Genomic DNA, 72,089 nt, shown 5'->3' on the forward strand with positions numbered 1-72,089 from the left:
ATCTATTGGATTTCTTTTGTATTTTGTCTTAGGAAATAAATGGAAGAAGAGTCTTTTCTTTTTCCCTCTTCCTCCATTTGCAATCTTTGTGAGGTCTCTGTGCTTTTTGTCCTGGATTAGTCTTGTTCAAGGATGGAGGTTCCCAGGCATGGAGGCCATAGCTTTTTGGCTTCCATGAAGCAGATTCGCTAACCTATTAAAGGAAAGTTAATTTTTGCCTATAGTCATTCCAGAAAAATAGCATACACTAACTAAATTAATTATTGCACTTAACATTGTAACTTCTTTACATGTGGTAGATGTGTTAACTCGTATCCGATTTTTTGGTTGAAACTGGGTGTTAGTAATGTATTATTTTAGTTAAAATGGCATAATTGAGAAGCCTTTGGTACTGAGTTTTGGGTGAGATGATCTGTTTAAGGTTCTTCCTATTTTGAATTGGAGTAGCTCCCCTCCCTTTTGAGGGATATTATTGCTCCCTTTACCAGTTATTCAGATTGCTTTCCTATTTAAATGAAGGTTCTTCTAGTTAAATGGTGTTACAGTTAAAGAAATCACTCAGGTGTCACCTTTGGTAAAGTGAACTCAGTTTAAGATTAAGAAACTGGTTTCAAACTGACCCTTTGGCCTCTGGAGCAAATTCAAATGTAATTCTCTCCCATCCCCCTTCTCTTCCAGATTAATTAAAAGAAGAATGAACAGCAGTCCTTGAAGATAACTGGGCAATTTTTCTTTCAATCATCTTTAATTGTAGAAGTTCAAGTGGAGTCAGAGGCTCTTCTTACTGGTGGGAGGATTTATACAAGTCTTCAGTTTGTCAACACAGACGAACATCATCATTTTTAGAGAAGATATTTTTCTTTTTTCCTTTTTTGGTGTCTTGGTGCCAAAAATTAAATTAAATTTGGGTGCATCATTTTGACTTGTGTTTGTGTCTAGGTTTTATGACACAAGTAATTTCATAAACTTTTGACTTGTTTTGCTTAAAACCAAACCAAACCATTGCATTGAACCTGGAAATCTTGAATTGAGAGAATTGGTCATTTTATTTTAATACATATGTCTGAATGAAGAATTAGAAAACAAAGGCTTCCTCAGAGGTGTGCCTCTTGAAATTCTTTATTGTTGGAGATAATTTTATAGCACTTGCAGTGAAATTATACTGGAGTATAAGCAGAACCAAAACAGTTGAAAATCTAATAAATTAGGGAGATCACTCTTTGGAAATTTAAATTTTCTGAGTTACCATAGAAATTTTATATAACTTACCATATGTAAGTTACCATACATACTGGTATATATTACTTGCCTCTCTTCAAATAAGCAGCTAAATAACAATGCAAGTGTCAGACTTAATTATTTAACACAATAGTTTTTAGCAATGGAAAATCTACAGACAAATTTTTCCTTGGTTCAGGGCTCAAATAAAAAAATGAATGGAATGGGAGATGATGGCAGCCCTCCAGTGAAAAAAATGATGACAGACATTCATGCAAATGGAAAAATGATGAACAAGATGCCAACAGTGAAAAAGGAACACTTGGATGACTATGAAGCGCCAATGGAAACTGATGGAGAGCATGTTAAGCGAACCTGTACCTCGGTGCCTGAACCTTTACATTTAAATCCCAGTTTGAAACACACTTTGGCACAATTTCATTTAAGTAGTCAGAGCTCTCTGGGTGGACCAGCAGCATTTTCCGCTCGGTATTCCCAAGAAAGCATGTCACCTACTGTATTTCTGCCTCTTCCATCTCCTCAGGTTCTTCCTGGTCCACTGCTCATCCCTTCTGATAGCTCCACGGAACTCACCCAGACTGTGTTGGAAGGGGAATCTATATCTTGTTTTCAGGTTGGAGGAGAAAAGAGACTCTGTTTGCCCCAAGTCTTAAATTCTGTTCTCCGAGAATTTTCACTCCAGCAAATAAATACAGTGTGTGACGAATTGTACATCTATTGTTCGAGGTGTACTTCAGATCAACTTCATATCTTAAAGGTCTTGGGAATACTTCCATTCAATGCCCCATCCTGTGGGCTGATTACCTTAACTGATGCACAGAGACTATGTAACGCTTTATTGCGGCCACGCACTTTTCCTCAAAATGGTAGCATACTTCCTGCTAAAAACTCATTGGCTCAGTTAAAGGAAACTGGCAGTGCCTTTGAAGTGGAACATGAATGCTTGGGCAAATGTCAGGGTCTGTTTGCACCCCAATTTTATGTTCAGCCTGATGCTCCGTGTATTCAGTGTCTGGAGTGCTGCGGAATGTTTGCGCCCCAGACATTTGTGATGCATTCTCACAGATCACCGGACAAAAGGACTTGCCACTGGGGCTTTGAATCAGCCAAATGGCATTGTTATCTTCATGTGAATCAAAAATACTTAGGGACACCTGAAGAAAAGAAACTGAAGATAGTTTTAGAAGAAATGAAGGAGAAGTTTAGCATGAGAAATGGAAAGAGAACACAATCTAAGGCAAGATTTTTTTTTAAAATAGTTTTAAATAGCACTAATGGTTTACTTTGACATCAAAAGTTTGTATTTAGAATATAACGTGTCAAGGAACTTACTGCTCATGCAATAACAAAATAATGTATGTAATATGTTTTTATTACACATTTTAGGCTGTAAAGTACTTTCCTCATTTGAGCTTCCAAACAACTTAGTAAGAAGAGTGAGATTATTCCCATTTTACAGAAAAATAAATCGAGGCTCAGAGATGAGTGGCTTTCCCAAGACTATATATAGCCACGGATTGGAGGATTTGGGGCTTCTTGCTCCAGTCATGTCTTCTCTCTTGCACACATCCTGCTTTTTGATTACCAAATCTGTTGTTTTTGTAGGATTCAAGATGATTTACACTTTGATGTTATCTCCATTCTAAATGGTATAATAGCCAGTTAAAACAGTTCTGTTGATGGACTGCAAACTGTTTTTTTAAAGGTACATCTAGGATTTCTGACATTGCTAATAGACTTGGATATTTAGGCTTGATTATACTTGGAAACAAATAGAAGTGAAAGATTTGTCTGAAGAATTTGTGATTCTGGTAACCAAGATTTTTTTTTTTTTGAAGGAAGGAATATTAAAAATTATGACAGCTAGAATAAATAAAAGACTTTTACTGTAAATGTTAATCATAAAAACCTATCAGCAAAGAGATCTTTAACTTATTTTTCCTATTGCATTATCTGGTAGGCTAAACTAATATATTTATTCTAAGAGTTTGAATGCCTGGGTAATAGACAGGATTTTGTTATTAAATATTCAGGTTGCTGGTCTGGTTTTAAATATATTTTTCTGTTTATTAAAATCAGTGTAATAGCTAATACTAAGTGTTTAAGATGTGGCATGCATTGTTCTTGAACAGTTTTACATGTGTAATTTTACTTGATTTGTACAACAAAAAGTTGGCCATGTTTCATTTTAAGAATCTAATTTTTCCACTATTAGTTTTTATTCCTTGAAACAATCTGTCCTTTCTTCTTCACAGAAGAAATGAATGAAGCATATTAAATGCCAAGGTTATTCACAGCAACATGAGAACTTGGGCTAGAATCTAAGATTTGGTGTCTTGTGCTTTATTATGGTGCCATTAAGGCTTTGAGGGAAATTTAGTTGAAGTGTAGTTTTAAGACATTGATTTGCTTCTGAAGCCCATGAAGATAATTTTAAACTCTTTGTTCAGGATAGTTTGCTACCTGCTGCTTTCGAAGGGTTAGCACCAAAATTCCTTGCCTCTGGCTACTAGATAAGTTCATTTTAAAAAATTTATTTATTTGTTTTGAAGAGAGAGGTTGAGACATTGACCTGTTCAACTTATGTATACATTCTCTGGTTGGTTCTTGTTTTGTTTTTATTGATTTTTTTTTTTTTTTTTTTTAGAGAGGAAGGGAGAGAGGTAGAAACATCGAGTGGCTGCCTCCTGCACGTCCCCCACTGGGGATCCAGCTCACAATGTGGGCATGTGCCCTGACCGGGAATCGAACTGGACCTACCTCTCAGTCCATGGGAGGATGCTCAATCCATTGAGCCACACTGACCAGGCTCATTGGTTGGTTCTTGTATGTGCCCTGACTGGATTGAACCCAGATCCTTGAAGTATGGGAATGATGTTCTAACAAACTGGGACTATATAAGTTCATATTCTTCAGGTGTAGTTATCACATATTTTGAAGTAGGATTGAATTCAAGTCAGTTCTCAAATTGCTGAACTTGATTACAGTTGGACTGGTCCCATGCTGAAGCTTCTGCTTAGCAATGACCTATATTCTCAAAATGTGGAATGCCTCTTTTGATATTTATGAGGTCTTACCCAAAGCTGTTTATGGGCTCTACCTTTACAGTCCATTGGTGGCCACATTATTTGCCAGATATTCTTGTTCCAATTTTTGTTGCTCTGACATAAGCATTTTGGGATAAACTACTTCCTTACTATTACTGCTTTGTGTTTGTGAGAAAAATATCTGAGAACCATGATGAAGGTTAAAAAAAAGATCATGAATTTACTTAACTGAAACTGAATGTGCTAGTGTTTGGTTAAAATTGAAACCATCCTTCATTTGGATGTAGCCCTTTATTGTCTCAGAACTTAACAATTTGAATGCATTTTTTATTTGGGGAAGATGTGAGACTTTTTTCCAACATTTCTGCTGTTATTATTTGCAATATTTCCTACTGGTGTATTTCGGTATTATTTCCAACTTTATATGAATTTTAAGCAATTTAAGGGAACTTAAAAGTTCCAGCAAGCAAACCTTTTTGAGAAAGAAAGTTTTTTGGGGGCAGGGGAGGGGGGTTTGTGTGTAATACATACTTGAGTGGTTGTTTTGTTATACTTGCTACTTTGTATTTTAAATATTTATTTCTTAAAGTTTTGTGAGGTGATTCTTTTTTGAAGGTCTGTTGAACAAGTTTTCTCAGATGAGCCAGTCTCAGGTGGGTCACATGCTCCTGGTTATATAACTGGTAGGTGGTAGAATCAGGAGTTGAATGCAGGGTCTTCTGACTTGAAGTCCAGTAATTTTAACTCTTTTTACCTACAGCTAATTTAGTAGCAGAAACTGAATTTTAAGAAATAATAACTTAAAAAAATTTTTTTTTCTTTATTGATTTTAGAGAAAGAGGAAGGGAGAGGGAGAGAGAGATAGAAATATCGATGAGAGAAAACATCGACTGGCCGCCTCCTGCATGGCCCCCACTGGGGATTGGGCCCACAACTTGGTCATGTGCCCTGACCGGGAATCAAACTGGCAACCTCTAGGTGCATTGGTCGACGCTCAACCACCGAGCCACCCCGGCCCGGGCAGAAATATTAACTTTTTAAAAAATCACTTAACATTGTATAATGGTTCTTAAACTCTGTATTAACATGTGTATAGACTCAGGTATTCAGTTGGGAAGGGGGCAAAGAGATAATACTTGACTGGGGAACATTTTTAAATTTTTCATTGTCTTCTATGAGTTAGTGAGCTGGTTGCCAAACAAACTAAATTGGAAGAACCTCATTTAAAAAATTTGACTGGTTGCCCGGCTGGTGTGGTTCAGTGGTTGAGCGTCAACCCATGCACCAAGAGGTCACCAGTCCAATTCCCAGTCAGGGCACATGCCCAGGTTGTGGGCCCGATCCCCAGTGGGGGTGCATGCAGGAGGGGGCCAATTGATGTTCTCGCTCATTCATGTTTCTCTCTCTCTCTCCCTCTCCCTTCCTCTTTCCCTCTCTCAAATCAATAAAGAAAAAATAAATAAAAATATAAAAAGTTGACAGGTTTATTTATTTATTTAAATCCTCACCGGAGGGTATTTTTACATTTATTTTCAGACAGAGTGGGAGCGAGAGAAAGAAACATCGATATGAGAGAGACACATTGATTGGTTGCCACCTGCACAACCCCAACTGGGGCCACGATGAACCACAACCCAGGTACGTGCCCTTGGCTGGAATCGAACCCGAGACTCTTTGGTCTAACTGCTGAGCCAAACCAGCCAGGGCACAGGTTTTTTTTTTTTTTTAAATAAAACAATATACCAAATATATTAACCTCATATAAAAGACTATGTTTAGTGTGAATACTAATGTAATTTTAGATGTTTATGTAGTTTATGTAGTCAAAGTACTGTTTTTGGATTTTAAAAAACCCTGAAACTCAATAGGCAATTAATTGTTTGAAATGTAGCAACTGTTAAATTATTTCTAAGGATGGAAGTTATATTAGTAATGATCACCAAGCTATTTGCATAGCTAAAAGCTATGTTTAGATGGGAGAAATAAGTGGTAGAAGGTCAGTGAAGACCTGACTGTATTCTTCGTAGAAACTAATGGTATATTTTGAACTATCTTACTCAAGTCACCACTACAAGAAATATGCTTGATTTTAGGTCTGCCTAGGTTGCTTTGCAAAATAGTGTTATAAAACTCTCTCTTCGCCCTGGCCGGTTTGGCTCAGCGGTTAGAGCGTCGGCCTGCGGTCCGGAGGGACCCGGGTTTGGTTCCCGCTTAGGGCGTGTACCTCGGTTGCAGTTTGTCCCTGGCCCTGGTTGGTCGTGCGGGTGGCAGCCACTCGATGTGTCCCTTTCACATCGATGTTTCTCTCTCTCTCTCTTCCTTTCTCTCCCTCCCACTCTGTCTGTGCAAAAAATGGAAAAATGTCCTCGGGTGAGGATTAAAAAACAAAAACAAAAAAACCTCTGTCTTCATATCATTTGAGCTTTTTGTATTTTTTGTTAGAAAAGTGGTTATTGTATTTAAAATGCACAAATATGTGCAAGAATATCATATTCCTGATTTTTGTACAAATCTTCAGTGGGTATTATTTATTTGATCTAATTCTAATTTTGTTGAATTTTACGTTTCTGTCTATGGGAAAGGTTGTTAAGCAAATTGATCATTTGTAAATTCAATTTGAAGGATGATGTTAAGATTATTTTCAAGTACATTAGAAAAGCCCATTTGTGGTCAATTGATAAGATAATTATATGTGATTCTTTTTATTTTTTATTTTATTTTTATTTTTTATCCTCACCCGAGGACATTTTTCCACCTTTTGTTCAGATAGAGCGGGAGGGAGAGAGAAAGAGAGAAACATCGACGCGAAGGGACACATCGAGCGGCTGCCACTCGCACGACAAACCAGGGCCGGGGACAAACTGCAACCAAGGAACGCGCCCCTAGCGGGAACCGAACCCGGGTCTCTCTGTACCGCAGGCCGACGCTTTAACCACTGAGCCAAACGGGCCAGGGCTCTTTTTATTTTTTAAACCCAGGTGTCTTGAAAGGAAACCAATTAGCAATGAAATAAACTTTGTTTTCCCCTTATTGAGAGAGGTTTAGAGAGAGAGAAACATTGATGAGAGAGAACATTGATTGGCTGCCTCCTACATGTCCTCCATTGGGGGGATCAGGCCCACAACCTGGGCACATGTCCTGACTGGGAATCAAACTGGCAACCTCTTGGTGCGTGGGTCGATGCTCAACCAGTGAGCCACACCAGGCGGGCGGTGGTTCTTCACTGTTACAGCATGTAGCTGACAATCTTCACTAAGTTATAGATGGTGTATGTCTATATATATATACACACACATATATGTATATATATATATACACACATATATATTTAAATTAAAATTGAGATTTCTAACATTTACACTTGACTATTAGATAAGTAAAATAATACAGTTTTTACTCTACTTAGGGAAACCCCTATAGATTATCTGTAATGCAAATAGATGACCTAAAGATATCAAGTCAAAAGTTTTTCTCTTAAATCTTACTAAATATTTCACTATTTTTAGTTTTGAATTTTTTTTCTTTAAGTTCATTTCTGCAGAGGTCATTGGGATAATAACAATGGTACAAAAAATTTCTCCTCACCCTGGCCGGTTTGGCTCAGTTGTTGGAGCATTGGCCTGCAGACCAGAGAGTCCCGGGTTCGGTTCCTACTAGGGGCACATACCAAAAAAAAAATTTCTCCTCTTGTAAGCTATTATACTTTTGTTTAGGAAGTATGGAAATATACTAGCGCGAATGGGCAACTATAAAGGGCAGTGTTGGGACAAAATATGTTCCAGTAAGAAATATGGTAGATTTGATGATAATTTGTTATATCAGTGGCATAGTTTGCATTTTATTAGCATAAATTTTGATCAAGTTGGGGGTAGGTCAGAATCAAATGAAGTAGTTTTGCTCATATGAGGGACCAGTATGAATATTTTTGTCTAACTTTCTAAAATTAATAATTATCTTCGTTATTTTAGAGACGATCTTTTTTGTTTTCCCAGAACATAGTTTAGTGCGTGGCATGTCAAAGGCACTCAGTGAAAAAAAAAATTCTTTTTTAAAACTGAATGTATGAAAAACACCACTACATTTTATTTGAAAACATTTAGAATTTTCTGGAAAAATGATATTGTAACCTTTAATAAACACGTAATTTGGGAATAAACTGTTGAATAAGATAACTGATCAAATGAGAGAATGGATGTGAAGTATTTTTGGATGTTAAGAGTCTAGAAATGTAGGATGGTACTTCAAACTGTTATTGAACTATTTACTGGTATGTATTTGGGGGTTTTTCCTTTCCCCAAACACCTTGACTTATCTAGAATTATGTGAAGATTTTTTCTAAGACATATGATCACTGAGTATTGGGTTCAGATGTATCTCTTAGATGTTTGTATACAGTAATTACACTAGTTGGATATTTGTTTATTTACTAAAATGAAGTGTGCAAGAAGAAAGTTCAAAACTTGTTATGAAAATTATGTTATAGGAAGAATATTTCAATGAAATCTTTAGAATGGGTTTGGGAATAGTGCCCCCTTATGGCTTGGGAAATACAGCATCTAGATTTATATTCATTTACCATGAAAAAATGGTTAAATATTTAAAAATGTTAATTTTTTTTTAAATAAAGGTCTATTGTAAGAAAAACTTAGAAATTTATTATTTTGGTTTGAAAAAATTAAGAAACTTCAAGGAAGGAAAAAAAAAAAAAGGGATAGACCTTAACCAGTGTTTAGTCCACCAATGATATTCTCATAGATATGCATACATTATATTATGCCCCTGGGAGAATAAGGAAGTAATCAAGAATTGGGTTAATTTCAATCCCTTTAGAATTCTGGGAATGGAAAGTGATTGTGGAGCCAGAACTCAATTTGTTCAAGTAAAGAGGTAAAACTAGTTTGGGAATAGCTTTAGTAATGGCTTGAAACCTTTATTTTGTTCACATACAGAATTTTGGTCTATTGAGTGTTCAAATACATAAAATAATTTAAGGTTTTTATTAGACAACAAAAAGCAAAAAGAATATGTAATTAAAGTATAAACCTTTTTTTAAGATATAGTTTGCTTCAATCACTAAATTGCTACAGCCATGGTAGGCAGAAAGGAATGATTAGGAAAGATACAATTAATTTAAAAGTCATTTTGATTTCTAGACTTAGAAGTGGGTCACAGAAATATGTATGTAAAGACTACGTGGAAGTGTGCCTTAAGGCAGGAATTAATCTAGTTTCTGAATCTAGAATGTGGTAAATGCTTAATAAAGGATTGGATAACTGAATGAAAAAATCTTAGTAGCCCTATAAACTTACCAATTTTTTTCAAGGAGGAAAATAGGATTAGTTTTAAAGCAAAGCAGCGTTTTTTATTTTTATTTGTGATAATTTTGATATTTCAAATAGTATTAAAAGTACATATTTTATCTTTTGGGAACAAGGAATAAAAAAAGTTTAAAGAAACTAAAGACCATTTGCTATATAATACTAGGGGTTTTATTTAAGGTTATAGAAGTTTTTTGGTGTGATTATGAATGTAATATTATGCCCATTGTAGCAAATACTAAAAAAAAAAAAATTTCTCATAATTTTACTATGAAGTGACAATTGCTATTGGAATTTATTCCTTTACATATGTAGTACTTTGTAAATCTGTGCAAAAGCATCTATAGAGTGCACAAATATTATTAATATTTGAAATACAGTAATATTTTTGGACCAATTTTAAGGTAGTTTGCTTAGAACAGTACTTTTCAAATTGCAGTCTGTCACCCAAGCAGACTTTCTCATCTGGGGTTCCCTGAGAAGAGAAGCCCTACAGAAAATGTCATTTCTCCCAAGGATGGTATGTAGTACCATTCTAAATGCTTTGGAGAGAAGTTAATTCATTGTATACAGTGGATGCATTGGGGCATTTGGGCTGAATTCTCTTGAGAACCCCAGTTGAGAAAGGGCCAGGAGGGTCATGAAATCAATTTAGTGGGTCACCAGCATTTATTAAAACACACAGACACACAAAAACACAACATGACATAGAGTGAAAAATAAGAGTATATCGCATATAGTAAAATTAGTTCATCTATACTTTGCTATTGTCAATATACATTAGTTGAAGGCCAAAATAATCTGAGATCATAAATGTTTTTAAAGCATATATGCTGAAATGGGATAGCAAAATCTTAGATTTATACAGATTGAAACTTGACATCAAGTATTTTAGTGAAAGATGTATATGACATTGAGATTCTAGTTATTTGCAATGTTAAATGGATTGGGCATCACATAATTCCAGTATAAAAATGTATTTTTAATGCACTGAGAAACAAAATAGAAACAGAAGCATGGGTACATGGAACAGACTGACAGCTGTGGGGGGAGGAGGAAGGTGGGGGAGACTGGATGAAAGAAGGTGAAGGGATTAGCCAAAGAACATATATGCATAACCCATAGACAAAGACAGCAGTGTGGTGATGGTCAGAGGGGAGGGCCAATGGGGGCTGGATGGGGGCAGGCCAAGGCGGGGTTGGGGGTGGGAGAATATCTGTAAAAGTGTCAACAATAAAAATAAATATAAACATTTAAAAAAAAATCTCAGGAGTTAATAGGATTTTTATCAGTTTGTTTTCAAGTTGAAAAGGGAGTGATACTGTACTACTGACTTCACATGGCTTTTTTTCCACAAAGGATTTAAGGTAGCAGTTGCACATTATAAGAATATGATCCTTTGCTTTTTTCTGTGAGCATTTTAAACACTGTAAACCTAAAATTGGCTTTGTGAGGTAGGTGGTATGATTTTCCAGTGTGCAGGAACAGACATTGCCGTAACTCTTAAAGATCTGTCTTTGATAAGTGAGTGGAGATGCTTAGGTCATATTGTTCCCAGTTTTGTGTTAGGTTGATAAATTCTAATAATTACAATAAAGTGAGGCACAAGAAAGACTAAGCCCCAAAATCTCTTAAGTAGCTATTTACTACCTTGTAACACTATTCCTGTTTCAGTTGTTGAAACACTCATTCACAACATGTTGAAAGTATTGAGGAAACTTGATCCTGTACTGAAAGATTCAATTTCTTTCAGTAAGAGTTGTTGGCAGCTGTCTGGTAGAGTGTCTTTTGTATCCTTGTGAAATCATTTATTGAGCACTTGAATGTCTTATACACAGTAAAAGACCCTTAAAAGTATATTCAATTCATACCTAAAGAGTTGTTACTTAACTACATACTCAGTCACATGTTTAGTAAGGTTGCTAATGATTTATGTTGTAATGTGTATTTAATGTGCATTATATTTTATTTCTTGTGTAATCACACCATTAGGGGGATAGACTGTTAAATTTAGAAATCTGTTAGTCCTCCATATGCTTATTCTCTTATAAATACCAAAATATATAGTCTATCTTTTATCTTTTTAAAAATTTAATTTTGATTAAATTTGGGGGGGATTTTGGAAATCCTACCAATATTTTGAAGCATTGTCTTGATTTTTTAAATTCATCAATGTTTGTCATTATACTTAATTAAAGGTCATAAATATTAACCAATATTGTAATTAAAAACTAGAGTGCCACCTAAAAGCAAAGTTTATTATTGAAAATAAGTCTAGGAATTTTAAAATTTTTGTTTTTTTTTTTTTAGTGCAAATTGTTTGTATGTGAATAGTGCTGAGTGGGTGCAATTGCTTTTGTATCTAGAAAGTGGTGACAAAAATGCCTATTGGTTTTTGTCTAAATGAAATCAAGTTCTCTAAATTATTTCATTGTGAGACTAATAAGCATTGTACTACCAAAATACAGTGGTTCTTTATTAGAAAATCTGATTATCAAAGGGTCATGTATACATAACACAGTAAGTTGAAATTTAGAGAAACTTTCCTTAACATTCCCTAGTTTTTACTTATTTAAAATGACCTCTTCCATACATTTTGGGATTGTTTAAATTTTGCTTTCATAGATTTGAAATCATTGGTTGCTTTATGATTTGTAGAAAGAACCTTTAGAGTGAAGTAAAAGTGTCTGAAATTTTTCTTATGTGTTTCAGTTGAGGATGCCATCTGTTCATTTTGTGGTAGATAAATGGTGGGGAGGTTGGGTGATAAAAGCGTTTTAAAATGCTAGGGCTCTAACTTAAGTTACTAAATGATCGACTTCTGTCCTTTGCCAAGTAATGTATTATAAAGTATTCTATTTTAATGTTTAAATACATAAAGGGAATAAATTATTCTCATATCAAAAGGTAAGATAACCGGCAGTAGATGCTCATCTCTTGATAGCTTAATTTTTATTCCTAATCAGTAGTGGCATTACTTCTGTGCCATTTAATTATATTGTTCTTTTTTTGAAAACCTAATTTGTATGTTGAAACAAATGCAGAATAGATGAAAAAATCTGGCATGCCTGTGACTGTGCTGTTGTATAATATGTGCTTTTCTTAAATAATATGCAGTGTAAGATAATTTGTTATAAATGTGTTTATAACTTACCACAGCATATTAGGTACAATTAACTATCAACATTTTATTATGGTTAATGTTGTCCATTTCCCCATCATTTATATTATTTAATTTGTAGATCTGATCTCTAAAAATACATCTTGGAGACCTTTGTGGCCTCTTTGGTACTTTACTTCGTGAGTAGGATATGGAATGGGAAAGAGACTATTTGTGAATTTCTTGGTAGAGTAATCTTATAAAAGGCTAGCCTGGGAGTTAATGAGCTATGTTATTCACAATTCATTCAACAAATAGTTACTGAATCCCTAATACATGCCAGGCATGGTGCTAGGTACTGAAAATATAAAAGTAAGTAATACAGTTTGACCTCCCACTGCTGTTCAGGCAGAGACTGGGTAGCGCCTTGTCAGGGATTTTGAATAGGAATTTGTCATAGGCTAGGGTACTGTACTAGATGATCTTCAAGGAAGATTACTTTAGAACCCCTAGTCTGTGACTGTTACTGGGATTGTGTGAGAATAGGATATCAAATAAAGGACAGAAACTAGAGAGGGATGGTTGTTTAAAAATACAGGGTATGGCAAAAGTAGGTTTACAGTTGAGTATGCGAAAATTTATTATTGTATTATTGATTTTATTATATTTTCCAAACAAACAACTGTAAACCTACCTTTGCTCAATCCTGTGTACAAATGCACTAACAATTACTGAAGTTGGCATCTGCAGTGTAGGGACATAGAAATAAAGATAAACTGAATTTGGGTCATGAATAAAAGTAAAACACAAATCAAGATGTAGAGTTTTGAAATGACCAAACTTGAGTTAGATTTCAAGTCAAGATTTATGACTGAAGAAGTTTAGAATTTGCTTTTCTGAAGATTTGAAATTACAGATGTCCATAAAAGGAAAAACTTCTGAATATATAAATTAATTTTAATTTAAGAAATCTGGTAACAATTGATTTCTTGAGCAGTACATCCAGGATTGTGTCAAATATAATAGTAGAGCTTGCTTATTTTCTAAATAATGAGTTTAACAAGTGGCTTCTAGAAAAGAAATTCTCATTTAATTCAAGTGCAACTTATATTTATTGATTTGTTAGTGTGAGCTTATTCATGCTAATTAACACCTCTTTTATCACAGTGTTGGGGTGACAAATGTTATGCCTAAGTGAATTTTCTAGATAATGAAACTACTTTTTTCAGCATTAACTGTGTTTTTTAAAAGTTTAACTTTTTTCATGAATTCTAAAATATGAAGTAGTTTTCAATCTTTTCATGTGGTGTGTAGTATGTTATATATGTATGTGGTATACTATTTATGTGTAGTATAAAATTCATGTCATGTTGACTCAAGACTTCTTAAACATCAGTTACTGTACTTTGTGGTGACGAGGGTAAGGGACAGTTGAGATACATAAAAGTATTTACCCTGGCCTATGGTAAAGCCCTCACATTTTATTGCTTTCTGAGTAGTTTTAGTATTTTGTTGCCAGCAGTCAGTTCCCTTTCTAACTTATTGGTGGAACGAAGCTATAGGTTGAGAAACTATGTAAACAAATGATTGGTTTACTTTATTAATAAGCAGTTCATTTTGTCTCAGATTCTGAACTTGTTTAGAATATTTGACCAGGAATGTGAGGTTTAAAAAAAAATCTCCTCTTATATAGAGTCTAGAGTCCCTCTTTGAATACATAACTCTTAAATATTATTCTTTTCCCTATGATCTTATGGTCTTGTTAGTCTTACAAGTTCCTTGTCCAATAATTCTTTTTTTTTAAGATTTTTAAATAGATTTTTAGAGAGAGAGGAAGGGAAAATGGAGAGAGAGAGAGGGAAAGAAACAATGATGAGAGAGTAAAACATCAATTGGCTGCTTACTGCATGCCCTCCACCGGGTGGCGGGGGAAACTTGGGCCTGTGCCCTCACTAGGAATCGAACCATCCACCTTTTTGGTGCATGGGATGACGCCCAGCCAACTGGGCCATATCAGCCAAGGCTTGCCCAGTAATTCTTAGTAAAAATGTTGATCTACCCATACAAACTGACATTATTGTTTTTGGCTTTTAATTGACTTTAAACCATCTCCTAATTGGTCATGTTGTGTGAGTATGCTCCAAAAGCTGTTTCCTTTCCATTTTCAGCATGTGTTTTGGGGGCAGTGGTTACTTGTCAGGCCTTTCCTTTCCTGGGTCTCTTCAATTCACATTGGTTTCCTCCACTAGCAGGATCTCTTTAACCAAACCATGGACAATTTATGAATTTGGTTTTCCTTTAATCACAACTGCTTAGCATCTGAAGATGTTTCCATTACATTTTACTTAGTTTCTCGGTTCTGAACTAGAATAGTAGGACATCAGGCAAAACAGTTTTTTTAGTTCTGTGTATTTAGTGGCTGTCCTGAGTGCAGTGCTTATGCATTATTCAATGAAGATGTCATTCTCCACACACCTTCCCTAGTTGCAGAGGGAGTGGAGCCTCTCAGAGGCAGGGTCAGAATACCCAGCTCTCCTTTTTGTGTCATCCTTTCTCTCATTCCTAATTTCCTTCTTCTTCACTTCACTAGTTTGTCTTTTAACCCCTATCTTTGTTGCTCACCTTAACCAGCCCTTCTTTTGGCTCCTTTTTCCCTCCTCCATTAGTGAGTCTTGTCCCCTTTTAAGGTATCTTTTTCCCAAGAGCAGGGTAATTACTATAATGTAATTATGAAATAGGTATGTGTATAGGGAGGGGAGACAAAGTATAAAGCAAACCAAAATAAGAGAGAAATTAATAATACAGAATATTTATTCTTTTCTTTCTCAGTTTCTGAACCTCAGTTTTCTGATCTGTGAAATAGAGATAATGGTGTCTACTTAATTGAGGTATTTGTTAGAATTAAGCAGGATGTGTATATATATTATCAGATGTATGCTCAAAAAGTAGTTACCTTCTTTTTCTTTATTTACAGGTACAGTTTCTGAGGAAATATAGTTTATTGATAAGTATTTAACAAAGTAGTTTCACGTTTAGTTTGGCAAGATATTTATTGCTGTAGAATGTTATCTATACACTAACAAATACTATATGCATGTTTTATATTCTTGCTGATTGTGGCTGAATGAAGAAGAATCATAACTTACCAATTTTGTATATTTTCAGAGTGCTATTATTTAAAATGGACTTAAAGTGGTTTCTTTTAAATCTTTAACAGAAGATGTGTTTGGTTATTTTAGGGAGAGAGAGAGAGAGAGCCAAACAGACATTGATGTGAAAGAGGAACATTGATTGGTTGTCTCCCATATGCTTCTGATAGGGTTCGAACCCAAAAACTAGGTATGTACCCTGACCATAAATGGAACCTGCAACCTTTTGGTATATTGAACAATGCTCCAGCTAACTGAACCACCCAGCTAGGACTAAAATGGATTTTAAAAATAGATTTTATAAGTATGAAATTGGATGAAATCACTTCTGGTAATCTCTATTAACATACATACTAAAACTTTTGTGATGGGATAGTTCATGTATGTAGCAGTCTCATTGAGTTTCAAGTGACCAGACATGGTACTTTAAGAAAGATTGCCTAATTGGAAGATGACAATTAATGTAACTCTTCTTTCTCAGGGTTCTCCAGAGATACCCTACAGCCCTGTCAAGTTGATACATTAAAAATTTTAACCATTACATCTTCTCTCAATAAATTTCTTCCCTTCTACATTTTTCTACAGATAGATACACCATCAGGAATGGAATTACCATCATGGTATCCTGTTATAAAGCAGGAAAGTGACCATGTTTCTCAAACACATTCATTTTTACACCCTAGGTAAGTGAGTATTGTCTCATTCATTTATTCGTTTGTTCATTTATTCATTCTTTTTTTTTTATCATTACCCGAGGATATTTTTTCTATTTATCTTCAGATAGCGTGGGAGGGAGGAGAAGAAAGAGAGAAACATCAATGCAAGAGAGATACATTGACTGGTTGCCTCCCGCATGACCCCGACCAGGGCTGGGGACAGAACTGCAACTGAGGGACGAGCCCTTGACTGGAATCAAACCTGAGATTCTTTAGTCTGTTCACTGGCTGACGCTGTAACCGCCAAGCCAAACCAGCCAGGGCCATTTATTCATTCATTTATTCAACCAGCATTTTATATGTCAGATACTGTTCTAGGCCCTGGAAATCTCATATATAGCTTTAGGCTTTCTTATTAATTAATGAAATGAATTGTAAATTGTGTTGAGCATTTACAATCTTTCTTGAAAAATTTATATATTGATTTTTGAGAGAGAGAGAGAAACACTGATTTGTTGTTCCACTTATTTATGCATTCATTGGTTGCTTCTTGCATGTGCCCTGCCTGGAGATCGACCTGCATCCTTGGCGTATTGGGATGATGCTCTAACCAATTGAACTATCTGGCCAGGGCCAAAATAACCTTTCTTATGTTTCCATGTTTTTTCTAGAAATAGGTCATTTCATTTTTCCCTGAAGTAGAAGTGAAAGTTTTCTTTTAGTTTCCTTACCTCCTTTTAAGAGGTAAAGTACTCTTTAAAAGTTTGGTGTGAACTTTGATTTTTTTAAAAGAAATCTTTTTGAAACAGAAGTTTTCATAGTAACCATACCCCTCAAAGTAAAATTTTCACATTTTCAATAAGAATGTACCTTAGATTATAAACTGTTTATTCAGTCTTAAAGTTTTATGCTGCTGTAAATATATATTCTCCCCAACCATGGTGATGAAGAATCACAGTCTTACATGCCCAGGTTGTTGGCCCAATCCCCAGTGGGGGACATGCAGAAGGCAGCCAGTCTATGTTCTCTCATCGATGTTTCTATCTCTCTCTCTCTCCCTCTCACTTCCTCTCTCTCTAAAATCAATAAAGGAATAAAAATTAAAAAAAAAAAAAAAGAATCTCAGTCTTACTTACATTTGCACAGTTCCATGTTCTTAATGTGTTTGAGGTCTTTGGGCAGTATTAAACCTGTCAATTTTCTTAGTAGAATACTGTTTTCATCCTCAGAATTCATGTAATTGGTAAAAAGGAACAAAATAAATGTGTCCTATACAAAGAAAAGGAGATGTAAGAGGGGAGACTATGTAAGAATTTGGGGAATGAAGTATTATGTCAGTTAAATGTTTGCATCTTTTGGCTAAAGTTTATACAGGTTATAGTTAATAACATAATACTTAAAAATCTAGCTCAAATCACAAAAGTCTCAGATTCCTAGATAGCACACTGAACAATTTTATGTGAACTTTGAGTAAAATTGGTAGATATCCATTTTATTTTAGTTTTGCACAATTTACTATTGCTATTTTACCAAAAACTTAGGAAGTACTAAAGTTAGGAAGATTGATTGCTCTGTAGGATTTGAATCAAGCAGGGCTGCCCAATCAAGCTGGGCAGCATTCAGAATGCCTGGTCTTTCCCTGAGCTATTTAAGAAGGAAGGGTCCTGGGAGCATTGGGCCCATGGTTCAGGCCATAGCCATGCAGTGTGGAGCAGAATCAGCCTCACCATAACAAAAAGCAAGGATTTGTTGCTTTAGAGGGGTGATGGGCAAGAAAACAGTCTTTCAAAGTAGCATATAGTGTTTTCTTTCTGAATAAACCTTACTTATGTAAGGCTGTAAAGGGCTTCATGCTTTTAGTTCTCAGGTGGTTTTGAGGGAAAGAAGAAACTGATTTTCTTTCCTAGTGAGTATCCTTTTAGTGCTTAGAAGTTACTTTTTGCAAAATAATGAAACTCCCTTATGCTTTTGCTTTTACTGCCTAAAATGCTGACTTTTTCAATAATTATTTTCTATGACCCTTATTTTCTTAGTTATGCTGTCTGTTCTGGTTAAAAAAACAACATTGTTTAACCATAGAAATAGATGTAACACATTTTGCTTTTTACCTAAACGTAATATGTGTCTTATTACACCTTTTTGTTTGTTTGTTTTCAGCTACTACTTATACATGTGTGATAAAGTGGTTGCCCCAAATGTGTCACTCACTTCTGCTGTATCCCAGTCTAAAGAGGTCACAAAGACAGAGGCAGGTAGATCCCTACCAAGACACTCAGAGAAGCCTCACAGTAGTGGGAAACATCAAAAAACAGTGTCTTATCCAGATGTCTCACTGGAGGAACAGGAGAAAATGGATTTAAAAACAAGTAGAGAATTATGTAACCATTTGGGTAAGTATTCCTATATTTAAAATTAGTATTAAAAAATATTAGATATTTGATTTTTCAAAGAAGATTTCTATTTAAGATAATTTTTCAGATAATTTTGAAACTTTTACTATAAAAAAGGTTGAATGACTACTTAGAATATCAATTGCTATATTTTTCTGGAGTGGTGGTAGCTATAGAGGCTAATGAGATAGATATATAGGGTACATGGTTTCATACTGCAAGTGATTTTTGTCTATTTTTTTCCCCTTCCTGCCTTTTTTTTGCTGTCATATTTCTTCAGAAGGTCCTTATTTTTCTTTCTAATTTGCTGTGAACTGAGAAGCCATTTAACTTACAATGCTAAGAAGTGTATGTAAGCGTAGGTATAGGACTCAGAAAAACTTAGGGAATAAGGAAGGATTGAAAATTCATAGCTGTAGGAGCCAGACAGATGGCACAAAAGCAGAATGCTCTCTGGACATCTAAAAAAAAAAAAGCTGCCTAGTTACAGTGCCTTTTATAATATGTGGACCAAACAAGATGTGTTTGCTCAAATGCTGCTTATGTTACCCTCCATGTAGCAGGAGAGCTTTGCTTATAGCTTAGGGAAGTGTGACCATTATTTCAGCTTTGTGGGAGCAGTTAAAGAGTCTCCAGTCATTTAACTGTTTTCATAGATAATTGAGATTCTGGTTGTGGGGGTTCTGTACTTTAATTTTTAGAGTTTTAATACTTAGTTTATTTTAGATTTAAATATGTTACATAATTACTAGTGTACCATTTTGCCCTATTTGCATTATATTTTATTTCCAAAATTACTGAATTATAGTGACTGCCAAAACATTATTGGGCTTTAACTAGTTTACCTGAAAATTTACACTTTTAACATGTACAACTCAGTGATTTTTAGTAAATTCACAAAGTTGTGCAATGGTTACACCTATTTAATTTCAAACATTTTCATCACCCTAAAAGAAACTCTATAATGCAATAGCAGTTACTTTCTTATTTCTTATTTATTTATTTAATTTATTGATTTAAGAGAGAGGGGAATAGGGGGAGAGAGAGACAGAGACAGAAACATCGTTGCGAGAGAACATCGATTGGCTGCCTTCTGCACACCTTCCACTGGGGCTCTGGCCCACAACCTGGGTATGTGCCCTGACTGGGAATTGAACCAGCAACCTCTTGGTGCATGGGTTGATGCTCAACCACTGAGCCATACCAGCGGGGCCATTAGCAGTTACTTTTCATCGTCCCCTAGTCAACTAATCAATTTTCTGTCTCTATGGATTTGCCTGTCCTGGATATTTCATGTGAAAAGGATGATACAGTATTAAAGCCTTTTGTTGTCTGGCTTCTTTTATAGTCTTGATTTCTATAGTTCTATAATAAAATTTGAAATTGGGGATTGTAGTCTCAAACTCTGTTACTCTTTTTAAAGATTGTTTTGGCTATTTTTGTTTCCTTGTAATTCCATATGAATTTTAGAATCAGCTTGTCAATTTCTGCCACAAAGCTGGCTGGGATTTTGATAGGTGTTGCATTGAAAAAGTAGATTAATTTGGAGAGTGTTACCAGCTATCTTAGTCTGTTTGGGCTGCTATAACAAAAATACCATAGGCTGGGTGGCTTACACCACAAACATTTGTTTTTGATGGTTCTGGAGGCTGGGAAGTCTGAGGTCAAGAAATCAGATTTAGTATCTGGCAAGGTCCTGCTTCCTGGTTCATAGATAGCCATCTTCTCACAGGGTCCTCACATGGTGGAAAGGATGGAAGAGCTCTCTGGAGGCTCTTATGAGGATATAAATCCCATCATGGTGGCTCCACCCTTAATGACCTAATTACTTCCCAAAAGCTCCACTTCCTAATACCATCACTTCAGGGGTTAGGGTTTCAAAGTGAACGCTGTGTGATTGACATTCAGTTCATGACACTTTCAATTCGCGAACAAGGGATGCCTTTCTGCCTTTCCATTTATTTAGGTCTTTAATTTCAGTGTTTTGTAGTTTTCATTGTTCAAATCTTATACTACTTTTGCTAAATTTATTTGTAAGTAGTCTTTTTTATTTCATTTATAAATGGATTTGTTTTCTTCATTTCATTTATGGATTTTTTTCTAATGACTTTTTAACAGTGTTATTCATACTTTGTTACTTTATTTTTGCCTCTCAAAGATCCATCAATCTCAAGTAATTCTGTAAGTAAAAAGAAACCTGAGTCAACCACTTGCAACTTAATCAGAGACACAAGCATGGTGGGAATTGACCATGATGCTGCAGCTTCATCTCCACTTCTTGTCAAAGATGTCATTTGTGAAGACGATAAGGGAAAAATCATGGAAGAAGTAATGAGAACTTACGTAAAACAACAGGAAAAATTGAACTCAATTTTGCAGAAGAAGCAACAACTTGAGATGGTAAAATTTTATAATAGCCTATTATGAAAATATATTTTTGCATATTCTTAAGAAAAGTCAAGATGAGATGCTATAAATTTATGATTATTCAGAGTTTAAAGTCATAAGCAATTTTAAATTTTTAGAGAAAGTTTTTCAAGATAATTACCTCTACATAGTATTGATATGACAGCTGAATTTTATATGTTTTATGTAGTATTTTTCCTGAATTGAAATTTTTAACATGATAGAAATAAAGTACAAATTATAATGTGATTCTGTATATTGCAGGAAGTTGAAATGTTGAGTAGTTCAAAAGTAATGAAAGAACTCACTGAAGAACAACAGAATTTACAGAAAGAACTTGAATCTTTGCAGAATGAGCATGCTCAAAGAATGGAAGAATTTTATGTTGAACAGAAAGACTTAGAGAAAAAATTAGAGCAGGTAATGAAGCAAAAATGTACCTGTGACTCAAATTTAGAAAAAGACAAAGAGGCTGAATATGCAACACAGGTAAGAATTACTTAGTTTGTATAATGTTGCCCTTTCATTGTGGAAATTGAAGCGACTTCCTTCTTTATTAAATAAATTATTTTTTGTCAGGTTTATTTCATTAGGCCAGATTGCAAAACAGTTCTGTTCAACACAACTTGATGTTATATCATCCAAGATGATTTTTTAAAAAAAATTTTATTGTTGAATGTATTACAGATGCTCCTCATTTTTACCCCATTGATCCCCTCCTTCCATCTCCCGCCGCCCCCCGCCCCCTCGCCTTTTCCCACACCATTGTCTGTGTCCATTGGTTATGCATATAAGTGCTTTGGTTTATTTCTTCCCATTTGAGGTTTGTCAGTCTAGCAATGAATTTGTACTTCTTAATCCCCTCACCTTTTTCACCCATTCCCCCAACCCCCCTCCCATCTGGCAACCAACAAAATGTTCTCTGTATCTATGAGAATGTTTCTGCTCTGCCTCTTCATTTTGTTTGTAGATTCCATTGTCGATAGATATGTATTCATTGCCATTTGGTTTGTTCATTATTTTATCTTTTTCTTAAAAAAGACCCTTCATCATTTCATATAATAACGGTTTGGTGGTGATGAACTCCTTTAACTTTTTCTTGTCCGGGAAACCAAGATTTTTTTTTTTTTTACTGATAGAGTGGGAAGGAGGGAGAGAGAGAGAAACATAGATGTGAGAGAGACACATCGGTTGGTTGCCTCCCACATGACCCTGACCACGGCCAGGGATCACACCTGAAACCTGAGGTATGCGCCCTTGACTGGGAATCAAACCCTCGACTCTTTGGCCCGAGGGCTAGTGCTCTAACCACTGAGCAAACTGGGCCAAGATGATTTTTTTTTACCTTGATTTATTACTTAATAATTTTATTGGGTTTCTGTAGTTTAATTGCCCAAGTTGCTATTTTCTAGCTATCTCAATACCAGTGTTATTTTAATATAGTACATTGGCTTTGAAATCAACAGTTAATTAACAAACATGAACTATTGCTCACTATGTTCAAAAGCACTGGAGCAAAAATAAACAGTAACTCACAATTTAGGGGAAATGAAGAAATAACACTTAACATGAGTTGACTATGATGGTGAGAAGTATGCTAAAGTGTAGGGCATAATGAAAGTACACTAAGTGTTCGGTTCTCTTGACCCTTTTCTTTTTCCCTCTTTCAATGTCAGATCAATAGTATTAGATATTCAAGGAATTACATATGCATGAAATAGTTCATTTTGTAAAGAGTAGTTTGAAGGTAAATCTTTGCCATGATGTGAGGATTAAATAGAAACACAAAACAATGAAAACTGACAGTGTTTTAAATCACACAGTTGGCAGAACTAAGACAGAGATTGGACCATGCAGAGGCTGATCGGCAAGAACTCCAAGATGAACTCAGACAGGAACGGGAGGCAAGACAGAAGTTAGAGATGATGATAAAAGAGCTAAAGCTGCAAATTTTGAAATCAAAGACTGCTAAAGTATAGAAACCTTTAAAGAGATTCATCTGTGTGTTCCTAACAGAGTTTATTTTTGTTTGTTGCTTTGCTAATTGAATTCTGAACAGCTTATCTGCATGAAGATGACCAGGCATTCTATCCATTTGTAGATCAGAGAAAGTGAAGAGATTATATATTGGTACATAAATTTTTACATTTCCAAATGAGCGAAAATGTATGTTTCTTTGTACTTTTTTTTTCAAACAGCTTAGTAATAATACTCTATGGTTTCATCTATTAGATAACCTGCCTATATTTCTAATGCAGATTTAACAGTTGTGTACTTTTTAAAAGCTGCATTGTGATGAAAAATAGTTGTGTTTTGTTATCTGTATTTCAGACTCAATTTTATATACAATGGTTGTATCATATTTCAAATATATAGAGATATTCAAGGGGTTGAATCTCCATTTTTTTCATTAGCAATCTCCTTTCTAAGTTGATATACTATACTCATTATTATATACAAAAATTGCTTTTATTTAGTTCATCTTGTGGAATGCGTTTTCTTTAGTTCTCTTCTTTTTAATGTCTCCTGAGAGACATTTTGTCAAAAGACGAATTTTCATTGATGAGGTTATAGGACACCCCATGGGCTTACTGGGGAAGGATTATATGCTTTGTTATAATCCTGCTGCTAAATACAAGCAGCAGTTGTAAATTTTTTTTTTTTTTTTTAGTTTATTATGGTTATATTTAGATTTTTTTAATACAGCAACTTCAGGAGAGGGAATAAAATGTAAAAATTTCTGAATTTTGTTTATGTTGTTAATAGTAGTGTTGAAATGTTACTGTTCTTGAGAAAAACTGATACCATTGGTGTACATCAGTTTCTGTACAATCCATAATATTCCTGTACAGTTTTTATATGTAGTTATGGGGCTTACTGAAATTTATATAATGGATTTGTTTTCCTTAATGCCTTTGTTTTCCTTTAAGTTGTAAAATATTAAATGCCTTGAAGGTTATTTTGGACTTTTGTTATGTTTAAATGTTAAGTCTTATCAAAATTTGCACAAATGGACCATTTCAATTACTACTTACTATAAAAATCAGGAATTTACAGTCAACTGATATAGTATATGATAGATTAGTATAGGGAAGTTTAGTTATCTGCTACTAAGAGATTTTTAGATAATTTTTAGAAGACAGGAATCTCATAGTTTGGGAGAGAGGGGCAACATCTGCACTTTTGTTTTCTTTTTGCACAGAAAACTGTCATTCTTTAATGGCAAAGTTCATATTAGTTAATTCTTGGCTTAAAAGATATTAGGTAACATTTTTGGTATTTTTTTTTTTTAGTCACAGTTTTTTTTTATTGATTTTTTTTTTTTTTTTTTTTTTAGGGAGGGAGGGAGAGAGAGAGAGAAACATCCATGTGAAAGAGAAACATTGATCGGCTGCCTCCTGCATGCCTCCCATTGGGGATCGAGCCTGCAACTCAGGCATGTGCCCTGACTGGGAATTGAACTGGGACCTGTCAGTCCATGGGTCAATGCTCAATCCACTGAGCCACACCAGCTGGACTAGTATGCATTTTTTAAAGGGAAGTTTCCTGACGCTCCTATTAATTGACATTATTATCCAATGAATTTTATGTTTCTCATGTTCTTGCCTAAGGTACTGAGTGAAATTACTTGAGAGCTAAATCTGTTTTTAAAGTAAATTAGCTAAGGTTATATACTATTCCCAGCACAGACAATAGGTACTCTAATGGTATAGAACTTCAAAAATCAGTAGATTTTCATTTAACCAGTTACTTTCATATTTTGCTTAATGGTACTAATGTATCCTAAAACAATTTTGTACTTCTCAAAGTATAGTTTTTCTCACTAGAGTGTGATCTAAATATGTGTTTTCTATTTATCATTTAAATTTTAGTATATTCTGCAATTTAATTTGTTGACTTTGGGAATATCCTCAAGGAGGAACAAATGTTAAAAAATTACATACAGAAACAATGTTAAAAACAACATGTCCTCCTAATACCTTTTATTTAGATCTGGAGAAAGAAATCAGACATTCTATGATACAGTTTCATTTTAGTTGTGAATTAGTTGTGTCACAGCTAAGCTTTTTGGGAGACAAACAAGCCTCTATAATTTCATTTATTTTTCTAGTTCACTCAAAATCTTTCTACTTATGTTACTTAGAAAATGATAAGCTTGCTTATTTTTTTTTCTAACTTATCTTTATTATTGAATGTATGCTTAAGTTTTAACCCAAAATTTCTAAAGTAAATTGCTTAACCTTTGAAATATGTTACTTTAAAATTCTAAGTAGTGCTTAAACACCTTTAAATGATCATAAACTCAATTTGGAATTGAGCAAAATATTCTTTCTAATCCTTCACATAATGAAAACTTGTTACATAAACTTGTATAGTCTTCATTTTCCCAGAGATACGTTGATGTTGCCATAGGTTTCTGTCTAATATCCTTGAAGATAGTGTTTTAGTCAATTGTAAATATTATACTTATTCTGGTTAAAGTAATTTTAAGTTGAACTGCACCTCATAGCTTAAAAATACAGAGATTTTGTAATACTTTAAAAGTGGCCTCTGCTAAATTATCTTATCCATATAAACTTATTCTATTCTTTGCATGCTCATTTTGTGCGTTGATTGCTATCTTAAAGTTTGTTTTGGTGATGTTTTTGCCTGCTAATTCATTAAGCAAGCAGATTTTCCCCTCAGATTTTCTAATATTCTTTTTAGGAAAAATATAAAAATATTTACTTTAAAGAGCTACATTAAAGTAAAGGCCTATCAAAAGTGCTAAAGCATCTTTAGAAGGAAGAAAAAAAACAGACTATTAGCTTAACTTACTGGGTGATAGGTGATGTTTATTTGGGTGATGATAGTTTCCGTACTCTGGACTTTATGAGGAAAAGGTACCAAATCTATAAAGGTAGTAAATGTAAAACCTGCTGTCATTGAAGGAAGCTTGAAACCACCTTAATTTCATAAATTAACTTGTAACACTATGAAAGGATTTGACTGACAATGTAAGTTTGGCTTGTGCTTTAGTTTTGTAAAGCATATTCTTTTGCTTGAATTTCTGTGTCCATGATAATTAGGGTGTTTCATGCTTCTTGAACTAATTTTATAGCATATTTAATATATTACCAGTTGGAATATAAAATCATTTGTACATATTGAATTAAAAACCAGTTACTAAAGTAGATGAAATAGACTGAGTACAATATTTACAGGTTTCATTTATTAGAAGTCATGACGGAACAACCAACTTAATGTGCACAACTGTGGCCTCTGTTAGAAGAAAAGTAAAATGATAAATGAGTAATATGAAACATGCGCAAGGTAGTTCCCTAAAATCAATTGTAAAGCTGTTGCTGAAGGTTTTTGATCAGCTTCTAAAATTTTCTTCTCAATAAAAAGACTTATGTTTTGATTGCTTAGGGAAGAATTCTTATTTTTACTTGCTTTTATGCATTTAATCTGCACGACAGGACATTAAAATTAATATAACGAAAAGTGCTTATACTGTACATCTATTTCTGTGCTTGGAACTACTTGTTAATAGTTTTTATTGAAGCTGTCAGCAATAAGGGACACATTACTGCTGTATTATATACATTGTGAGACTAAGTAATTTAAACAGCTTAATTTTTTTTTCTAGTATGGAATACTTAACTTTTTCATTGGAAAAAATTATATAGGTATTCTGTATTACATCTTGTTTAAAAGGACAGTTTTTTTTAAAAAATCCATTTAAATGGCTTTAAACTACATAATGCAATTGGGGCCTGTTTTTTTACTAATAGAATTAAATGTCTTATATAATGCTACTGTTTTGGAATTAGAAAGTGATCAAATGTACAAACTGAGATTTAAAAGTTAAGCCCAGAAAACAAAAGTGTATTAGTTGAATGTAAAATAAATTTATAAGATTTTCTTTGATATAGATACCTCACTTGAAAATAAAGCACAGCATTTTTAAAGTAGTTCTTATATAAAAAAAATCCTACTAAATTGCTAAATCTAGGACACCTGTTGGGGAATTATAGTTTGGGAAAAATATACTTGCTTTTAACTATCCTGTTAGAAGTATTTCTTTATCCTGATAATTTTAAGCCAACACTGTAGTCTTAAATTATTTCTGAATTTTAATCTGTGAAGGCAGTAAATTAAATAGCCTGTTATGCAACTGTTGAAACAAATTGTTGACTACATCAACCATAATTCAATATAAAATTTTGCCAATGATGTACAGTTTTATGGTTAAAATTGCTGTGGTTGGTTGTATTACATGACACAAAACTGTCCTCTACCTCACGTGAAATAAATATTTTATATGGTTTTACTATAAAACAAGACTCATCTATCTGGTCACTTAGTTTACAAATTTTGAATTATATTTATTGAAACATGACATACTGTGCTCTTAGCTTATACCTCAATTGTATTTTGTGCTGTTTTCCATTTTCATGCCTTGTAAATAACTTGTATAGAATGTGGATTAAATTCTAAATAAAAACTTTAAATGCCAATAAAATTGTTTCAAGCCATTTTAGTATTCTGCGCAAGCTTATCCTTAAAATTGACATTTTCTCTCTCTTTTTTTTTTTACTTCAAAGTCTATTATTCATTACACACTAAGTGATTGAGCATACTGGCTTTTAGTGATTATTCTTTCATAATGCTTGGACTCGTGCTTTAACACCTCCCATATCCTCTACACCCATTTATGGTATTTGTTATTTATTACTATATAGCAAAATTTAGCAGCTAGAAGCAATAAATATCTCACAGTATCTGAGGAGCAGAAATCCAGGAGCAGGTTAGTGTGATGTCTCAGGAGCTCTTAGAAGAGTGCAGTGATGATGTTAGCCAGGGCTGGAGTCATCTGAGAGCTGGATGGCTGGAAGATGTTTCTCAGCTCACACCAGCAAGGACATGAACAGGCGCTTAGTTCCTCACTGTATGGACCTGTCCATGGCGCACTTCATAACATGGTGGATGGTTTCCCCTAAATGAGTGATACAAAGGAGAGAAAGAATAGACACAATCTTTGATGATCTAGACATTAAGTCACACAGTTACTTTTGCCTTATCCTATTTGTTAGAAGTGAGTCATTAAGTCCATCCTCTACTCAATTGGAGGGGCTTACACAAGAGATTAATACCCAGAGGCAGGGATCATTGGGGGCCATATTAAAGTCTGGTTACCAAACCCCCCTTCTTGCCCTGTTGCAAAATAAAACACAACAGTGCTTATAAGTGGCAGTAAGTACATTCACAATGTTGTGTAACTATTACAATTTCCACAGTTTTTTCATGATCTGAAATAACTCCCTATTCACCTCTACTCATAACCCCCCAGGTTTTGATACCCTTTATTCTATGTTCTGCCCCTGGATTTGCCTATTCTAGATGCCTCATACAAGCAGAATTGTAAAATATTTTTCCTTTTGTGTCTGACTGCTTTCTGGGCTGTCTTTTTTCTTTTTTCTTTTAATCCTCACCCGAGGACATTTTTCCATTTTTTTGTTCAGGTAGAGTGGGAGGGAGAGAGAGGAACAGAGAGAGAGAGAGAAACATCGATGTGAAAGGAACACATCGAGTGGCTGCCACCCGCACAACCAACCAGGGCCGGGGACAAACTGCAACCGAGGTACATGCCCTTAGCGGGAACCGAACCCGGGTCTCTCAGGACCGCAGGCCGACACTAACCGCTGAGCCAAACCGGCCAGGGCTGGGCTGTCTTTATTCCACTGATTTAGATATCTGTTCTTGATGCTAGTACCACACTGTTTTGACTATGGTAGCTTTGTAATAAGTTTTGAAATAGTGAACTATGAGTCTTCCAAATTTGTTATTTTTAAAGATGGTTTTGGTTATTTGGGGGTCCCTTTTCAGGGTCCATATAAATTTTAGTGTAGGTATTTCTACTTTTACAAAAAACACCATTAGGATTCTGATAGGGCTTGCACTGAATCTGGATGATTTTCTTTTGTTTGCCCAGGTTTTCCTTTAGCCTTTAAAAAAAATGTTTTTACTGATTTTTTTTTATTTTTATTTTTTATCCTCACCCGAGGACAGTTTTTGTTCAGATAGAGTGGGAGGGAGAGAGAGGAAGAGAGAGAGAGAGAAACATCGACGTGAAGGGACATATCGAGTGGCTGCCACCCGCACGACCAACCAGGGCCAGGGACAAACTGCAACCGAGGTACGTGCCCTTAGCGGGAACCGAACCCGGGTCTCTCGGGACCACAGGCCGACGCTCTAACCGCTGAGCCAAACCAGCCAGGGCTGTTTTTACTGATTTTTATAGAGCGAGGAAGGGAGAGAGAAACATTGATGTGAGTGAGAAACATTGATGTGAGAGAGATACACCAGTTGGCTGCCTCCTGCATGCCTCCAACTGGGGATCAAGCCACGAAACCGGGGATTCCCTGACCGGGAATTGAACTAGGACCACTCAGTCCATGGGAGGACTCTCAATCCACTGAGCCACACTGGCTTGGCTCCTTTAGGTTTTTGAGTCTAGTTGTTTTGTAGTGTTTACCTAGCAAGTCCAATGTCTGGACTTTTCCAAGGATGATTTCTGTTGATTTGGTTCCTTTGAATGGGTCATATTTTCCCGTTTCTTTGTATGCCTTGTGATTTTGTTGTTGTTGTTCTTGAAAATGGAGCAGTTGACAATTGTAATGTGGCAACTCTGGAAATCAGATTTCCCCCCTTCTTTAGGGTTTGCTGTTTTAATTTTTTGTTGTTAAAGGTTGTGGCAGGCCATTTTTTCCATACTGTGCTGCAGAGTATTCCTTGCTGTGTGTGGTCACTGAAATGTCTGCTCCTTTAGCTCATCATTCAGCTAAAGATTCGACAGATTTCCTTGAATGCCAGGAGCCAAACAAAACAAAACAACAAAACCCACAAAAGAAATAAAAAAAGAGAAGCAGATAAACAACAAAAAATCCAATCACTTCCCCCAGTCTTTGCAGCTTGGCTCTCTGTTAGGGCACTCCTTCAACACTCAGCTAGGCTTGCTTTGATCCTAGGAATCGGCCCAAACGGAATGCTTAAGGCCTTCTCAGTTCTTTTCTGAGCATGCATCTTGCCTGGGCATGAGTGTGGGTTCCTACACAGCTGCTTTTGAGTGTCTAATGCCCCCAAGAGTCTCATCCTAGCTTCTCCCTCAGTCTTTAGACAGTCTATTGATTCCACCCTAAATCTTTTTTTTTTTTTGGTTCTTTATTGATTTTTTTAGAGAGAGAGGAAGGGAGAGGGAGAGACAGAAACATCCATGAGAGAGAACATCAACTGGCCACGTTCTGTATGCCCCCCATTGGGGATTGAGCCCCCAACCTGGGCATGTGCCCTGACCGGGAATGGGAGCAGTGACCTCTTGGTGCATGGGCCGACGCTCAACCAGTGAGCCACACCGGCTGTGCGTACCTTGCATGTTTTATAAGCAGTGCCCACTTGTATTTCCACCTAAGTTACAAGCTAGGTGAATTGAAGACTAAAGTCTTCTTTTTAGTAGTTCAAGTGTCAGAACTGATGTACACAATGATTTACAGATAAGGTCTGCTCTGTTCCCTCTTGTTTAAGGGAGAGAACTGGAAACTGCTGCTACTGCTTCCACATCAAGACTGCTGCTGCACTGGGGGTGGGGAGGACAAACTGAATACCCCAAAACTTTCCTATCATTTTGAATATGGCTTTTTCTTGATTGTGATGTTTGCTCAGTTGCTATAAACCTTTAACTATTTTCCAGAACAATGACAAAGTTGGTCCCAATATTTCCTCTCTCTTCTCCCCCCCCCCCCTTTCTCTCATGTTTCATGTTTCTGTGGAGAATTAGAGCTTGGAGCTTCCTAGTTAGTTATTTTGCTCACCACTCCTATTTAGCCACAGACTGACCCTGGAGCAATATGGGAGGGCACTACACAAGTCTGTGACTACCAGGAGATAGGGGTCACTGGGGGTCATCTAGGAGGTTGCTTACCACAGGATAGGACCAGAATTTCCCCCTAAATGATCTTGGTTGAAGCCCCAGAATTTTACTTATTTATTATTATTTTTTAAAAACTGCACACATTTGCCTGGCCCATGCGGGTCAGTGGATTGAGCGTTGTCCCATGGGCTGAGAGGTCCTGGTTCAATTCCCGGTCAGGGCACATGCCCAGGTTTCAGGCTCAGTCCCCAGTAGGGAGTGTGCAGGAGGCAGCCGATTGATGTTTCTCTCTGACATCACTGTTTCTCTCTCCCTCTCTCTAAAAAAAAGTCAAAACATTTTAAAAAATAATAAAAACTACACGCATTTATTATCTCACAGTTTTAGTTGGTAGGAGTCTGGACCTAGCTTCTGGGTTCTTTGCTTCAGAGTCTCACAAAGTTGTAGTCGAAGGTGCTGGCTGGGTCTGCGGTCTCATGTGAGTCTTCACTAGGACCCATTTCCAAACTCGTGTGGTTGTTGGTAGAATTGAATTTCTTGCAAGGTCTTGAAAGCCTGTTCCCTGCCAGCTCTTGGCCAGAGGCTGCCCTGAGTACCTTGCCACTTGGCCTTCTACATGTGCAACTCATAATGTGGCATTGTAGCCAGCTTTTTTTATCCTCACTCGAGGACATTTTTTCATTTATCTTCAGATAGAGCGGGAGGGAGAGAAGGAGGAAGAGAGAGAGAGAAACATTGATGTGAACGAGACACATCTACTGGTTGCCACCCACACGACCCCAACCGGGGCCGGGGACAAACTGCAACTGAGGTACGTGCCCTTAGCAGGAACCGAACCCGGGACTCTGGTCCGCAGGCTAACGCTCTAACCATTGAGCAAAACTGGCCAGAACTGTAGTTAGCTTCTTTAAGTCCAGCAGGAAAAGAGAATCTTCTAGCAAGACCAGCTTACTTTCTTTTTTCAGCTAAAGTTGCTTAGTCATTAGAAGTAATATCAGATTTTTGAACCCAAGCCATCATGTATCCAAAACCAATGTTCTTTCTACCATGCTACACTGCTTATTCTCATGTCCCCTTGTCTGTGAGCCTGTTGTAAAGATCTCTCTCCATCCTTCTGCTTGTTTTTAAGACCATTGTTCAAGGCATTTCTTCCTTTTTTGGACCCTCATTATATTTAGATTCAAATAACTATATAGGCACAGATGATTTTTCTTTTGTAGGGAGGAATCAAAACTTTAGAATTTTAGACATTAAAGGTAGAACTTTAGTTTGGCAAACTTTAAGAGAAGGTATTTAGCTTCCATAACAATGATTACGGTTTGCCCTGGCCTGACACTGACACTCTGCCCCAAACTGGGTTTACCAGCATGTCAGGCACGGCTTCTGTCTTTGAAAAACTCGCAGACACCTGAACCGATTATTTCAGAGCGGTGTGAGGAGTGTTCCTGTTCCAACGGACACCCGAACAGAACTTCCAGAGGTGCGAGGTGGAGGGGGGATGGGAGAGCTGTGGCTGTGTTGGAAAGCCTGTGTTGGAAAGCGTTACAGGCAGAAGGAACTGCGTGAGGAGAAGTTGGAGGCTAGTAATTAATGCGATGTTATACTGACCTGGGCCCCGAGGCTGAGGCGACTAGATTCCATTCTTTTTTTTTTTTTTTTTTATCCTCACCTGAGGACATTTTTCCATTTTTTTGTTCAGATAGAGTGGGAGGGAGAGAGAGGAAAACAGAGAGAAACATCGACGTGAAAGGGACACATCGAGTGGCTGCCACCCTCACGGCCAACCAGGGCCGGGGACAAACTGCAACCGAGGTAAGTGCCCTTAGCGGGAACCAAACCCGGGTCTCTCCGGACCGCAGGCCGACGCTCCAACCGCTGAACCAAACCGGCCAGGGATAGATTCCATTCTCATTAGGCCTCTTGGCTAAGGCGACTAAATGACTCCATTTTTATCATCAATGGACCTTCCTCGATATTTTTCCAATAATAGGTTAATTATCCCTAGAAGTAAAGGAATTTTGCCTAGCCCTGGCCGGTTTGGCTTAGCGGTTAGAGCGTCGGCCTGCGGTCCGGAGAGACCCGGGTTCGGTTCCCGCTAGGGGCACGTACTTCGGTTGCAGTTTGTCCCCGGCCCTGGTTGGTTGTGCGGGTGGCAGCCACTCGATGTGTCCCTTTCACATCGATGTTTCTCTCTCTCTCTCTCTCTTCCTCTCTTTCCCTCCCACTCTATCTGTACAAAAAATGGAGAAATGTCCTCGGGTGAGGATTAAAAAAAAAAAAAAAAAAAAAAGGAATTTTGCCTAAGATTCTAGTTGTCCCACGTGTTGAGAGGCATTTGCAATTTCCGATTGGTAATTGCAGGCATTTGCAGGTACTCGTGAGCCTGGTGAATAATGCTAATTTTGACTTCTGTAGTTGCTGTCACACCCACTATTGTACCAGTCCTCTGGGGGGTGGAAGCAAAAGGAGGATGGAGCTTCTGTCTTTAAAATCTGATGAGCAAGAAGAATCAGGGCTGCTGATCTGAGGGGAGACTATGCCCCCCGCAGCCTGCCAGCGAGAATAAGACGCTCCTTTACAATTTGGCTGTGTGTCTCTGGTTATCTCGCTGGCACATTATAACAATACTTTCTGAGAAAACTATTCCCACAGTTAAATTAGAAACGAAACAGTACAGTATGGGTAATACATGTTTTGATACAAGCATGCCCAAGGCACTATGGCAACCCTCAGAACTTCATAGGAAGACACAGGGAAGTCCTGTCAGGAGGTTCTTGGGCTAATTTTGGGTAACTGAAAAGTAGCTGGGTGGAAACAGTCGTTTTTCTGAAGGATGAAGGGCAGATGCAAAGCACAGAGAATGAGAAAGTGGCATTTTTCTATGGGGAACTAACAGGAAGTGCATTATGACTGTGGTGGATGTGGCTTGGGGTAGGGGGCTGCAGTGGAGGGCAGGGGTTGCTGGGAGAGTTGTGTCATAAATGGCCTGTGTGATCGCGTATGCCAAAGGGTTTGAACTATGTTGAAGGTGAAGAGGACTGCCGATGAGATGGCAACACAGCATCAGAATGGCCATACAGTGTTTAGGAACATGAGTACTCTTTATAGACGCTTATAAATATTTAAAACTACAAAAAATATTTTAAATTTAAAAAGTTAAAAAATTAAATTATAAAATTAACTCATGTCCAATAAGGAAAGCTAGAAAATGCCAAAAGAACAAAAGAGAGAAAACTCCTCAATCTCATTACCCAAAGGAGCTGCTTAACATTTCTGTGTATGTTTTCCAAATATATTTACATATATTTAAAAACCAGTCTCCAACTGTCAGATACTTTGAAATGAAATTTAGCAATTTGTATTTTATTTTTTAATTAATTTTTTTATCTTTATTGTTGAATGTATTACAGATGTTCCTCATTTTCCCCCCATTGACCCCCTCCTCCCCCCTCTAACCCCCCTCCCACCTTTTCCCACACTATTGCCTGTGTCCATTGGTTATGCATATATGCATATAAGTTCTTTGGTTTATTTCTTCTCACCCCCAACCCCCTTCTCTTTGAGATTTGTCAGTCTAGCAATGAATTTGTACTTCTTAATCCCTTCACCTTTTTCACCCATTCCCTCAACCCCCCTCCCATCTGGCAACCATCAAAATGTTCTCTGTATCTATGAGAATGTTTCTATTCTGCCTGTTCATTTTGTTTGTAGATTCCATTACCGATAGATATGTATTCAGACATTTTGTTTGTTCATATATTTTATCTTTTTCTTCAAAAAGCAATTTGTATTTTAAAATTCATATTCTGTAACATAGCATTTACTTCTTAATGAAATACTTAATTGAAAAGTAAATTGAAAAATTTGAAGACTAATAATTAAATTTTCTTAGACTTTTAGAAGCTGGATCAAAGAATATACATATTTTAAATTATTTTGCTATGTATTGTTGATTACTTTGGAAAACGAGTGTATCAGTTGTGCTATCGGTATTTTGTAAGGTTCATTCTTTGTGTTATTTTTAGTGAATCATTTTTACACAGCATTAATCAGAAGCTGTGAGAGCCCTCCAGTGGCCAAGCTAACTTCTGCAAAAGTATTATCAGTGAAATTAAAGAGGAATTGTATCTAGCTGTTAAATCTTAATGGCAAAAGCAGGGGAAGGGCTAGAAATACCATATCCTTTGCTTTCCTTTTAAATTCTTGTTCATCTTCTACCAGATTATAAAATGTCTTCAATTTCATTGCTGTGTAACAGGAAGGATAAGATTATGTTGGTTTCAAACAGGTTTACAAACAACTCATAATTATTTTTTGGTATAAAAGCTAATATTTATTGAGTTCTTACTATGGGTTAGGTGCTTGTCCAAGCATTTTGCATATAGCAATGCATTTAATACACATGGCTATTATGAAATAATGCTATTTTTAATATCATTTCACTGGCAGGAAATAGAAAATTAGTTGCTAAACAGAGTTACTTAACAAAATGGTTAAATGACTTGCCCAAGGTAACACAACTAGTAAGTGATGGAGGCAGGATTCCAAGCCAGTAGCCTCACCATCCTGTTCCAATGCCTTCCTTGGATCTTGGTGTCCAAGAATGTTCCCATTCAGGATAATTTTGTAAAGCAGAACCTTTATTTATGTAAGAAATCAAACAAATAAAAGAAAAGAATCGGTATGCTTTATACAGGCTTCTGGTCATTTTCTAATGGAGCAGTATAATGCTGATAACATAATTTATGATTTTATATTTTGTATTGAATGAATAACAAGAGGATACATGATAGTTCTGATCACTTTATAATTAATACATTTTCAGTAAGAGACTTAAAGTTGGACAAATTGCTTTGTATTTTGATGCTTTAGGTAGCTGAATGGAAATGGCTGCTCTTAGTTTCTAAGATAATTTAATGGTGTGGCTTTCTAGTTAATTTTCTTATTTTTCCATTTAGTACTTGCATACTTTATTACTATTACACTTTTAGAAAATGTATCTCCAGTTCAAACTAAAAATATGGACTTTTACTATTCTTCAGAAAGTATGACCTCTTAGGTTGAGTTAGACATGATATCATCTGGTGTATTCTGAAACTTCTGGTAGAGAAACTGATAAATAGAATTGGCTGTTGGAAGGCAGAAGAGAGCAAACATTCTGGAAAGGACTCAAAACTGACACTCAAGGTACAAGGTTTTCATTATTTTGCTTTATTTCTAAGCTGAAGGAGGGGAAATTTGGAATAAGATGGTATTATAATTGCACCACAAAGGCCAAGAAATGGGACCCTGTAAAGACATTTTTCCCACTAGTAGCTGGATTGGAAATTCCAGATGGAAGTAATTTGTGAAGGTGCTGCTGCTCTTCTCTTGATGGAGATACTGTGATGGTGGCCAGCATCTCTAGGTGACCAGACTTTTCTGCTTGAGACCTGAGCACCACATATCCCTTCTATTGGAGATGGCACCACTGTACCAAGACAACAGATGGGCACCTGAGACCGCAAAGGACCTTTATTTTGTCTCTTGTCTACCCCATGACAAGGTCTCATCCCAACCTCCTAATTTATTCTGCATCTTGTCTTCAGATTCCCATCTGCTATGAACAGAATATTTGTATCTCCTCCCAAATTCCTATGTTGAAACTTAATCTGCAGTGTGATGGTGTTTGGAGGTGGAGCCTTTGGGAGGTGATTAGGTCATGAGGATGGAGCCCTCAAGAATGGGATTAGTGCCCTTATAAAAGAGAATCCAGAGAACTTTCTTGTCCCTTCCACCATGTAAGGACACAGAAAGAAGGTTGCTGTCTATGAACCAGGAGGAGAACTCTCACGAGACACTGAATCTGCTGGCCGGTACCTCGATCTTGGACTTCCGGCCTCCAAAACTGTGAGAAATAAGTTTCTGTTGTCTATAAACCAACCAATCTGTGGTATTCTGTTATTGTAGCCTAAACCTACCAAGAGAATCCTAGTGAAACTTGGAGGTTTGTAAATTCAATCTCTCTCTTTTTTGAACCCTTCAGTTCAGCTCCATTGGACAGACGTGTGTCGAGTGCCTCCATGTTTTCTAGGCACTGCACACACTCGGGTTTCAGTGATCAACAAAACAGACAAATCCCCAACACTCATCAAACAGAAATCTGTTTCATACATTTGTTTACACTATGAATTTGTCCTACAATATTTATAAAAATGTGTGTGTATGTGGAATTTTTGTATTATCAAATATTAAAATCCACCAGAGAAATTTATTCTTCAAATGGGGGTCTTATTAAAAGTATTTTATTTTTTAACAAAGGCCTTTTTTTTTCTTTATTGATTCGAGAGAGAGAGGAAGGGAGAGGGATGAAAGGGAATATCAATTGGCCACCTCTTGCATGCCCCCCATTGGGGATCGGGCTCACAACCTGGGCAAGTGCCCTGATCGGGAATCGAACTGGAGACCTCTTGGTGCATGGGTTGACGTTCAACCATTGAGACACACCGGCCGTGCAAGTACTTTATTTGTAAATGAATAATCTCACCTAAGTAATTTCATACATGTCCTCTGTCTTCATATGTTTGGTTTCCTAAAGAGATGCATCTCTTTTAACACAGGAAGAACGTTTTCACAGAGAAATCTACACTCCATTTGGGTCTAATAATTGCCTAATTGGAATGTGGGACGTTGCCATTAATCTTGTTACGTTTACACAGAAAATGCGTTACCAGCCATGCAATGATAAAAGGCAACCACTAGTAGTCACTGTGAGCCCACTCCTTTGGATCAAGCTTTGCTTTCAGCGTGGGCTTGCGGTGCATGCCAGCAGGCACATGCGCCAGTGCAGCTTGAATCACACGTTACTGTGATCGACCGTTTTTAGATAACCTTTAGGAAAATGGCAGGACATTTAACCAGGCCTTTTCCTTTATTCAGTACACATCTGGGGTTTAGGGCATTGACTGGCTCTCTAATCGTCCTCTTTAAATATCTTCAAATAAGAATAAGATTAAGGAATTTATGCTCAAGCCATAAGAAAGATGATTATACTGTTTTTTGTTTTTTTTTTATCCTCACCCGAGGATATTTTTCCATTTTTTGTACAGATGGAGTGGGAGGGAGAGAGAGGAAGGGAGAGAGAGAGAGAAACATCGACGTGAAGGGACACATCGAGTGGCTGCCACCCGCACGACCAACCAGGGCCGGGGACAAACTGCAACCGAAGTACGTGCCCTTAGCGGGAACCGAACCCGGGTCTCTCTGGACCGCAGGCCGACGCTCTAACCGCTGAGACAAACTGGCCAGGGCAGATGATTATATTGTTTACATACTGGAAAGACGATTGGACCTTAGGTCAAAAGACCTGGAATCATGTCTCGGGTAGATCTTATTAGTTCTGTTATGTGCTGCAGAAGTGCGAAGACATGGCATAGCAAAGTTTTCCGAGAGGAAATGGCTGGAAAGACCTTTTTCTGAAAGGTCTGAGGACTCACTGTTTACCCTTACCTGGGATGACTGGACCTGAGAGACTGTCACAACTAACAGAGTGTCTGGGATGGTGGCAGACCTGGAATGTCGGTTTGTTAAGTTAGGCTAGGTGGGAAGTCAGATTCTTATCACTAGGAGGGCTTGGGAAGTCACAGCCAAGGAATGTGGGTGATTTTAGGGAAAGTCTCTCAGCTAAAATAGCTTGAGGGACTTCCCCGCAATACAGAGAACCTTGACAAAGGGACCACATCCTTGGAGTCTGAGGAGAGGATTTTGTCTGCTGTTGTTCCCAGTTCCCTGTACTTCCCTGGCTGCCCCACTGACTTTGCTTTTCAAAATTTTTTTTTCTTTATTGATATTAGAGAGAGGAAAGGAGAGGGAGAGAGAGATAGAAACATCAATGAGAGAGAACATCGATTGCGCTACTTACTTTTCAATGGATATACTCTCTCTCTCTCTACTTATAGCTCATTCATTGAAAAGGTTATGCTTTGCTGGCCTCATTTGAATGGCCATTTGCATATTTGTGCTGGGATCATTTAGACATTGCTTTAGCCTCTATCAAAGGCAACGCATATTTCTAATTGCTCTATATTGCTTATGAATAATACTGACTGTAGCTAATATTTATTAGCATCCATCAGTGCTGGGTGCTGTGCTATGTACTTTGTATAAGTTATCTCATTTAATTCTCACAATAAGAACCCAAGATTCGAAAAGGTTAAGGGACAGTCCAAGTGATGAAGTCAGAATATGAACTTGGGAGGTTCCATTCCAAGATCTTAACAATTTGACATACAGCTCTTTCTACCATTCAGTGCCTGAGTTCTGAAATCTGGCTTTACAAATACCTCTGTGTGTGTAACCTGTGGGCAATTTGGGCATTGTTGAATTCTTATTGGTTGAATTTTTATCATTTGAATGCTAGTGGAGTCACAAGAATGCAGATTTTATAACTGCTTTTCTCAATGATATGATGTTGTTTGGGTTTTACATTTTATGTTGTATTTAATACAGAAGTTTTTTTTTTGTTTTTTTTTTTACATTGTAAGAAAATATCTGAAAATATCCAGGTCAGTAGACCCTGGTGATGAAATGCTCCCAAACACAATAAATGGCTCACTAATAAAAGGGGTATGCCCCTATGGAATAGTTTCCTCAAACTTATATGAATACAGGAAGAATACAGTAAAAGCAAAAGTTCTGACTCATCACAGTATAGTAACACTAGCCCAGGTTTATTGAGCACTTACTTTGTACCAGACATTATGTTAAGCTCTATATGTACATTAACATAATTAAGAAACCTATGCGGAAGGTTATATTTAAAAAAAAAATGTTTTTCCTTTATCGATTTCAGAGAGAGAGGAAGAGAGAGATAGAAACATCAATGAGAGAGAACATCGATTGGCCGCCTCCTGCATGCTACCCACTGAGAATCGGGCCCATAACCTGGGCATGTGTCCTGACCGGGAATCGAACTGGGGACCTCTTGGAGCATGGGTCGATGCTCAACCACTGAGTCACACTGGCCCAGACAGAGGCAGTTAATATTTTAAAACCTATTTTACAAGTGAGAAAATTGAGGCCCAGAAAGGTGAAGTAACTTAGTCCCACAGCTAGTTAAGTGGTGGAGCCAGGGTTTGAACCCCGGCACCCTGGTCTTTCTTCTTGTGCTCTCCTTAGTGATTATGGTGGCCGGTGTACTTGACACTCTGTCATCTATTACACAGCCTTTTCTTTCTGTGCACTTGACTTCTTTGGGGTCTACTCCAGCCCAGTCTTCCCTAGAAGATTTGCCCTGACTCCCAGCATTAGGGACAGCTATGGGAAAGCTCAGTACTTATGATTTATGATCCATATCTTAGAGATTGAGTAGGAGCTTTTTGTGCTTGATGAAATCCTTGGTATCTTTAAGTCTCATGATTGGTGATAGATATAAGAAGGTAAGCGATTTCAAAGTGAGTTAAAACTGTTTAATATAAATGTAGCCTAAGGAGGACTGCTCTACATGATAAAAATTATGCATATAATGGGTCTTACTTGAATTACTGGAGAGAAGGTGGATTAATGTTGATGATGATGGTAGCTTACATTGGTAGAGCACTCTGGGCCAGGCAGTGTTCTCAGTAGAGTGCAGATATTAACTTATTTACAGTGAGCCCAGAGCAGTCAGCCTTACTTTTATTGTGTCAAAAAGTGGGACATGTGAGCCCTTTAGGAATTTTCAGGAAGTGGTAATCAGGACAGGTTCCCAGGAATGGTTAGCAGGAGGGTGGGTGGTGAAATGGGCCCTGGGATTCTACTTCTTCCTAGCTGTGTGAAGTGCGCAACCTAATCTCTCATGTTGAGTCTTCGTGTGTACTATGTGTCGACAATTATTCCTACCACAGAGGGTTTTTAGGAGGATTATTGAAGGAGATATTTTATGTGATAATACATCGATATAAATGCGTGCACATAGTACATGACACAGCTGGATAAATGTGAGTTGTTATTGTTGTTTTCACCAGTATTATGGTCATGGCTGCCTCTGATGACTTGTGACTAGAGAAAGTATCATTTTCTTTCTACTACTAACTATGGTATGCTAAACGCTTTGTGTCCATCCCTTAAGGCCGTTTCCAGTTCATCAGTTACAATCCAGCGGAGGAACTAACTGTACAGGGCGCCCACGGGAGTGCCATCCTCCCTGCGCTCAGCTGCGAAGAAGCTGAGGGATGGAGCGGAGCAGAGAACCAGAGACAGAGATGAGAGAGTTAACCAGAAGAGAAATCATTCCAGCAAAATCGAACTTGCGCCTGACGCGAGCTGTGCATTTCCTGGACCTGGATAGAATTATTTTACTTTCCAACACTGACAGCGAGACGCCGGAGGGGCTGGGCGGTGGGATCGCCCCCCTTCCTTATCCCGCTCTCCTCCACACCCCCACGCCGGACCCCGCCCCGCGATTGGCCGGCTCGACCCAGGGCCATCGCCCATTGGCGCTTGCCGGCGGGAGCTGCGGGGTTTAAAGAGAGGGGCGGCGGCGCGCGGCCCAGCCTCACTCCGGTCCCAGCCGTGCGCTCGTCGAGCCGTCGGAGCTGGGCTCGCCTCTCTTGGCCTGACAGCGCCTCGAGCATCCCGCAACGGCCGTCCTCGGCCCGCGGCTCGCGCGAGCGCGGGAGAGCGAGGACCAGGGTAGGCGCCGTCCAGCCCGGGGCACGGGCACAGCTAGTGAGGGGCGAGGCGCGGGGACGCCGGGACGGCTACAATGGTGGCCACGTGCCTGCAGGTAGTGGGCTTCGTCACGAGCTTCGTGGGTTGGATCGGCATCATTGTCACCACGTCCACTAATGACTGGGTGGTGACTTGCGGGTACACCATCCCTACGTGCCGCAAGCTGGATGAACTGGGCTCCAAGGGGCTGTGGGCTGACTGCGTCATGGCCACGGGGCTGTACCACTGCAAGCCCCTGGTGGACATCCTCATCCTGCCGGGTAAGGACCCCCCCCCCCCCCGCCTTGCAAGTGGCTGCCCCCAAACCCTTAACCTCGGGGCAGACTGGGAGGGGGGCACTGGACAAAACATTTAAAGGGCTTGAAGCCTGTCGGGCATATTTTGACACCTTGAGTCCCACCCTGTTGTAGACGAATTAGGCAGCAGCGAACTTAACCTCTCTTAGCCTCAGCTCTCTTATTTGGAATTTGGGAAGATAGTGGTGGCCGCTGGCCGAGTCACCCTGAGAAGTTAATGACCTGAGACTTAGATGCATAGTAGGTACTCAGCCCATGTTAATTGCCAGTCTCCTCAACGCCTCAGGCTCCTACTGTCGACTGAGCAGGAGTACTTTATTTCTTGGCTGGGCTCCCCATGCAGGTGCTCTGCTTTCCCGTTAGATTCTGTCCGCAGAGGCGAGGTGGAGAGAGAGAAACGCAAGCATTCCAGCGAGTATTCCTGCCCTCGTGGGACATGGGACGGGCGACGCGTCCTGGCATGTTAGGGCCCACCTAGCGTCGCCGGGTCGGTTCCCGCAGGCCCCGGAGCCCGTCTGATTTCCCCCACCCGTGCCCCCGCCGTGTGGGCGTCGGTCTGCTCTGCTCAGCATCCCCGCCGCTCCCCGGCGCGTAGGTAAGAACCGGCGCCCCTGGAGGACCACCCTGCTCCTGGAGAAGGCGCACCGCCCAGGGTCAGCCCACCCCAGCCAGCTGTTTCTCCGAATGGGGAGAGGAGACAGCGACTAGCTTCCGCCTCCCCCGACGCCGGCCGGGGGGTCCCATCTTCACTTCTGCCCTGTTGGCAAAGTCTGGACAGTTCCAATTCAGATTTAAACCTTGAGACAGTTGGGTGATTGGAGAGGTCGCGGGTGCCCCTTCGGGTTTTCTGCTCGGAATCTCTGTCCTGCCAATTGGGTATATCAGTGACTGCTTATGTTCCGCTGGCCTTGGTGGGGTCGTGCGCATTTGAAGGCATAAAGCATATCCCCAACAAGCGAAGGAACTCGGCCCAGCCAGAGGCTGCGTCTGGAAGTCGGTCCCTTTGCTCTCCCCCTCCCCCTCGGATGAGCCTTTCTGATGCCCCTTTAAGCCTCTCATTAAGTGCCTCCTGTTAGTCCTTGTAGTCAGAATCAACCCCTGCCCCCACTTCCTCTTTGCTGCTCTGGTATTTGGCCCTTATCCCTTATCCCAGCACACTTGATTTTTGTTTAAGTCCCTTTCTCCTACTGCATTTGGAATTTCTGAAGATATAAGTGACCTCCTACTTTCTCTGCACCCTCTCCTGGAACCAGCATTGCTACTGGCACACACCAGGTGTGGACAATGCATGTCAGTCCTGCATTCACTATTCTTTTCTCCATTTTGGGCTTTTGGAGTGACAGAGTTCCTGGGAACCCAGGTGTGGGCCCAGCGTCACTTAGGCTGGTGTTGGTCTACCTTGGTCAGACTCGGATCCCGTGGGATCCCATGCTCACAATCTGGGTGATTAAAAAACTTTTTTTCCTTTATTCATTGTTAGAGAGGAAGGGAGAGGGAGATAGAAACATTGATGAGAGAGAACATAGATTGGCTGCCTCCTGTATGCACTGCACTGGGGAGGAATCGAACCAGCAACCTCTTGGTGCATGGGATGATACTCAACCACTGAGCCACACCAGCTGGGCGCAATCTGGGTGATTTGAACAAGTTACTAACCTCTATGAACCCCAGATGTCTTCTTTTAAAAATAAAGAAAAAAAATTAAAATCAAACCAACCCCCTATGTTTTAGAGGTTTGTTTTGGGGATTAAATGAGATGAGAAATGTAAAACTCTTCTGATATAGTAGGTGCCCCATAAACAGTAGCCATAATATTTTGTTAAAAGTTGGGCAAGATATTTGTAGGAACTTTTGAAGCATAAAATTATTCCCTGCTTCCTTTTCCTGAAATTAAGTTTACTAAGCATTCAGTGCAAAGTGGTTTATTTTCAAAGAACATGGACCATCTGATAGAGGGGAGTGTGTTTTAGAGAGGGGCTACTTTTTACTGTCCCTGTCCCTTGCATTTTGGGTGGGGAAGATCTCAGTCTCCATGTTTGATTTCCAGACATGGCCTTGACACCTAGTACGTGGACAGCCTGTGTCATAAATTGTAGAACCTCAGTTTCTAGTTGACTGTTTCCATTGTGTCAGCCCTGGCTCTCCTACAAGCTGGAGGGACATAGGGCTGCTGTCAGAGGTCCTGCCTCAGACTTCCTGTGGGTCCTCTCTGGGGATGTTCAAGTCAATAGACACTTGATTGATTGGTTACCTTTAATTCTGAAGAAGCTGGGATGAGCAATGGTCAGAATACCTTTGTGGAATCTGAATTCTGGCAGAGCAGATCTTGCTAAGAGACAGTGTCGCAGTTCCGTCTTGGTGTACAGGGCAGGCTGGCCAGATTTGGTATGAGGGTCTTGGCATGTGAGGAAAAAGTTGGGGCTTGTTTTTTGACTTTGTCATTAACTCTGCCTCCTTGAGGCCACGCCACTAGCTGTAATTCGCTCTGAGCCAAAAAGAGAGAGTAATACATACAATCTTTTTTTTTTTTTTGAGGCGGGAGAGTGTTTTAATGAGAAACAATATATTTAAGTTTGTCAGCTTCTCCCAGGATCTTGTCAGACTCATTTTGCATAAATATTTCACATATTGTAATCTGTTTCTTAATCAAGTTGTTACCTGGCATTTAATTTGACAGTATAAAGTTCTGGTAGTTTTGCTTCTTCTTATTATTCAAATCAGATATTCCTTCATTTATAATTGTATGTTTATTTCATCTGTTGTGGGCACTGTGTTAACTCCAGGTGTCTGCCCTCTAGGAATCGCTGGGGCTGGAGGGATGCCTTTAAAGGGATGATAAGGAGTAATAACACCAATTAATCATAGCTAACTTTGCAGAGTACTCTGCATGTGCTGGGCACTGTTGTACAAATCAACTAACTTAATCTTGGTTGAATTCTATTAGAGAGATATAGGTACTATTATTATTTTTACTCTATAGATGAGATAAGTGTCAAGACACAGCAGTTCAATAACTTGCCTAGGGTCACACAGGTCGAGTGTATCAACAACAGGCTGGAACCAATAGCGTGTCCATCACAGAAGACTTCTTAGAAGATTAGAGTTTTATTCTGAATCTTTAACAAGGTAATACAATAACTGGATTCTTGGCCCCTTCATCCTGGAAGCTTAGACAAGTGGTCTAAATCTGAGATCCCCATTCAGTCTCTTCAGCCCTCAACACCCCCCATTTTTTTTTTTTTATCACTGAGTCACTTTAAAAGTTCAACGTGTGAAGTGATCATGGACAACATTTGACACCTTCTAAGTGCTGGAATGGGCAAGTGGTACTGAATTCCCATGAGGCAGGGTTCAGGATCCAAGGGGAACCTTAGTCTAACCCCCTCTGTCTGCTCTTTGCTTCCAGGCTATGTGCAGGCCTGCCGAGCCCTGATGATTGCATCCTCAGTCCTGGGCCTGCCAGCCATTCTGCTGCTGCTGACGGTGCTCCCCTGTATCCGCATGGGCCATGAGCCTGGTGTGGCCAAGTACAGGCGGGCCCAGCTGGCTGGTGTATTGCTCATTCTGCTGGGTAAGACTGCTTTCTACATGGACGCAGCTCTGAGTAAATGCGATGCCTGTCAGATCGTGCTGTTGCTTCATCCAGTTTGAGACGAATGAGAGAAAGCTGGTGAATCTTCTGTGGAACAGTCTCTCCCCCCAATGTGTGTCCCTTTGTTCTGTGGGCAGTTTACACAGAGGGATAAGTCGTATCTATGTGTGTGGGAGGGAAGGTCACTGAACATGAATATAAATGAACAAAAGGCAAAAAAGGATTTTGAGGATAGGAAATACCTAAGGCAGAGACCAGAAGGGCAGAAAAGAGTTACACAGTGGCTGTCACTCAGACTTCACAGTAGAATTCCTTTTTATTTTATTTTTTTTAAATCCTCACCCGAGGACATTTTTTGCATTTATCTTCAGATAGAGCGGGAGGAAGGAGGAAGGGGGAGAGAGAGAGAGAGAGAGAGAGAGAGAGGGAGAGAAAGAAACATCGATGTGAGAGAGACACATTGATTGGTTGCCTCTGGCATGACCCCAACCAGGGCCAGGGACAAACCACAACCAAGGTCCGTGCCTTGACTGGAATTGAACCCGTGACTCCTTGGTCCACAGTGAGCCAAACCGGCCAGGGCTAGAATTCCTTTTTAAACACACCTGTGCCCAGGTCCCAGAGCATGTCAATTGAGTCATAATTTCTAGGTAAAGCCCTCGCTGGTTTGGCTCAGCAGTTAGAGTGTCGGCCCACGGACCAGAGAGTCCCAGGTTTGGTTTCCGCTAAGGGCATGTACCTCGGTTACGGTTTGTCCCCAGCCCCGGTTGGGGTCATGTGGGTGGCAACTAGTTGATGTGTCGCTCTCACATGGATGTTTCTCTCTCTCTCTGCCTTCCTCTCTCCCTCCCTCTGTCCCTCCTGCTCTATCTGAAGATAAATGCAAAAAATGTCCTCGGGTGAGGATTAAAAAAAAAGAATTTCTGGGTATAAAGCCAAACAAAGATATTTTATGAAATTCCAACTACATGTGAGGTGACTCTTACGTGTAGTTAGGATTGTGAACCTCAATTAGTATATAAAGAAAGAACAGAGAAAGAGGAGGGCAACAGAAATGTAAGATGTAGAGGTGGTAGGTCACTAGGTGATGATTCAATCGTTTAGTCAGTAAGCAGTCATTGAGCACCTGCTAAGTGCTGTGCACCACAGTAGACACTGGGGGTGTTGGAAAAAATGTCAAGTCTCTGCTTTGAAAGTACTTGGACATCTTGATAGAGTGTAGTATGTGCTCATCTTAAAAAGCCGAACACGCTGTGCACACACGTAGGAAGGCACACAAGCCAGACCAGAGGAGTTTCCCAGAGTTGGAGAGAAGGTGGTCAGGTCAGGGGCTGGAGGGAGGGCAGTCCTGGCCCAGGAAATGGCATGTGCTTGTTCAGTTTTTCTGATCGCTTCCACACAGAGCGCTAGATTTAACCACCTGGGGGAGGGCCTTTCTAGCTCCGTTCTCTTCAGTGATTTCATCTCTCTATTTTTTTCCTTGAATGCTAATTTTGTTAACACATGGTAAATTCTAATAACATGAATTTGAAGAACTCTTGTAAAGTGAACTCATACATCATTGGGGAGAAACTGGTGTGCATATGGGTTAGATATAAAGTCAAGTTCTCCTGGAACAAGGAATTCCCACCTCCAAACTGGTATCAGACCCCAGGTAAGGGTAAGAAAACAGGGTTCCGTGTGGGTCATTGCCACTTAGTGACACCGGTGAGGTGAGGGGACATGAGAGGTAGGGGCACTATTTCACAAGATAGCAAAGGGATGGAGGTTTTCAGGGCTGTGTGTGTGTGTGTGTGTGTGTGTGTGCATGTGCGCGTATGTTAACAGGATTGAAAAGACGGGAATACTACTGTGATTTCTAGAGAAGAATCTGGGCATGGACGTTTGGTTCCATCCATGAAGAGTTTGGATCAAACACAGCCAACATCAAGTGCTTCATCTAACTAACAGGGGTACTTTTTAAAAATTAATTAATTTATTTTTGTTACAGATGTTTCTTCTTTTTCCCCCCTAGAACTTTTTTTCTGACATATCTTTATTGTTGAAAGTATTACAGCTGTCCTTCTCCTTTGTTCTCCTCCCCTTGTCATTCTCCTCCCTGCTCCCTGCCCCCTCACTGCGTTGTTGTCAGTGTCCACTGGTTAGGCCTATATGCATGTAAGTTCCTTGGTTTTTCTCTCTCACTCCCCATCCTCTTTTCTCTAACAGGGGTACCTTTTTAAAAAAAATAATTTTTCTTTATTGATTTTAGAGAGAGAGGAAAGAAGAGGGAGAGAGATAGAGACATTGATGAGAGAGAACATTGATTGGCCGTCTCCTGCATGCCCCCCACTGGGGATTTGGCCCACAGCCTGGGCATGTGCCCTGACCAGGAATCAAACTGGCGACCTCTTGGTGCATGTGTCAATGCTCAACCACTGAGCCACACCAGCTGGGCAGGGGTACTTTTTGATGGTCAGATCTTTGTATCCAAATTTCCTTTCTAACAGGTAGACCAAAGAAAGCTGTTCAAATAAACCGATTTGTAGAATCCAGAAGAAACTCTTCTCATCCTAGATAGTTGCCGGTGTCTGTTACTTTCCTCACATTATCACCGAAGCCCCAGAAAACCGTTTCTTTGGTTCTGAGGGTGCAAAGCCAAAGATGGGTCCATTGAGTTAGGAGTTCATCTTGAGAAATCCTGGCCTTCCATATGAGCATCACAGAATATCTGCAAGTAAGGGAATACATTAAACTCACAAGGCCAAATTCAAACATTTTTTTTAAAAAAGCAAAGCACAAATAGACACATGGGTATTAAAAAAAACCTACCCTAAAAACAACGGAATCATCCAGCTGAATAAGAAGGGTTATTTGAAAAAATAGCAACCAGTTGTTTGAAACTTCCTGGTTGAATTAAATGAAGTTTCTCTTGACCTTTTCCACATGGGTTGGTGGATGTAGGCAGAATCATAGAAAGAAAAGTGAGGTGAGGCTGGGTAGTGATGTGAGTTCCTCAGTCGGTTTACTGCCTAGAGTAGAACGATGGAGGGGGTGTTGAGTGATACGAACCCCAGGGAGGTTGCACATTTCTGGCCACTCGCTGCTGGACTGGGAGGAGGGCACTGCTCCTTGCCCTCTCGTAGCCTTGCAGTTCCCGTGCTACCTGCTGCCCCCTTGCTTGCCCCTGTCTGGATTTATTTCTCAGGGGGTGGCTACTTGCCTTTGGATTGGGTGTTGTTTTGACTGGAACGAGCCAGCTCTGGAAATGTAAAGCTCATTGTCTCAAGTGTGGCACCTGCTGGTCGTCTCTAGGTCTTCTCTCCATGGAGCCCAAGTGCCTTGTTTTCCCTGTTGGCAGAGGGTGGGAGGAGCAAGAGGGAGTGAAGGCTCCCTTTGTATTGCTCTGGGTTGGCTTCTGTCGCTCTCCCTGTCCGGGAGAAGCCGGTGCTGGGATCATGCTGGGTTCTAGGGGTCACCAGTGGTGCTCGAGATGAGGTGTGGTCGATGACCAAAGGGGACCAGGCAGCACGGGGGTTTGGGAGTCTAGGAACTAGAAACAGTGTCAAAGTTAATCTTAGTATGGACACTGTCAGCACTGTTAATTAAAATCAGTTCTTTCTGACCCTAAAGATCTTTAATTATTTTTTCTAAAAGCTTAAAAACATGTCTGTTGTACGGCAGCTTTATTTCTCAGCAGTCCAAGTTTAACGGTGTGAGGATTTGGTTCCTGCGGTGGGGACGGCAGGGGAGGCTGATGCCGGCCTCTGAGACCAGACGAGCAGCCCAAGGAGCAGCAGGCTCCTCAGATCAGAATGGATCTGAGGCGAATCTAATCTGTGTTTTTTCACAAGCCCCTGCTGAGACAGGAGGTGCCTATGCTTTATCGTATTATCTGGAGTCAGACCAACTGCACTGAATCTTGGATTTACCACTTTCCAGCTGTGTGAACTGAGCCTTTATATAAAATGGGGACAGCAGTGTCTTCTGAGGTTGGCAAGAATAGTGAAATGATATATGCAAGTTCTTTTTAATCAAATTTATTGGGATGACACTGGGAAAGCCAAACAGATTTCAAGTGTACAACCCAACAACACATCATCTGCACACTGCATCGTGCACCCATCACCCCAAGCAAGGTCTCTTTTTGTCCCCATTTATCCCCACTTTGCCTACCTCCACCTACCCCATCCCCTTTCCCTCTGGCTATCACCACACTGCTGTTGTCTGTGTCTGAGGTATGTGTGTGTGTGTGTGTGTGTGTGTGTGTTTGCTTAATCTCTTCACCTTCTTTCATCCAGTCTTTCTCTCCTCCTCCCGCCCTCTGACAGCTGTCAGTCTGTTCCATGTATCCATGCCTTTGTTTCTATTTTGTTCATCAGTTTATTTTGTATATTAGATTTCACATATAAGTGAGATCATATAGTATTTGTCTTTCTCTGACTGGCTTATTTCACTTAGCATAATAATTTCCAGGTCCATTCAGACATAGGCAAATTCTTTGGCAAGGTGTTGACACATAGTATATGCTCAACAAATGGTTGCTATTGATATTGCTGCTGTTGGTTAGAGGAACTAGAGAGGTAACCCACGGGGCAATTGGGTATTCTTTTGATCATGTCTAATTTCTGCAGGGTACTGTCCATGCATGGAATTGGTAAGGAGAGACCATGAGCTGTTCCTGGAAACACTAGGTCGAATCCTGGTCTAATAAAAATAGTTCCTTTGTTTACTTTGCAGAAACTAGAGTGTGGGGATCCCTCGTTGGAGTTAAATTACCCAACTGAAGATGCTCAAGCTCAGTTCTGATTCAGTTTCATGCTCATCGTGGTATAAGTTGATTTGGGTGTTTCTTGGGGAGGTGTGGTAGGAATAGAAGAAAAGGAAATGTATTTTCCTTCTTAATGGAATTCATTCATCTTCTCCTTTTAAAAAATATGGTCCCAGGAATCCTATCTGTACTGGAAAAAAGTAGTTTTGATTTGGAACTTACAGGTGAATAATGAGATTGCAGTAAGATAAATGGTGTGTGCAAATGTGGGACACATTGAGCTTGTCATGCACACAGAATCAGATGTCTTACGGGAATGGGAATTCTTGGGTGCTGCTCTTAATTGTGGGGGTCTTAATAAAATTGTTAGAAAAAGTCTTCCTCCAAACTCATAAGCTTTATACAAGCAAGTTTCTAATCTAAATCAATTTCCCATGGGTAATGGAAAGGATGTGGCATCTTGGTGTGGTTGTGGCTTAAAATGACCTTCTTGGTAAAATTGGAGGAATGAACTGCTTTTGACATCTCTCCTGTCTCTAAATTCTGTGATTAAAAAAAAAATTAACAAATAACCGACCATGAGACTGTTTTTTTAAAAACGGTTATAGGAAAAAAAAAATAGAATGATGTGTGGAGTAGAAATAAAGGGGAAAAAATGCTGAAAGCAGGCCAGGAAAATAATGTACTCAAATATTCCATTGACTTGATGATGTAAAAATTAGATATTCATAACAGTCTGTATAAGAGGAATATGTCCTTTGGTAGCTATGCTTTCTTAAGTCAAAATTTAGAGAATGATAAATGCAAAAAAATTTTTTTTTCTAGATTCAAATGATAAGGAAACAACAAATAAATATGGCTGCAACCAACAGCTCATTAGACATCTCTGTATTTGTTGCCTTGAGTTAACTGGCTTCTTTGAGAAAAGCTGAAACTGATTGCTATTTAGATCACATGTAATCATAGGATCGGTTGTAGAAGACAACGTTCAATACATTGTAAAATGTTAAATGGAGGGGGGGGTTAAAACATTTTTTATTATGAAAAATTCAAATATGTGCAAAGTAGAAAGAATAGTCTGATAAACCCCCATGCACCCAAACTCATTCTCAATAATCACAGCCAAACTGCTTTTTCTATGTACTTTCTCTCTTCTTCCAGTCCCCAGATATATATCCCCAGATCTCAGATATAGCATCATGGACGATGTTTTCCAGTATTACTAACATAAGATTAATTTCAGATTAATTTCAATGACTTTAATGAAAATATTGCTTTGTGTTAGAAATGATGCTTTCAGTCCTTTCAGTGCCTCATACTGAAGGTGACAAAGCCTGAAAATAGGTGCTCCTGGAGGAAGAAGAAACATCAGGGTCTGGTGTTCTTCTGTCTTTCTGGGCTTCTTTTCTATCCAGTGTGTGTGTCTCTCTCTAAGTTGTTACCTCCAAACACACCTGTACCGATTTTTTTTAACTTCATCACATTTGTTTGTCATTCTAATTCCTAAAGGGATTAAAACTACACTTACATTTCATTGCTCTAAAATTACCTTTCCAAATATTTTCTGTGTTTGGCTCCATCAAGATCATTGCTAGCTTTTAGCAAGGGTGTATTCTGTCAATTAAGGAACACCATTATATCACATTATTTAAAACTTATCAAGAGAAGCAAACAATTTTATTCAATGAAGAGCAAGGAATTTTACTTGTAGAGGACCAAGTCCAGATGAATCTATATCTACATAGTGAAGCTCTCTTTTCCCTTCGCTTCTTTTGTTTTTGAAGATAAGAGTATCCCCAATTTCCGCTTTGTGCTCTCCCTACAAATGGTAGATTTTTTCCTCTTGTGTAGTGAACTATTGCATTTTCTGAAGGTAGAAAAGAGAAACAGATGGAAAAATCAATGTTAAAACTCCTCTGTCCTGTTTTTAGAGACTTAGTTTCAAAACATGTTCTGTTAACGTAAAAGAAAAGCAATGAAAATTCTCAATTTTCTTTACCTTATAAGTAACTGTGACTTTTTAAGAAAAACATTTCAAAAATTGTTCTTAAATAATCAAGAAGACCATTATAATCTCTCTTTCTATATATTTAAATAGAAATAAATCTAGCAGGTCTTATATGTCTTTGAGAAAGTTAAAAATTATTGCTAGTTCTTAATTCACAACTTTTAGTTGAGTAATGATTTGACTTGGATTTTTAACTTTATTGATTTGAACATATCCCCCTTTCCCTTCAAAACATTGCAGAATTGAGTAAATTCTCCTTTTTTAGTTTGTAAACATTCTTCCTGTGAGTTCAGTTGAAGGTCACTGATTCCAGTGAACCTCTCATTTCCTTTCATGTTGTGTGGTGGTCTGTCATCTTCCAGTGGTTTTGATGTGGTTCATCTTTGAGAACCACAGGAATTCCACCCAGAGTTCATTTATCTGCTAGGAAATAAAGAACCTGCTGGTACTCATTTGCCTTATTTTGCCTGGATTATAAAAGAAGAAGGCAATTTTTTTTTTTTTTTTTAAATTACTCACCCAAGGATACTTTTCTATTTATCATCAGATAGAGTGGGAGGGAGGGAGAGACAGAGAGAAACATCAATGTGATAGAGACACATCGACTGGTTGCGTCATTCACGACCCGACCAGGGCCCGGGACGAACTGCAGTCGAGGTAAGAGGTTCGTGCCCTTGACCAGAATCGAACTCGCAACTCATTGGTTCACGGCCCGACGCTGTAACCGCTGAGCCGGCCAGGGCAAGATCTGTCAACTTTAACATGCCATTCTAACTTAAAGCTTTAACTAACTTTCTGTCCAGCTTATAGTTGTGAAAAATTAGATGATAACAAAGAAAGTTATGGGGTTACCCTGCCTGGAGCCATGTTGTTCGGTACAGTAGCCACTTGCCACATGTGGTCATTTAAATGTAAATCAGTTAAAACCCAGAGTTCGGTTTTTCAGTCTCACTAGCTTCATGAGAAATGTTCAATAGCCCATGTAACTTGTGGCAATCCTATTTGACAGTGCTGGTCTAGAGGTTTAAACAAGGTTGAAGTCTTTATAGGCTCCTACCTGCTCTTGTTCTACCGACCCTTGAATGGGTCAACTCTTTTGCTTTGTTGGTTTGTGTGTTGAGATTTTTGCGATTGTGAACAGCACAACACAAACACAAATGAGTAGCTGATACTGCACTGATGTCTAGTGATAATCCACTACAGCAAGAGAATTTTTAGGTCTCTGTAATGTGAACTGACTAAATTGAAAGAACTGAGCAGAAAATTGAAGGGGGCACTACCTTGTTTCTCATGTCTGAGTAGCTCAGGTGGTTCACTCATTCCACTGGTACACACTGAGCACATACTGTGTGCTTATACTGAGCTAAACACCAACTTCACGAAGACAAGACATGGTCCTTGCTGTCAAGAACTTAGAACTTGGAATGGAAAATAGACATGTGAAGAGGTAATTACAATGCAGTTAGCTAAGTGTAATAATAGAATTGTAACTATAGATATATAAAGTCAAGATATGTAAGCAAATACAAATACATATTTTTTGAACTTAAGTGATTTATTACTAGGTTTTTACATAGATTTTTGTGTCTCTCACCTGTTGCAAAAATAAGGACATAGCAGTTTGACACAGCTTTTGATCCACTCATTGTGTAGATGCAAAGCTTTAGGTTCAGGTTGCGGAGGGAGCAGAGCTGTGTGTATGAAGTTCTCTGGAGTTGATTGGAAGCCAGAGGCATGTGCATGTGGAGTGAAGGTGTGTGCATGTGCTTGGTGCGTGATGGGTGTGGCCACTCACAGCCTTCTCCATGTCTCCCCAGCTCTCTGCGCCATTGTCGCCACCATCTGGTTCCCTGTGTGCGCCCACCAAGAGACCACCATCGTGAGCTTTGGCTACTCTCTGTACGCCGGCTGGATCGGTGCCGTGCTCTGCCTTGTGGGTGGCTCTGTCATCCTCTGCTGCTCAGGAGATGCCCAGGCGTTTGGTGAAAACCGTTTCTACTACTCTTCGGGCTCTAGCTCCCCTACTCATGCCAAGAGTGCCCATGTATGAGAGCTGCCGGTCTGCCCACGGAGGTGCTGTAGGTGCCGAGCCATGGCCCCAGGTTTGCTCACCACAGTTGGGGGAAGCCCACTCCTCTGTCAGGCTCCACAGCCAAAGGTCTGGAAAAGCATCCTGTCTGGTATTTCATAGTCTTAACACCCCCTCCCATTTTGTTGCCTTAAAGTAAGTCTTCAACTCAGATAATGCCCACACATTTTTCTCTCTGGTCCACGGGCCGATGCTCCAACCACTGAACCAAACTGGCCAGGCCCCTACACATTTTTCCCATGGTTTTGCCCACTATTAGCTCTTGGGCATTACTTTGTTGTCCATAAAAGTTATACATATATATATATATATTTTTCTCTCTCTTTACATTTTAAAAAAATGTCTTCTTTTAAATATATTTTCTTTATTGATTTTAGAGAGGAGGGGAGAGGGAGAAAGAGATAGAAACATCGATGAGAGAGAACATCGACTGGCCGGCTCCTGCATGCCCCCCACTGGGCATTTGGCCTACAACTGGGCATGTGCCCTGACTGGGAATTGAACTGGTGACCTCCTGGGGCATGGGTTGATGCTCAACCTCTGAGCCACACCAGCTGGGCTCTCTCTTTAAATGTTAACATTGCTGAGTTGGGTATGGGGGAGAGAAATAAAAGACACTTTTCAAACTGTTGTTACAGATGACAAAGGGAGCCTCATAAAGATGCCTCTCTGTTCCCTCCCTCCTCTCCAGCTCCAAGGTCATTTAGTCAGAAACTAGAAAAAGATAGAATTGGGGTCATGGGTTGGGGGAGGGAAGGGAGTGGTGGAACTTTCCCTCCATGGGAAAGTTTCCCTTTTGTAAGTTGAGGGCAAGGGGTGGGAATTTTTTTTCTTTTTTTTAGTTTGTGATTTTACATTTCTCTGTACATATTTTTTCAAGATTGATCATTTTTATAACCATGGTTTTCCTGAAATTCTCAATTCAGTATGAAGGAAATGAACCAAATAGACTTTCATTATATGATACATAACAGCACAAGTGAGTATAACTCTAACTGGCATTCCACAGAATGTTTTTGATTTCTAGTGTGTGATGTACTTTTTAATCCTACACGTGCATGTACTTCAACTTAACACATTTTAAAAGCTATTCTTCCCTTCCTCTATTTTTATTCTGTTAGCCATCTTGAAGTGATTATTGTTTAACATAAACTGTACTGTTGAATTTGGCTTTACGGGTGTAAACACTGATGGTGAATCAGTCTCCAAGACCCCAGCCTCTCCAAACATTGATGGTGCATTTTGTTCTTCAGTGAAATCTGTGCAATAAAATAACAGACTGTCTGCAAAACGTGCCTTTAATATTCTGTTGTTTCCAGAGGTATCACATACTGATTTTAAACAATTTTGTTAGTCTCTAGTAATTTATCGGGAACCTGATCAGTGATGTAAGAACAAGTCATTGTGCACTGCCCTGAATAATTAAAAAGTTATCCACTGTATCATGGTGGTAATGTGTTGTTGTAAAAGTATAACCTAGATGCTGTCTAGGTTTTTTAAGTGGAGAGACATAAGTGGTATCTTTAAGTCACATATACATGGGCATCAATCAGAAACCAAGTGTCAGGCGTTATGCAGTTAAGCTTTTTACATCTACTTTGAACACCTAGTAAAGGAATCGGGTAGGTATAAAAGGAAGTATAAAACAAACCCATTTTATTGGATCTTTAGGTATTTAAGTACATTTTGTTCATAGATCTTTGGAAATTTGGACAAAGACAGACAGACACACTGAGCTGATTTTTGTTTGTTTTCTATTCCAGAAACTCCATGAAGTTATGATTCTGCTCTAAAAAAAAAAAAACAGATTACAACCTATTTTGGCAGTGTTTTTCCAACAATATTAATTTCATTAGCTGATAGTATGATAGTTGGCAAACATTTCCTCTTTGGAAATATCCACTTGGGCTAGTCATTTTTGTAGATCTTTGTGTATATTAGGAGATTATAACCTGGTGGAAACTATTTCTAACTTATTCACAGAGAAGACAACCCTCATGTTGATCAACATATTTGCTTGTGATGATGTAGTTTTTGTAAGAACACAAGTCGTCATTATATAGGAGGATCCTCCCTAATTCGAAACTCATTGGGCTGTGATAGTGGTGACCATGCATGGAGCAAAAGGCTTCCGGGAAGGAGGTTGCCGTGGAACGCTTTGGATCCCCACATCTCTCCTTACAGCCACCGGCTTGAATCAGGAAGGTCACGTCCTTTTTCTCTCTATGGATGGATGTGCCCACTCACCCACCTCCTTCCCTGAGGCTGCTGCTTGCTTTCTCATGGGAGGGGGTGTGTTACATGAGCCATGCAGCAGAAGAGACACTCCAAATCTCTCCTAGCTGATCAAGAGAATTCCATTTTGTAGGTCATAACTCCAGTGTGGGAAATACAGGGAGGGGTAGCTGTTCCCCTAGAACAGCACTGCTCAGTAGAAATACACTAAGAGCCACATGTGTAGTTTAAAATTGTCTGGGAGCTGCCTGAAGAAAGCTAAAAATAAACAAGCGAAATTGATTTTATTTATTTAAAAAATTAAAAAAATGTTTTTATTAATTTTTTAGTGAGAGAGGAAGGGAGAGAGAGAGAAACATCGATGTGAGAGAGAAACACTGGTCAGCTGCCAGCCTGCATGCCCCACACTGGGGATCAAAGCCACAACCCTGGCATGTGTACTGATCAGGAATTGAACTGGGACCTCTCAGTCCATGGGACGACAGTCAATCCACTGAGCCACACCTGCTGGGCAAGTGAAATCTATTTTAATATATTGCACTTAATCCAATACAGTCAATATATATCTATATCTGTCTATCTATCTATCTATCTATCTAAACGTATTTTTATTGATTTAGAGAGAGAAGGGGGAGAGAGAGAGAGAGAGAAACATTAATGTGAGAAATATCAATTGATTGCTTCCTGTAAGCACCCCAGTCAGGGATCAAACCTGCAACCTGGACATGTGCCCTGGCCAAGAATTGAACCGGCGACCTTTTGGTGCACGGGATGACACCCAACCAACTGAGCCACACTGGCCAGGGGCAGCCAAAATATTATGTTACTATGTGAACAATTATTAGTGGGATATTTTACATCCTTCTTTTTGTATGAAGTCTTTGGATTTCAGTGTCTATTTGACCCTCACAGCACAGTTGTATGAGCCAATCCTTAAGTGCTTAGTGGCCACATGGGGCTAGTGGCTACTGGGTGGGACAGCACAGTACAGAACAGCAGGCCTGCCTCAGTAATCATTAAGAGAGATTCAGTCTTGATGATTTTATCTGCTCTCATCAGAGCTCCATTAAAACCTAGCAACTACAGTATCAATAATTGTCATTCAAGGAAAGACAATGACCCCAATCACAGGTAAAATGGCAGACTCAAAGTGCTCTACTTGAATAACAGCGAAAAAGGTATTCATGTTCCTGAGACCTGTTTGTGCTGGGAACTTCACATGTTTCATCACCCTCACGGTTCCCATTGTAAAGGTGAGAAAAATGAGATTTAGAGAGTTTAGATTGTCTAGGTCAGCCACTAGATAGACCTAAAATTGGATTTAAGTCTACCTAACTCTAAAGCCCTCGTTCTCCCAACATAAGACTCTCTGCTACAAAGGGAAATTGCAGATGCACTCTCTTCACCCCCAGAGATGGACTCTGGGTGGGTACCCAAAATCTGCATTTTTATTGCACACCCTCTAATTCTAATGAGGTGGTCCCCATGCCACACTCTGAGAAACAGTGATGGGAAAGCCTCCTTGTCATGCCTCTCTGTAGTGTGCCTGCTTCCCCGTTGTCCCTCTTTGACGGTCCTCAGAGGGCAGATGACTGAGATTTGCATCCAACTTCCCCCCACTCTTTTGCCTCTTCTGAAGAGACCACATGCAGGGGATTTTTGGTTTGAAATGAACCAGTTTAGCTCATGCTTTCCAAGAATTTGATATAAACCAAATTAGAGAAAGAATGTTTCAAGGAAATCTTTGAATCTAGGGATGCTAGTTACAAGACAGCAACAAAAAAGGAGAAAATTGTGTACTTAAGAATGCAAGTAACATATTTGTGCTGGGTTGGTGGTCTGGGATAACAATAGAACAAGGTTTGGTTGTATCTTGCCCTGTGTGTGTGTGTGTGTGTGTGGTGTTTTATTTCATTTCAAGTTTGCGTGTCAGTGTTTCTCTATACAATGTACACAATGTGAACTGCAGCATCTTAAATGTTTGGCAGGACATTCATGCTCATGACATCACATGCTGGGAAGACAGGGAGGCCACTGTGGGGCTGGCCCTGGGGAGAAGCAGCATCAGTGCTGCCATTGAGATGTCCCCACAAAAGAGTGTGTGACAGCCAGATGTGCAGCTTAATGAGACTGAACTAGAATTGTGGGTGGAACATTGGCACATGCTGCTCGTGGCTTGAATAGCAGCTCTTGAGGAATCTATATTTCTCTACCTCAACGCAGAATCTGAGAACTCAGGCTTTGTGGCCCTGTGGCTGGGGGAGGGGATGGAGACGGAGGGACGTGTCACTGCTCGATGCCCCATTGTCGAAGTGGAAAATGTGGACATGTTAAGCCATTTCTAAGGATTTGGGAAGGTAAGAATTGCTTGTGCTTCCTATCAAAACTACCTTCCAAATAGCAAGGAGCACTGGTTATCACAATCTGGGGCTTTCTTTAATTAAAATGGTTATTTCTCTTATGTTCAGTTATATACAGCTTTGCTTTTCAAACTGTAAACTACATATAGATCCCCCGGGAACCTTGTTACAATGCAGATTCTGATCCAGCAGGTCTAGGGGGCTGCATTTCTAGCAAGCTCTCGGGATGCTGATGCTGTCGATCTAACCTCACAACTGGAGTAGTATAGACCATTTGAACACAGTAGAAAAATACAAATAAGAAAATAAAAATTACCCATCATTTCATCATCAGAGTGATTTGTATATATTCTTGGTCATCATTTTATTTTAAAACAAAAACAACTAACATAGTCTACATGTAGGTTTTTCACTTGCTTTAAAAAAACTTAAAATGTAGAGAACATTTTCTGTCTCATGAAGTATTTTTCTAAAACAACATTTTAATAACTGCATAATCTTCCATTGTTTGGCTGTGCCATGATTTGCTCAAGGAGTTCCCAAGGATGTCTTGGTTATTCTGATTCCTTTTTAAGTTTTTCTAAGTAATTTTGTCATGAACATCCTTATAGGTAAATCTTTGCACATACACATGCTGATCTCTTTAACATAAATTCCTAGAAAGCAATCTCTGGCTCGCATACTCCAGAAATGTTTTCAGAACAATTCATTGTTTTGCTGGAAGGGGTGTCTGGCTTCCCCTAGCTCCTATCATAAAACGCAGTATATCAATTTAACAGGTTGTTCTTTTAAAATTATTTGACATAGACAACAATGCTTGGCTGGATGGCTGGGGGGGCGGCGGTGGATAGGGAGGAGGGGAAAAAGGAGAAACATCTGTAATAAAAATAAATTAATAAAATAAATAAAAACAAAATTATTTGAAATATTTAATATTTCAGTTATGTTGGTATTGAATTATATAAGAAAATACTTATAATAGCCCTGGCTGGGTGGCTCAGTTGGCTGGAGTGTCGTCCTATACACCAGAAAGGTTGCAGGTTGGATTTCCGGTCAGGGCATATACCTGGGTTGTGGATTTGATCTCGGGTCAGGGCGAGTATGGGAGGCAACCGATGGATGCTTCTCTCTCACATCGATGTTTCCCTCTCACACCGAGGTTTCCCTCTCTGTCTCTCTCTCTCTCTTCTTCTTTTTCTGAAATCAATAGAAACATATCCTTGGGTGAGAATTAAAAAAGAAAAAAACAGTTATAATAAATGTTAATGAAAAACTTCAGAAGTATTTATGATAGGAGAACTGGTGTGAAGAGGGAAGGCTGGGAGTCAAGTTCAGCCTGCTCGACATCACGATTCTGCTTCAGTCGACTCTGGTCAGAAGAGGTCCAGACAAGAGCATTCATCTCCGGGAGACCTTGTGTTGGCGACACTGATGCCAACAGCCCTTGGTTAGGACTGTGAAACTCTGGGAGTATTGCTAGCTAAATCATTGTTCTTTATTTTATTTGTCCCCCTCATAATCTACTAAACATAATATATGGCGACAAAAACAAAGTTGGATACAAATAAATCACTTGCTCTTTTCCCCCAAGCCTTCTAGATAACAATCCTGTGCTTACGCTAGAAGGAAAATTTACCTGGGTTCTCTTGCTGCCTGGTTTTGTTTGTTTATGTTTCAACTAAGGGTCAGACAAAATGCACATAAAGGAGACCTTTCAGAGGCATGGGAAGGCCCAGGACTGCTGGAGACAACAGCTGTTATATCACAGGGCAGCCCGGTCCTTTTGGGTGTCAGCTTTGGCTTCCACGAGCAGAGCAGAACCTTCCCAGCGCACAGTTAGGAGACCTGCGAGTGCTTCTGTCCCCTTTAATTCTTCCTCCCTTGCGTTGGTCTTTTCCAAACTAGAGCACAACTCAGATTTGCCGCAGTTGCAGAGTGTCTAAGCACTCTGTCTTGGGGTAAACACCTGACTTCAAGCCATTCCATTCATTACTTCTGAAGTATGGTGTGAAATTCACTGGTCCTACCCCATACTGATAGAGACTGTCTGGGGGGTGGAGCCTGGGCATCTGTATTTTAAATGATTCTTCAGGTGATTCTCATGCATCTTAAAGTTTGAGAACCACTGAAAAGGGCTCAGTGAATGTGGGTACTAGAATAGACCATTAAAGTAAGAATATCTGATTAGATGAAGAAACTAGAAGCCTAAAAGGTCAGATGATTTGCCTAAGGCCATTTTGCTAGAGAGTCATTTCCCATTTCCTGAAGGTACAGGGTGGTGGTTGGGGGAAGGGCTCCTTCTTTGAACTAGCCAATCCGTCAGAAAGAGAGCTTCCCTGGTCTTGCCTGACCCTTCAAGCGCTCTGTCTTGGGGTAAGCATCTGACTCTGGTTGGGCCAATCATAGTACCTCACTACCCTGCGAGGGCAGAGACTAGCCCAGGTGGACCAGCCAGAGCGCATCCTTGATTGGAGCTGTGGGTCAGAGCACATTCCTCTCTGATAACAAAGCTGGGAAGATGTGCACCTGAAAGCTCTTAGCAGCTGTGGTTCCAGCCCCATGGGAAAAGGGAGTCTGGGAAAGTGAGGCCAAATGCAGAGGGAAGTAGAGGCAAAGAACAGAGAAAAGGCTCTACGGTCATGAGGGGCCTGGTTCCATCGTTTTCAAGCTCAGCTTCACAAACGCACTTTGGTCATGCACGCATCCCTTTACTTTTCCTCATCAAGTTCTGTCAGTTACAACCAAAACAGTTCTGACTAGGCAGTGGCACGGCCACAGGTCCCACAGTGTCCATGCCAGTTTTCTCCTCTTCCTTTGGGGCATTGACCTTCTCTTGCATTAGCTGTGTGGTCTCAATGGCACCATGACCTTCCTCCTTTGCCACAATGAAAGACCTAGGAAATGGATGTGTGATCCAAGTCAATTCCAGAAAAGTGATTTAATAACATTCTCTCCTGGCATTTTTCAAAGTGAAATTAAGGCAGGAGACCTGTCTCCCTAGTTAGGAGAGCTTCCAGTATCCATGGTGTCTGTCACCCTTGTGAAGTAGCCTATCTGTAGGAAAGGAGAGAAAGGGCAGAAATGAGAGGACAGCAGGGACCCCAACAACATTCAGGTCTCCAGTTCTATGGCACCCCGGAGCCAGCACCATCTCCCCACCCCTGCAAAAAGCTTTATTGTTTCCATTTGGTCCAATGCATGGGAGAGGGCACCAGTATGGTTAAAAGAATCGCTAGAGGTTTCGGGGAGAGGCTCAAGCAGAAGCCAGACACCAGGGGATGCAGAGGGGCCCCTCAAAGTCCTCTGGGCTCCAAAGACTCCTTGTCCTTGAGGGCGAGCCTTTTGAAGAGATGCTCGCCCAGCCCCGCCTGGGGGCAGCCGGCCTGCGGAGGTGTCAGGTGGTCGCCCATCTTCTTGAGGAGTTCCACCTGCTCCTCCAGGAAGTGGTTCTCCAGGAAGTTGCAGAGATGAGGGTCTATGCAGGTAGAACCCAGGGCATGCAGATCCAAGAGGGCCTAGGTCAGGTTCCTCTCTAGGCCATGGCGGTGTCCATGGCGTCCTGAGTTTTGTTCCGCTCACCTTGGGATGGCTTCACCACGTCCTGGAAGAGAATGCAGCCACCACGCTGGTTTTGCAGTTTTAAGAGATGCTCAGCGTGCTCGAGCTTCTTCTCTGCCAGCTCTTGGAAGAAGTGGCCCCTGCGCTGCAGAGCCACATGGCACGATGGAAGCAGAAGCCCGGAGAGAGGTAGGTGCAGGAGGCCCGCAGGCGCAGGGTGGCCAGGCGGTTGACGGCAGCCTCCACCTCGGTGGAATAATCCTGATGAATTTGGGAGCTCATGGTTGTTTGGCAATAGGAGTGAAGGTAAAACAAAACAAAACAAACAAAACAAAACAAAGCAAAACACACGGTGCTGGCTGGTCTCGAAGGCTGAGGGTGGCTGAGGTGGTTCCAAGGTAGTGACTGGAAAGAGGTGGGAGGGTGGTCAGAGGCTGGAAGAAGTGGTGTCCCTGGATCTGTTTCATCCAAATGCTGTTGAAGCAAAACGCATATCTGGGACGGCCAAGGGCACTCCCAGCACCATCGTTTTTGGTCAAAGCTAGTCTGAGCTGGGACAATTTTAATCAAAAAAGCCCTTTCTAATAGAGGGTCACCATTAGGTTTAGACCTCAAGCCTGAGGCAGTCTTATATTTGTGGTAAATTTATGCAAGGTAGAAGGCTAAGGTTTTTCATCACTAATGTTTGTCTTAACTGAAACCCATTGATACCCTCCTCATCTCCACACCTAGCTCCCCACCCTCCACAATCTCTTAAAACTTTGGGCATCTTAAAATGGGCTTCCATCCATGGAGTCATTTATTAATTAGTTAAGTGAACATTAAACGAGCATTTGCTTTGTGCCAGCCATGCATTAGCCACCGGATATAAAAAAGAAGCACAAAGGCAGTTCTAACTCTCAAATAATTCACAGTCTAGCGGTATACTCAGGTATATCACGAATAATGATGCTGTTAGCTTTTGATCATTGTCATCTTTAATCTACTTTGGAAAGTTATACCCTGACCAAGAGGGGAAAATAAAATACCAAGAGAAGCATATTATTGCACAGATGAAAGATAACAGTTTGCAGAATATTTAATGTATAAAAGGCATACTACCTAGGTTTTTTCGCAAGCTTGCACCTTTTTTATGGGTGTTGAAAGGCAGCCAATTCCCAAACTCCCTAAAGTCTGTTGATTTAATCCTGAACAAAACAGTGAGGAATTGGCAGAGAAGGGCCTTCTCCAGGCTTCTGCACAATATCCTGCTGAGACTTTCCGCAGAAGAATATGTCGTTTTCTCTTAGGGTTGAAATGTACTTGAAGGCATCCATCTTTTGCTTGTCCAAATGATTTAAAACTCCCTCTCCAGTTGTCAGAGGTCATCTTTTATCGTGATAGGTGCCATAGAAACAGCTGCATCAGCCGGCACCGACATGTACATAGAATGCACGGCCAGGTACTGTGAGCAGAGTAATGTGGCGACGAAGCAATGACCCCCATGCTGGGGGCTGCAGATGGTCTGGGTGTGCTGAGCTGTTGCAAAGGAAAATAGGAAGAAGAATGTTTTCTTTTCATAGTTGATTAAAAAATAAACAATAAGAACAAAAGTCTAAGCTTTATCAAGTCACTAGAATAGGTATCACGTAAATCATTTTATGAACTCCATTTCACACACTGTAAAACTTTGGCATCCCATGGCCTTTGCTCGGTATGGTGGTTCAGCTTCACAGAGCTCTCAGAGACCCTGGCTCCTTTCAACTCACTGTTTCACCAACACCTCGAGGTGGCTCTTGAGCCCAAGGCAAAGTGATAGCATCTACATCACAGGTGGAGAAAGAATCAGAGGCCCATGTCCACCATCTCCTGGAATGGCTTCCTGAAGCTGCCACCGGGATCTGCTTGCAGTAAGTCCCATGGCCACATCCGGCTGCAAGAGATGCTGGGAAATACAGTCTTTATCAAGGCTTGCTCCATAATTGCTTGTGTTAATATAATATGAAAATGTGGAGCTCCTTTTGCCAAAACAGGAGAAAAGTGTTTGAACAGATACTGAAACAAAGCTTTTACCTTTTTTTCGTGGTCTCTCTTTTGGTTTGTCGTGGTGTCCCCCACCCCAGTCATTAAGTATTCTAAGTAAAGACAAATCAAAAATTTAAATTACTAGCATAATTTTACTATTCTTCTTTATATCGTGCAATGTCTGTTTTAAATGCAAATATAAGAGTGTTTCACTTTTATGCAGAAACAGCCCCGATTCCACAATTTGTGTTTGGTACCTCGTACATGCATTTATTTCTTATTGGAACAGTGGGAACACTGCCCCAAACTAACTCAATTGTTTTTATTTTACTTCTTGATATGTACACATTCTGCCAACACTTGCTACCTTCAGTTTACTGATGAGTAAGGAAGAACTGAAATGAAAGGAACTATAAATGGCATTATCTTTTCCTTTCCTTCTATGTCATCACTTTCCATGTAGAGTGGTCGACTGAACAAGGAATTTACACAAGGATATGATAGGGGTCCTCTGTCGTTTGGGTTTCTTAGACTCCATTGCCTTCTTTTTGTATTTGAAGCATGTTGTGGTTTGAATGGTTAAGTGTGGTCTCAGGACCGTATGCGCCTGCTTACTCGGTGTCTTAGTCTGTTCGGGCTGCTATAACAAAATGCCACAGTTAGGCAGCTTGTAAACAACATTTCCCACAGTTCTGGAGGCTGACGTAGAAGATCAAGGCACCAGCGTGGTTGCATTCTGGTAAGGGCCTTCTTCCTGGGCCACAGCGGGCACCCTTCACTGTGTCCTCTCCTGGTGCAATGGTCAAGGGAGCTCTGGGGCCTCCTTTATAAAAGCATTAATCCCATTCATGAGGCTCCACTCTCATGACCTGAGCACCTCCCAAAGGCCCCATGTTCTAATACCATCACTTGTGGGGCTTGGAATCTCAACATATGAATTTTGGGGAGACACAAACTCTCAGACCATTACGCTCAATCAAAGACATAGCACATATTTACCTTTGAACTTGCTTGGGGTCTTGCTGAACTCCCACCCATCACAGGTGCACCCGAAGTCTATGCTCCTGAGGCATTGTGAGTGCTCTATGCAAACAGAGTGGCAAGAAGTGGTGGGCTCGTGTATTGCATGTGCATTTTCTCTGCTCACACACACGCTCCTTTGTCTCATTAGACTTCACTTGCAAAGCACAAATTCAATGATAAAATTATTAAAAATTTTGAGATGGCGATAGTAGACAAACCAAATGTGGAATCCTTCTGCTTGGAGGTCCAGTGAAACTACACAGGTTACATGTCCATGAAGCCTGCCCTGGACTTTACTCTGGCTGGTTACGTGCCTGAGTAAAATTTATATTAAATTTTAAGAAGAGAAGGATTTTCAGGGAAACTTGTAGCCTATACCATAACTTCTAATAATTCTATGAGGAGTGTAGCTGTTTTAGTCAGTTTGGACTGCTATAACAAAATACCATAGACTGGGTGGCTTAAATAATTAACTTTTATTTCTCATGGTTCCGGAGGCTGGGAAGTGTAAGATCAAGATGTGAGCAGATCTGGTGTCTGGTGAGAACTCTCATCCTGGTCTGCAGATGGCTGCCTTCTTCTTGTGTCCTCACAAGGTGGAGAGAAAGAGAGGGGGCAGAGAGAGAGAGGGGGAGAGAGAGAGAGAGAGAGATCCATCTATTCCTCCTTCTGATAGGATACAAATTTCACCAGGGGGGCTGTACCCTCGTGACCTCATCTAAACTTAATTACTTCCTTAAGGCCCCACTTCCACATACCATCACATTGGGGATTAGTGCTTCAACATATGAATTTTGAAAAGCACACAAGCATTAGTTCATTCAGCTATCAGTATCATCCTTTTTTTCCACATAAAGAAATGGGGGCCCCAGAAGATGAGGCAAAGCCACACAGCTAGTGAGTATCAAGGTGAAGATCTGAACTCATGTATTCTTTTATTTTTATTTATTTTTAACAAGTCAGAAAATCAGTTCTTTTACTCTGCCATATATTTCTAGTGGGTACTGATGGTCACCTGCTACACTTGCACCGGGTTGTCCGTGTAGCCAGCAAAGAGAATCTAGTCATCAGCGGACCAGGCTAGAGAGGTGTCCCGGGGAGGCTGTGCCTTGCTGCTGGTACTGATCACTGCTTGCTTCCATTCACCTACAGTGATCTTGCTCCCTATTCCCAGATCTTGATGCTGCAGCACAGAGCCAGTAGCAACTGGGGCTGAACACAGGGTGTTGATGATGTCCCCACCATCAAGTGTATAAAGGTGCTTGCCTTCGTTGAGGTCCCAGAGCATGGCCTGACCATCCTTGCCTCTGGAAACACAGAGGGATCCATCTGGAGAGATAGTCACAGTGTTCAGGTACCCTGTGTGGCCAAAATGATTGGTCTTCAGCTTACAGTTCGCCAGGGTCCATATCTTGACCAGCTTGTCCCAGTCACAGGACGTGATGATGGGATTGCTGCTGATGGGTGAGAAATTGACACAAGACACCCACTCATCCAGGATGAGTGGCTCTCATCCTGGGCAATGTATTTGCATACACCCAGAGTATTCCACAGTTTGATGAATTTGTCTTGGGAGCCAGAGACAATCTGCTGGTTGTCAGTGGAAGGGGCCACACTCAGCACATCCTTGGTACGGCCTAGAAGTTGGTGCGTGGCGGTGCCTGTTGTGAGATCCCAGAGACAAAGGGCTCCATCCCAGGAGACAGAGAGGGCAAAACGGCCTTCTGAGGAGATGACTACCTCACTAACAAAATGGGAGTGACCCCGAAGAGCACATTGTGAGATGCCATAGTTGGTCTCATCCCTGGTCAGCTTCTACATGATGATGGTCTTGTTTCAAGAGGTAGACAGTACCATGTCTGGGAACTGGGGAGTGGTAGCCATCTGGGTCACCAGTCATTGTGGCCCTTGAGGGCACCATGAAAGGTCATCTGCTCAGTCATGGTGGCAGTGGGTGTGGGTGTCACCCCAGTGATGAGGATGGACCTCGATACCTCAGAGAGACAAGGAGCATAGCCTGAACTCATGTCTGCCAATGTTAAGACCAGTTTTCATGCTGCTACAGCATACTTGGAATTTATTAAATGAAACTAAATTATGTTTAACAAAATACAGTTGAATAAAAATGTCAAATACATGCATCTTTCTCAAAGGATATTAAATAGAAACATAGAAAGTAAAATACATATATTTGCTCATTTAATTTTTTTGTTTGTTAATCCTCACCCGCGAATATTTTGCGTGGCCAGGGATTGAACCTGCAACCCAATTGTGTGCCCTTGACTGGGAATTTAGCCCACAATCTTTTGGTCTATAGGCTGATACTCTCTCTGACCACTGAGCCAAACTGGCCAGGGCTGTTCATTTAATTTTTAAAATGATTCCATAAGCTATCATATACCCATTTTACAGATGCAAAAACAGAAACACAGAGAGGTTAAAGAAATTGCCTAAGGTTCCATAGCCAGAATTATAATCCTTGAAATCTGACTATAAAGCTTGAAGAATTAACCATTACTCTAGTCCTTGACTAAAATTTATTCCCTAAGAAAGTGGAATGAATTACTATGGAAAGCCATTTAATGAAAGGGCAGATTCAAAATTAGTATAAGATTTTTTTTTTTTTTTGGTACATGCCCTGGTGGGAACTGAACCCAGGACTCTCTGGTCTGCAGGCCAATACTCCAACCACTAAGCCAGACCGGCCAGGGCTAGCATATGATTTTTAACACAAATAATCTACCAATTAAAAATGTTAGTTTAGTGGTAGAATTAAATGCTTTAAAAGGTATCCTTTATCTGTAGTCAATTGGAAAAATTGAAAAATAAAGGGAACTCAACTTCTCTATAGTATGAGGGCTACTGAATATTTCTATCTCCTGAAAGAGGAAATGTAGACTCATATTCTCCATCACTACACAGTGGATTTTCAGGAAATAAGGGGAATTAGCTCCCAAAGGGAGTAAACTCTGTGGTAGGCTTTGAAGTCCTAATGAATGACAGAGATCATAATCTGTATATAAAAAGTAAATCACACGGGAGCACCCTTCACTAAGTCTGGGCTATGGTCATCACTCCTTGCTAGCAATTCCCAATGTTAAGCTGGAGTATGGACAGTGTTCAGATCATGGGTTTGGTTTGCAAACAAATACCATAATTAGTTCATAACTCTGTTTTTAGTAAAGAAATCATTGGGTTGGAAAATCCTCAAAATATCAATCATTCAATTAGGCCTCCTTAGGAAAAGAGTGTTATGATTTTTGCACAGAGCCCTTTTGAAGTTAAGCAGTTTTAGCTTAACATTGGAAAATAAGAGAGCATTCTAGATCAGGAGGTCTTTCTGAGCTACTTTCAATCCAGCAAGAACCCAGAAGGGAAGTAGGGAGGGCCTTGATTTTGTTTAAAAAATTTTGGTTTCAGCATGGAAAAGAGAGAGCCAGGGCTCAGATTTCCTAGTCAGGTACTTTCCCGCCTGGTCCTAGGAGGGTGGGCAGTGCCGAGACCTGGGAGGCTATCAAAGACTCCCTCTGCTTAGGATTTGGAGTTTCTGATGTCACGATAAGAACGAAAGAACCTTGCTGTGTGTCCTGCCTGGTAGCTGCAGTGCCCCTGACGGAGAGAGGAGTGGAATCCGAGTCCTTGAGGTCCAACTCCAAAGCCTAAAAATTTCCCTGAACGAACCTAATTCTATTTAATGACCCTTTAGAGAGTTATTCTCCACGAGTGTGTCTGAACCCTCCCTGAACCCATTTCTGCTTTAGCTAGCACTGTTACTTGGAGTTAACATGTTCCATATGTTTATCACCCATGGTGAAAGCAGTTACTCCGTTTATTTGTCCTCCAATTGTCTCTTGTAAGCTGGTTGCTTTGTCTCACCAATAGTTCATTTGGTTGCTACCATGTTTGCTCACCTCATCTCAAGGGTCGATGAACTGATCATGGAGTAGCTTTTGAGATGCAAGCTTTGCTGAGGAAGATTGGGTAAACATTTTGCAGGGATTGCAGATCTGGGCACAGTGTATTAGCTTCAAATATCCATTTTCTAATCTGTTAAATGGAAACAAAAGCTCCACAGACTTTGAGAGAAGAAAATAAAACATGTTTCAATTGCGATATAACAATGTGATAGATATGCCTCTAATTTCCCTCTATGTGCTCCCCACCCCCAACCAGCTGGGCATTTTCTTGAAACATAAGTAGTTCATCATATTCACGAATCCAAATTAAGAAAGATACTAGTATGTGCCTTTGTTTGGTCAAGTGAATTTATTTAATGATTAGATCTTACCAGTTTGTCAGAAAATGCCACTAAACTTCAGTATAGATCCTCTAATATATTTCTAATATATTTTCTTTTCATCCTCACCTGAGGACATTTTTCCATTTTTCACTCAGATAGAGCGGGAAGGAGAGAGAGGAAGAGAGAGAAACATCGATGTGAAAGGGACACACTGAGTGGCCGCCACCCACATGACCCAACCAGGGCCGGGGACAAACTGCAGCCAAGGTATATGCCCTTAGCGGGAACCGAACCCAGGTCTCTGTGGACCGCAGGCTGATGCTCTAACCGCTGAGCCAAACCGGCCAGGGCAAGATCCTCTAATATATTTTCTTAGCTGGATATATATCTCTACATTATTATCTTTTACTCAATGGTATAGTTTAAATTCTAGGACACCAACATTTTTTTTAGAGATGATTTATTTCCCTTTAATTACTACAAAAAACAGATTATGTTCTATCTACGAGTTCTTTTCCCCTTTTTTGTATTTTCCTTCACAATTCTATGCTCAAGATTCATGTGCATTTTTTTATATCTCTGCTGGTAAATCATTTTTTAAAAATATTTTTTCTTTATTGATTTGAGAGAGAGAGAGAAGGAGAGAGAGAGAGAGAGAGAGAGAGAGAGAGAACAATGATTGACTGCCTCCTACATGCCCCCCACTGGGGATTGGGCCCACAACCTGGGCATGTGCCTTGACCAGGAATCAAACCGGCGATTTCTTGGTGCATGGGTCAATGCTCAACCACTGAACCACACCAGCCGGGCTCTGCTAGTAAATCTTATTAGAAAATTTTATTCTGCAAATTATTAACCCTTTCCTCTGTCTCTAGATGTACATATGTATGCTTAGTTATCTCTATAGATGAACAACTGTACTAATGTATTACGCACAGTGTAAACTTACACAAAATATTAAGAGAATGGCAAAATAAAATAATATTTTAATTTATTTCATATTATTTATTAATAATTAAAACTTTCTCTTCTCTTTATAGTAGTAATAATATTTTAAGGCGAGCAATGAGTTTGAACCTACTTCATTATTTAATACTGGGACAAACATTCATTTTATTTTATTTATTTCTTTATTTTTTAATTTATTTATTTTTGTTACAGATGTTTCCCCTTTTTTACCCCATTGACACCCTCCTCCCCATCCCACCCCCCCTTTGCCCCACCCCTGGCTTTGTTGTCCATGTCCATTGGTTATGCATACATGCATATAAGTTCTGTGGTTTATCTCTTCCCACCCTCCACCCCCTCTTCTGAGGGATGTCAGTCTGTGCCCTACTTCCATTTTTCTGGATCTACCGTTTTCCTCAGACTATTATGTTCCTTATATTCCGTATATAAGTGAGATCATATGGTATTTGTCTTTTTCTGCTTGGCTTATTTCACTTAGGATAATACTTTCCAGGTCCCTCCATGTCGCCTCAAAGGATAAGAGATCTTTCTTTCTTACAGCTGCATAGTACTCCATTGTGTACATGTACCACAGCTTTTCTATCCACTCGTCTACTGATGGAGATTTGGGCTGTTTCCAGATTTTAGCTATTGTAAATAATGCTGCTATGAACATGGGGGTACATATATTCTTCCTGATTGGTGTTTCAGGCTTCTTAGGGTATATTCCTTGAAGTGGGGTCAAACAGCAGTTCAATTTTTAACTTTTTGAGGTAACACCATAGTGTTTTCCACAGTGGCTGCACCAGTCTGCATTCCCACCAGCAGTGTACTAGAGTCCCCTTTTCTCCACACCCTCGCCAACACTTGTTTGATGATTTGTTGATGGCGGCCATTCTGACAGGTGTGAGGTGATACCTCATTGTTGTTTTAATTTGCATCTCTCTGATGATTAGTGATGTTCAGCATTTCTTCATATGTCTCTTGGCCATTTGTATGTCCTATTTGGAGAGGTGTCTATTTAGCTCCTCTGCCCATTTTTTAATTGGGTTCTTTGTCTTCCTTTTGTTGAGTTGTAT

At 39.8% G+C, this 72,089-nt stretch overlaps 2 protein-coding genes and 2 pseudogenes across 2 annotated transcripts; 2 read left to right on the top strand and 2 right to left on the bottom strand.

The window, feature by feature from the left end:
* Positions 1-885: 885 nt before the first annotated feature.
* On the top strand, positions 886-23,689 carry SKIL (SKI like proto-oncogene). The gene is made up of 6 exons (XM_036242957.1): positions 886-2,476; positions 16,439-16,536; positions 18,667-18,899; positions 21,058-21,299; positions 21,570-21,794; positions 23,129-23,689. The coding sequence occupies exons 1-6, from the start codon at positions 1,382-1,384 to the stop codon at positions 23,282-23,284; spliced, it is 2,049 nt and encodes a 682-aa protein (XP_036098850.1). The 5' UTR covers positions 886-1,381; the 3' UTR covers positions 23,285-23,689.
* An 18,045-nt stretch (positions 23,690-41,734) lies between these two features.
* On the top strand, positions 41,735-54,930 carry CLDN11 (claudin 11). Its single transcript, XM_036243334.1, has 3 exons — positions 41,735-42,167; positions 45,610-45,774; positions 54,371-54,930. The coding sequence occupies exons 1-3, from the start codon at positions 41,942-41,944 to the stop codon at positions 54,601-54,603; spliced, it is 624 nt and encodes a 207-aa protein (XP_036099227.1). The 5' UTR covers positions 41,735-41,941; the 3' UTR covers positions 54,604-54,930.
* Positions 54,931-62,530: 7,600 nt separating this feature from the next.
* LOC118617528 lies at positions 62,531-63,077 on the bottom strand (annotated as a pseudogene).
* A 3,739-nt stretch (positions 63,078-66,816) lies between these two features.
* LOC118616919 lies at positions 66,817-67,765 on the bottom strand (annotated as a pseudogene).
* Positions 67,766-72,089: the final 4,324 nt, after the last annotated feature.

This window comes from Molossus molossus, unplaced genomic scaffold (assembly GCF_014108415.1).
Source record: "Molossus molossus isolate mMolMol1 unplaced genomic scaffold, mMolMol1.p scaffold_m16_p_5, whole genome shotgun sequence".
NCBI classification, from domain to species: Eukaryota; Metazoa; Chordata; class Mammalia; order Chiroptera; family Molossidae; genus Molossus; species Molossus molossus.

What these genes read in the sequence shown, in the direction of transcription:
- CLDN11 (XM_036243334.1), top strand. Translation starts at nt 41,942, where the DNA reads ATGGTGGCCACGTGCCTGCAGGTAGTGGGCTTCGTCACGAGCTTCGTG. An exon ending in GGACATCCTCATCCTGCCGG is followed by an intron (nt 42,168 to 45,609) that starts GTAAGGACCCCC and finishes CTTTGCTTCCAG; the next exon opens with GCTATGTGCAGGCCTGCCGA. An exon ending in TGTATTGCTCATTCTGCTGG is followed by an intron (nt 45,775 to 54,370) that starts GTAAGACTGCTT and finishes ATGTCTCCCCAG; the next exon opens with CTCTCTGCGCCATTGTCGCC.
- SKIL (XM_036242957.1), top strand. Translation starts at nt 1,382, where the DNA reads ATGGAAAATCTACAGACAAATTTTTCCTTGGTTCAGGGCTCAAATAAA. An exon ending in CATTCATTTTTACACCCTAG is followed by an intron (nt 16,537 to 18,666) that starts GTAAGTGAGTAT and finishes GTTTGTTTTCAG; the next exon opens with CTACTACTTATACATGTGTG. An exon ending in AGGCTGAATATGCAACACAG is followed by an intron (nt 21,795 to 23,128) that starts GTAAGAATTACT and finishes TAAATCACACAG; the next exon opens with TTGGCAGAACTAAGACAGAG.